Here is a 72,089-nt window from a genome sequence, read left to right on the forward strand (position 1 = left end):
GTTTTTTTGAAGTTTACATTAGCCCGCGTTGTATTTTCCAGTTTCCAGGGGTCCTTATGTGCTTGGCGGCACGCATCAATGATGCTCGTGACGTAACGACTGTCTACAAAAGTGCCTGTGTGTTTTTGTTTATTTCAATTTTTTATTTCATTCATTTATTCTATTCATTTTCATCAATGTTATGTATTATAATAGCATACAGAGACGGACATTACTAGCTATCTTAGGTTATAAATGCTGTGGTATGTGGCATATGTGCATGCTATATTCTTGTCCTTATACAAAAAAAACCCAAAAAACATAAAATAAAATCCATGCTTGCATAATTTAACTATAACTGGAATCATAATGTTCTCTTAATGTTAACATAAAAAATGTATGAAAGAGCAGTAACAGTATAACTTATCATTCATCTAGAATCTAGATAATATGATGTGCATAGGTGACTGCAGAGATTCAAAGAATTAGGAATTTCTTTTAAAAAAGTAATAACCATGGATGTATATATACAGTATATATAAATCTTATAATACAACATGACAACGCTGGATTTTCCCTGCACGACTGCTTTTTCAGTTTGGAGCCCCAGAAAAACTGCTTCTCCAGGAGAGTATAGCTTTAACATGGGTGAAAAAAATCTGTTAAACAATCCTTGATAAGTACCTCACTAAAGTGAATATGGGAACTGTACAATATTGTAAACAAAGTCAGCTTGAAGTCTTTGCTTTTAATGAGAAAATAAAAGGGCTTGCGTTTTCATTAGCTTCGACTAATTTTGTCATAAAACTTTAATTTGTTTTTTGTTGAGTTTACGTTTTTTTTTTTTTTTTTGGAATTAAGTGATTAGATTTTCTTTTAATTAGTCGTGCATGTCTGTAAGATTGGGTTAATCCACTCATGGCATGTGAGTTAAGGGATCCTGAGTTGTGCGTCAATGTTCCTCCAACTATTGGTCTATTTCTGATGGTGATTAGTACAATGGTTTGTGAAAACATTCATCTATTCTTTGTTGTGAGAAATTTATGCCCTTGGGAACATGCCAGTATAACTTTTGTGGCTCCATACTCTCTGTAGCTTGACTACAGGCTAAATAATCTCCATGGTGTATTTTCAAAAACAGCTAGTGTAGGTCTATTAGGTTTCCTGGAAATGTTCATCTTTTCGTGATGCGGCTTAAATCAAACCTTTCAGTGCATGGCATGCCTTCATTGATGAGTCGGGGAAATCCTTCTTAGAAGAAACAGTGTCAGTTGCCTTTGTCGTGACACCAAAGAGATAACCCAAGGAAGCAGCCAAGCTCCTCTTCCTGACAACAATTCTTACAATAGCCTATAATACTATTAAAAAAACAAACACCTTTATTAGTCATACAATTGTTGTACAAATTTCCAGTTGTTGTTCAGCCTCTTTACAGTTACATTAGAGGGCAAGATTTTCTTTTCAGTAGGATGATGGAGAGGCCTTCCTTAGATCATGTTTACTGTTTTCAATTAGAGCACACATTCTTACATCGAAAATGTATTTTTTTGCTTTTCTTATGCCTGTAGACGCCTATGTCTGAATCCTTTGTGCCATTGTTGTAATGCGATTTGCCTTTTTAATTGTACCTAATTGTTGGCCTGCCTCTCATTGACCTCAGCAGATGTCACCATGCTGTTGTTTTGTCATCCTTTGATGGGGTTATGTGTTTATTTCCCACACAATTGGTGGCCAATGGACTTAGAACATCTCTCACAGGTATATTAATCCAGCAACCAACTCCACTGGCTCTGCTAATCCTGGGCTGACACAAATGGCACATACACACGAACACAGACATGTATGCCAACACCATGTGACCAGCTTACACAGTGAAGCCAAGGCTTTATATACTACCTATAGGGACTGGACTCCCTGTAGACAGAACATCACAGTGCAAGGTGCGTGTATGTGTATCTGAGTGAGGGAACAACACGTTTCTGTGTGAGTCCCCGGCCACAGGGGAGAGCTGCTGCTGCTGCCACACTGGTGAAGAGGACCGAGGCAAGAGAGACACTGAGGGCAAGAAAGCAAAGGGACTCACAGCGATAAAGTTGCATAGCAGAAAGTCCTGCGGGTTGGTTGCAGGGGGGTTTCTGTGGTTTCAGCTGTGCAGCATTGGAGAGAACAACAATGTTTTTTCGCATCCCTCGACTGACCCCAGGATACATTAGATACCTCCAGGTGCGTAAGATGCTTTAGGGTGATTTTCTTCTTTAGATAGATTAATGATTAGCCTTAGACATCAAGGGACATCTGCAGTGGCGCAACAGTAGACTAAATTCCATTAGAGACTCTAATAACAAACAAATGTTGAGATCTACAGTCCAGGCCCTATTTTCCCCTGTTTACCCTGCTTCAGTGAACAGTTGGCGTTGAATTACAGTAAAACAGAACCTTAGAGGGTAGATTTGACATATGCCTTTGAATGTGTTAAATGTATCAGTTAAACCTTCTTATGCATACCCAAAGAAAATTTGTCTTGAATTATATCATTTTGCTGCTCTGAAATCTCTTTGCAAACCAATGCCATTGACTCATCATCGTCCACAAAGTGCCCGTTTGTGTGTTTGTGTCATGGCAGGATTTAACATAGAGGATTACAGCAGCCTGTTTTTGAATGGATTTGAATCAGGGATGCCTTAGCTCCCTGGGGTCAGGTAAATGCCCTCTAATTGGATCTCCAGAGGAATAGCATTAGATCCATGTTCTCAAATCACCTACTGGGTATTTCAGAAACCTGCATTTAGGCACCTTTTTAAAATGGGCAGTATTAATCCTCATTATCTGTGTCTCAGTTCAGCTGTGTTCATGTTAGATAATACCTACTGGTTCATATAATAGGTCAGGTCATTTGCATAAACAAAACTCAAAGGGTAAAACCTTTTGTGCGGTGATATTTTGTTTTCTGTGAAAACCATGTCTCTAAAATATCAACCTTTCATGAACCTTGAAAAACAGCTTTCAGCTTTGTGACAATGCATTTTTCAGAAAATCAATATTTGAGAAGTTGCTCATTACACTTATTGCTTCACTTTATCTGAACAATTCTAAATCACAAAATTTGGAGACTCATCAACTAACATTCAGTAAAAGTGATTAGCTAAGAAAATAACTGAATTTATATCTGACTTTATATAAATTCATATATTATTATTATTTTAGTGTCCATTCTCTACAAACCTGAAGAGGACTGACACACAGGAAATAACTTTAAGGGTTAGTTGAATATATATTGAAACTTAAGAAAATGCAGATTGTAGTGCAGCTCTTCTCTTGTGGTAAGACCATCGCTGGGAAGAGACAGGTGTGTGACCAGGGGTGCCTTATTAAGGACTATACTACAACCAGATCCAGGAGGAACATTGCTAAGACACTGCTTTGGTTATCATTATCCCTGGTGATGATTGTGCCTGGTGGTGGTGGTTGTCTTGGCTACAAGGGTTGTGACCCCTGCTTTCTCTTTCAGACTCAGGCAGCCATGACTGTGCTGCAGAGCCGGGAGGGCCCTGTGATGGGGCGCATGGCCGTCCTCATGGGTCTCATGGGCATTGGCGTGTCCGGCTACAGCTCCCGCCAACTCACACTGCACTACAAGCCATCAAGTCACCTCTTTAGATAAGATGGATGGAGGACATGGAGCACACACGCACGCACACACACGTACAATGAACAACAGCATTTAAAGACCAACGAGACTAAAGGAAGCAATGCTACCAGGTTCTTTGTTTCTGTTGTTTTTCTCTGTGCATCCCTATGATTAATCCCCTCTGTGTGGTTCAAGTTTGATCTCACCCTTGTTCTGGATTTCATTATGATTTTGTTGTGTATGAGTTAAGATTGTTGTCTTAAGTCTCCGCTTGTGCAGAAAAAGAAGTCACTCCATTTAAAACAACCCCTACTTTTAAGCACAGTGCAGTTTTTCCCCCATTTGCTATATTGAATGTGACTGACATGCGTTGTAACAGAAACACAGCTTTTGATGTTTCTGCTGAATTTGGTTGATGTTGCACTTGAACCCCCCCCCCCCCCCCCCACACACACACACACACACCCCCACCCACTCTCTCACCCCTCCATCCCGTGCCTTATCATGGGAGAATTCAGTCAGAGGTGACGTTCAAAATTTGATTCACAGGTTAAATCATAAGTAAAGATGTATTAAAATATTAAACTAATGTCATTTTTAAAGACTAAACGCAGATGAGTTGAGCCTCAAGAAATCTCTTCCAAAATCCTCCATCTCTTAATCAGTGCTACTTTTCCTCTGACATTTTGGCAATTTCCATGATGTAACACAGACCACCCAGGTCCCTCCTCTTTCAGAGTACAGCCAGTGGTGTGACCTGTTTGTTCTTTCTGTATTTATTTGGTAAGATTTTACAAGAAAGAAATGGAGAGAGATATCACATCAGAAGTATCTTCAAGTCAGAGAATCAAGGCATTTTGTTATTTTTCCTATCTTGATTCTTGATTCTTGATTCTTGATTCTGGAGTTCTTGACTTCCTGATATCTCTTTCACAAAAAGCAAAAATCTACCAGGGCAAAAAAGAAGAAAATAATGAATTACTCTTGACCTGTTTGGCTGCACTCCCGACAATGCACAGAGAAAATATTCAGACAGAAACATAAGAAATGACGTTTGATGTGTAAAAACTGCTACTTTGCACCTTTTTGTGTATATATCCTGTACATAATCATGTACATATCACTTTGATGCTGACTGAGATTAGTAGCATGTGACATTGGGTGCTACCAGCTCTTGTTATGAGCTGGACTGGGTCACATCTAGCTGGATTGACACGCAGCATTGCTGTGTTGTTGTCAGGCAGAGGAACCAGGACAGCCACCCTGGATACCACCTGGACCAACATGTGAATCCACCCAGATCTCTCCCAGTTGCACACCACTGTCAAACAAGATCAATGTAGATGAATGACCACTAAGGTCTCTTAACATAGATAGATTTTCCCCCCTGTGTTTTTCTCTGTATCAATGCTTTGTATTAGAGAAAAAAAACTTTGACAGCACATGAATGTATCACCGACGAGGAATGAAAATTAGCAGTTAAACTGTGACTGTGCAGATGATTGTGTTATAATCTCTTGGCTCAAGCAATGAGAGGTTATGGCAATAGATTGAATACATAAGAAAAGCTTAGCATGTAAACAGGTTGCAGTGCAAGCGCAGAGATACAGTGATCCTTCACAGATCCTATTACCATACATGTCTTTTTTAGACCAGCTTATACTTACATATGAGAAGGGTCACTAACCCTGAAATGGAGAACCGGACGAGTGTGAAAGCACAAGATTGCGTGTTTATGAATGTAATTGAAACAAGCAGTGGGATTCTAATTGAACAAGAGAGTTCAAGTAAATGTATAATATTTTCAATGGGTAAATGGGTAAAGGGTGATTTTGAATTATAACCAGTATAGCTGTGATTTAATTGCAGGTAAATCTGATCTCACAAAAGACACAGGGTTAGCTGTGTGCTATGAATGTGATATATTTTGTGATTTTGCATTTTGGATAGTTAGTTAGATGGTGTCATTATTATTTAGTGACCGGAAGCATTATAAATGCATTACAAAGCACCTTTTAACCTGTGTTATTTGTATGATTTAAATGCTCTGTATGCATTATTAAATCAGTGGGAAATTCAGACAAGGTTTGGTTTGTGTGTCCTTTTACTTTTTGAAAAACAGTATGAGTCTGTTCCATGACAAAAAGAAGAAATACTTTCTTCATGCACTAGATGTCAGCATAGATTCTCTGTCATTACCCACATTGCAGCAACAAGTCTCCATTGATAGGGTGTGCAAATGGGCAGGTTTGTGATGACCTGACCAACCCCTACAAAAGCTGTACCATTTGGTCAGCAAAGCAAATATTTTAAGGAATGAGGTGTACTTTTTTAATCCTATTCCAGAAACACAACTTTAAGAGTCAATATTGATCTCAGTAATTCTCCAATGTTACTTGAATCACCTGTAAACAGGTTTTGTAGGTTACATTAAACTACAGTTTTTCCAACTGTATTTTTTTTTCTCTTAATAATTCACCCTGACTCAGGTGAGTTTATCTGTTTTGTGTTACTAGTTAGTTAGCTGCTAACAGGTCATGGCCAAGGCTAAGACACAGAGATCTGACCCAGTTGTAGCTCTAAGCTGCTTTGGGAGCAAGTCCAAATCTAGCCCAGTAGGAGCCAGTCAGGGTTACAGTTGTGCCACTGTGGATTTAATGGGTGCTTAGTTGAGCTTTATGGGGAAAACATTTGAAAATAAACCGAGAGCCCTCAACACCTTACTGTACAGTGAATAACATGGGTTTGACCAGTGGACACTTACACACACACTTACAGCAGTGTGGTTGTCAGAGTAACACACCTGTGTGCCTGGGTTTTAAAAAAATCAGGTTTCCTGAAGGAAGAGAGGAGTCAGGGTCAGGCAGACACAACTTCTACTCTCCCTCACTCTCACACATACACACACACACACGCGCGCACACACACACACACACACACACACACACACACACACACACACACACACACACACACACACACACACACACACACACACACACACACACACACACACACACACACACACACACATAGAGGTCCATTGTGTGTCTGTTTCAGCGCCTTCTCCTCAGGAGGCTCTTGTTACCGTCTCTTACAGCCAACAACAAAGAGCTGAATGTCTTTGCTACCAGAGAGATGGGTGAGAAGGAGCGAGGGACTTATCCGCAAGGCCTTTTACATATTTTTAAGCTCAATCCTGCAAGTGTTTGTGTTTGTGTGTGTGTGTGTGTGTGTGTGTGTGTGTGTGTGCATGCCTATGTGTGTTCATGTAGCGTAAGTGTCCCCAGAGGAGTTTTTAACATTATGTCTCCTAATCTTACACTACCATACCTGTATCAAATGAGAGCAGATAACAAGAGTAGCCTGATATTCTGTAGGTATGTACGATGTACAGCTGCACCCGTGTTCAGCTCTGCCTCAGGTACATCAGTTTAGGAACATTATTCTGTAACTGCAAGAAAAAAATGGCAGGCTGAGTGCAGATATAGATTTAACAATGTGTCAAAAGAATGCAAACAGGATGCATTTCGCTCTCTTGCACTATAGAGAGTTTCACATTGTGGACAGAAAGGAAATGACTATACGTTTATTGTGTGTACCTGGGTGATAAACCAGCTGCAGTTTATGCCGTTGTTAACGTGGAAAAGCAAATATTGTTCTCATGTGTTGGTAAGTGCTTTCATAATGATAGTAGAGTCCCACATTCAAACCCACACTGTATGTCTGAATCATTGTGCAAGACAGTGAAGCCTGAACAGCTCCAGGGTGGCTCTTCTGTTCCAGATCCCGATCTCTGACGTAAAGCAGATAGAGATATTCTCTCAGGGGGTCATACAGTATGCCATCATGTCTATGGCTGCAACTAAAGGTTCAAATTCTCACATTTGAGGTGCTGCAACCAGCAAATGTTTGGTATTTTTCCTCAAAAATGACGACAACAGTTATTCAATCATCAAAACATTTGTCGATTCTTTATCTTTGCAGCTCTAATTATATCAAATCACTTTTGAGAGCTGTACATTTTTCAGTAAAATGTGTGCTGATTTCTTGAGTTCATAATAAAATGAGTCATTAATTGATAATTGATGAGGCGTTGTAGTCTTACAGTTGAAATTTAAATTTGCCCTGACTCCCTTTCGTTTCTAAGATAATCTATGAGAAAGTTGTTTTTTTATTTTTTTAAATGTCCTTAATTTTTACAATAAAGGTACTTCAGGGCATCACAAAAGTGTTTAAGAATTAGCTGGAAGGGTGAATTCATATTGAACTGGTTACAGTAAGGATGTTTTACCAGTGAAAACATGTAACAAAGTAGATGTTACTCAGAGAAATCTTCAAAAAAGCATCTGTGGCCATTCTGGATTTTAGACATTTACTCTCCATTAAACCATGTCATTTTATCTTACATATATTTATGATTATTCTCATTACTGTATCTACTTTGTGTGTCTACTTTTCATTAATTTATGGGTGTTGTGTTGGCCAGAGCTCTTGGAAAAATCTATTTTTAATCTTATTTAAGGCTGCTTCCTTCATTTCGCAAAGACAAGGGAAAAAAATAGATAAGGCAACATTTCTCTTAAGAAATTCACATGAACACATTTGTGTACACATGCTGTGACATGATAAAGCACAAGTTCTTTTTTTAGCCTGCTGGATTTGTTTGTGTGTGTCTGTCCTCAGTGAAACAGTACATTTTAGCCCCCTTTAAATGGCTCCTCTGTAACAGCGGAAGAGCTTAGCCTTGCTTTAAACATGTTCTCTACCTTGAACTGAGAGGCTAATTATTTACAGTCCCTTCCATGCTTACATGAGTGTATGCTGTCATCCACACACACTAAACAAACACACATATTAGCAGAAACATGCATATAATGTTAAATATTGACCAATAATATTAGGTTATTTGCTATTAATATTGTTGTGGGCTAATTTAAAGGCTGACAGGTGATCTAGAAGCTGTGCGTATGCGTGATGTTACCTGGCAGCTTGTTACTAAGAAGGAGGTGTGTATGCCAAGACACATCCATTCTATTTTAGGTCTGCTGTGCAGAGTTAATGAGGTGTGAGGTAAATAAACGCTCTTTTTGGAATGTTATGGGTAGCCAATTACAAGTCTTGGATATAATGCTTGTGTAAAATGTCTCTTTTAGTGAGCTCTATAATAGTTTTTCTAGAAGATATGTATAAAAAGATTATTTACAAATTATAGTCCAATTGAGAGTCCACCTGTGAAAGGGCACATATTTTTCTCCCCCTGTTCTTGTGCTAAAGCTAAATTAATGACTCAGCGCTACAAAGTCAAAGGGGTTCAGAACTGAAACTACCTGCTCTACAGCTTCTAGACCCCCCAACATGATGACCCCCCCTCATATGTTTTACTTCTCCTCTGCCACTCCTGTCTCTGACCTTTGACATTATTCTGGCAAAGACTTTTAGTCTCGCATTCTGCTCTCCTTTATCCACCTCAACGACAGGGAGCAGTGTTTAATGAGCCCGTCTTTGATAATTGTATCTTAAAACAGACAGGGCCATTGTTGAGAAGGAAACAGAGAAGGGAGGAAAAAAGAACTTAAAATTCAGCTGAACCATAGTTAAATGAATGAATAAACCCAAGACTTTGGCTAGGTTTTTGTTGAATGTGACAGTTTGAGCAAGATAAACTGTTTAGTGGGAAAAGTGTTCATAAAAGGGATTCTTTGGCTTGATTTTGTGCGCTTAGTTTTGTGAACTCTTATATGTCATTAATTTGTGCATACCGCAATTATTTAAAGGTTTAAAGTCGAACTGTAATTGTCTCTTGTTGAAACAAACTTTCTCCCACTGATGATATACCTCATGATTTACTGAAAGATTTAGTTTAGACTTTAGTTTCTATGTTCTGAAAAGGACCCTAAATGAGCAAATATGCCCAGGATTTAGATGGTGATTTTGATAATATTATGCAACTGTAAGTCACTGTTCAGATACCAACTGTTCATTAAAGCTGCACTGAGCAGAGCGTCTCTAAGGAACATCTTTGAGAGTTGGCGTCCGAGCATAATTAAAACTTTAATCTCTGTCCTTGGCTAACAAGTTCTGATGTGGTCCCGTGGGTTTGTCAGGAGAACCCTGTGACCTGTGAATCCCATCAGATAGTTGTTGAGTCATCGTTAATCTGAGCTGACTCTTTTCCCGGCAACAACAGGCCTAAATGCTGTGTGAAGAAAACACCTCAAAAAAGATGTGTGACCACCCTTTACATATAGATTACAAATGATTGTCATACCCAAATGACAGATTAAATTGTCCGACAGGGCTTATAGGCTCATGCATTGTTTTGATTAGTGAAACATGTCAAAAAATTTCAGATGAAAAAGTGATCTCAGGTTACAAATTGAAGCTTGCATGTTGCAAATTTCATGCAATGGGACATTGAAGTAGGTTGGATAATCCTAACTGTGATTCTTGGACCTTCGCCTGGCAGTGATCACAACAGGTGACATAACGGTCACTTCTATGCTCGTCAGCAATACACACGCAGTACATGCTGACACACATTTAGTACACTATGACATGCTGTCATAAGAGACCTGGATTAACCCACTAGAGGGCCCTGAAGCAAAAATAAGACACAGGCTCCTACTGACCAGTGATCAATAATTAGTTTGCAGTAACTTATACCCACAAATTTAGTCAGTAAAATGCTCCATAAAAAGACAGTATATGCTATAAAACTAAAACTATGCTATAAAACCCTCCACAAGTTGGGACAAATGAGGTGTCACCTTAAGGCACCTATCATTTCAGTATATATTTAAATTCTATGGTGGATACAGTATTGAACTCCTGTGGGTCTGGGGCTCCAGGGTTTTGCCTTGTTTGTAATCCAGTCTTGTTGTTAAGTCATACCAATAGTCTAAGACCAGCTACATTTCCATTTTACTCAATTTAGTCAGCAAAATGTAAACCTTGATCAGTGTTTAAATAAGAAAGTTAGGCAAGTTATGGTATAGGATAGCGAAAGGGTATCTACTGTATGGTACAGCATCTAAGGGAATACTTCATCATCCTCATACAGTATGAAAAAGAACATGTTAGTGTCATTGTGTTGTCCCAAATCTATGGTGATAGGGCAAAGACAATTAAGAGGATTGATTAGGGATGCACGTGTTAGCTGCCAGGGCCATCTACACTGTAAATAACCGCTCAGGAGATACTGAGGTAATGCATGTCCCAGAATTGGTCTCAAGTGGACAGTTGACTTTCAGTGTCAGAGGTCACTGACCCGCCTATTGACATGTGATGGACATGTCTTAACAGCCAGTCGTGGTTTGTGTCAGCTGGCACCAATGAAGAGCTGACACCAAACCATATAAAAAGTAATTAATCAAGAGCAAACTGAACAAGGACAAGGTTGCTTACACACACACATATATGAATAGTGTTGTCACAGTAAGATACAATACGTCTTGAAACAGATTATTTTGGGATTTAAAGTATGTATCTGTGTTATATTGCCAAGTACTGTTTTCTATATTAGTTGGTATTGCTGTAGTATTGGTGCAGTATTTCTGTTGATTAGAGCTGCTGTAATTAAATTATTACATTGTTAGATTTTGAGTTTGATTAAATGCTAAGTGAAAGAACTTGTTTAACTAAATACACAACTGTCTAAAAACGTTTATTTTTCTGGACAGACCAGAAAATATAAAAAATTAAAAAACAGAGACTTTGTGTTTGATCTGACGGTATTATTTTTCTCTTTAAGTTATTCAAACAATCTACATTCCCACCTGACTTACTGTATAATGTGCACACTATAAAGCTTTGAATCAGGTGAGTGGTCTTATCCAGAGCTAAACTGCAGCTATTTTAAGAAGTCAGCCCACCAGCATAATGTCTCATTTGTTTCTTCTGGCGTCGGAGGTCATTGAGAGAGAGTATAAGAAATAGAGGGAGAGAAAGAGAGATGGAGAGATTTCTTCCCGTTTAGTTAAATACATCACCACAAACTAAAAATCTAAAAAAGTTATATGTGTAAATTCATAGTTATTTAGCCTTTTTAATGAATGGTCCATTAGTTTTCATGTCAAGGACAAGAAAAAGAGACAAAAAACTGATTTATTTCCAGAGGCTGAGAAGATTTAGTTTATCTTGACCTTAAAAAAACGACTAATACTTCCACATTTTGATTTATATATCATGTACATTTTAGGGCTTAGATTTCCTCTTAATCTTAATATATAATTGTATATTTGTATATGTTTAGGCACCATAACTAAATATGACTTAATATATATCACACATAAGTTCATTCTGTTACTTTAAACCTCTACTCTGCTACATTTCAGAGGGAATATTGTTCTTTTTACCCAACTACAATTATATATCTATATGTTAAATATGATAGCTATAGTTACATTGCAGGACGAACATGCTCATTTGTATATAAAGTATGTATGTTATAAATTAGTAATGAACCAGTAATACATAATATTATAATAATAGAGGTGCCATTCCACGGCACTTTACAAATGTATATTTTAAGTACTTTACTGATAGTACTTCTAAAAATTATGTAAAATGTTTTACTTGTATTGGATAAAAGATACTTCTTTCACTACCGAATTAGTCTAAATATACAGTTTAATATACATCAAACACAAACAGTTTGATGTATTTGTAAATGTTTGAGTCCCTGGGAGCTGAATAGGTTAAATGTTTCTAAATATCCGTTTCCGTGTTTTTACAGTGTCCTGTTCATTAAGAATGTGAACATTATTTTTCATGCATGAGTGGCTTTATGCTTGCATTGGCCAAAGATGAGACGTATAAACACACACCCCTCCACCACCACCACTTCCCTCTCTGCCATGGCAACTTCAAGGAACAGGGCCAGGGGGACGTGGGAGGAGTTTGAGGTCCAGGTGGTCGAGCCTGCGTAAAGACGCACCAAACATACGCCAAACAGTTACGAAACGAATAGTAAGCGTCATTTTTTTTAAAGAAAGAAAAAAAAGGTCGAACCTTCCAGCTACTGGCACCTCCATGAATGAATAAGCTGTTTCGGAGAAAGGCTCCTGGATTCGCTGCTGCAGAAATCACCAAAACAGCAGAACGCGCTTCGCTGGTGCGTCGCTCCGATCTTTCCACTGAACGGACCAAACTGCTCGGGGGAAACGTGAGACTTGTTTTGGGCAAAAAGTTGACAACTTTTTTAAATTCTTCCAAAAAAACAAAGACGGCTCGTTTGAGCGACAAGTGGAGTTATGTTTAAGAAAAGCAAGAGTAAAGTGCTGGTGGATTATGCGTCAGAGGAAGACGACATGTCCTGGCACTATCATCACTCCTACAAGGTAATGAGACGGATGGAAAGGAAACTCAAACAACGGTATTGAGTGTAAACAATGACAGCAGTGTTTGGTGTTTAAAACTGCCATGATAATGAGTAATTAACGAATAATTCTACTAACATGCATGATTACACCTGTTGAGCTTCACCTGTTACTGATATTTTTCTATAAAAGTGTATTAGAGGAAGGCTAAACAAGAGACACAACAACAAAAACAGAAACCACTGTATGATAGTCTTCACGCTTTTCTTTAAGACTTATATTTACGACTAAGTCAACATAAACCATTAGTTTGAATGGATATGTTCAATACAGTGGGTCAACACATAAATCATTATAATAACTCGAATAAATAATGTATCAATAAAATAATAATGAATTATCAGAAATGAGGCACAACACAACAAACAACACATTACACAAAACATCAGTTCTCTTACTACAACTGCAATTATTCGTCTAATGTTTATGACAATTTGCAACTGAAGTGGCCCAGCTTCCTTAAAAGTGACCAAACATATCTCATACAGTTTACTTCACATGATGAAGCAGAGCGAGGAGGGAGAGGAGGACAAGTGCTGTGCTCACACTCAAGTGTTAGGTCAGATGAGGAGAAGAGTGACAGAAAATGCTGACGGTTCACAGAACACATAATTGTCAAAATTGTGTGGAGTTGAATCACTTTGTATTGTTATAACCTTAAAAGTCAGACATCACTTATTTGTTAAGAGGGAACACATTGTATCTTTGTTGTGTTTTTGCATTTCTTTTCCATGACTCATTTGAATCAATACTCTCTGTCGCTTGAAACAATAGTCTCTCATTAACTCCTGTGTACAAACTCAATCAGGTGGGCAGCAGTATGTGAGGTCTGAAAGCCCCTATACCAGCACTTGCAAGCAGCTGGGCTCTGTCAAGGTGTCGATGGGGGGCGAGGGGCAGAGAGGAGAATCCATGATAAGACACACACGCTAAAGTCAAAAGGCATCCAGCAGTGTTCACATAAATAGAGAACTGACATTTTTATTTCTTTAACTTTTTGCAGAAGTTTTCTTTCCAATGGAGCCTGTTTTTTTTTTTTTAAACCCGGGAAACCACGTTACTGAGAAGATTCAAGTGGAGATTCAGGTGTTGATGCCCCGCTTGTCAGATCCTAAAATTAAAGGAGATGTGATATGGAGAAGTTTCTAACCTCAGTATTTTGGATAGATATCCCTATTCAAAGTCAGTATAAAGGAGAATAACAGTATCTTTATCCTGTTGAGTGTAAAATCAAACAAGAGTCAAGATAATTCGCTATCAGCTTGTTTGACTAAACATATAATCTAAACTCTTGTGCAATAATTCAAGGTTTGTGGAGAGTGAGTTTTGCAGTTTTTTGGTTTTACTTCCCTGAAAGTTTAACAATACCGTTTTTAAGCTTGTTTTGTAAATCAATAAACTGAATTTTCAAATACACATACTAACGTGGCAATTTTTTAATTAACTAGATTTTGTAAAACTACATATTAGCACATCAGATTTATAAAAAATACAAATAAGAGACAGAGAGGTGAAACAAATAGGGTAGTGCTGTTTGATTAGTTCAGAGATGGAAAGAATAAGTGGAATGTTTACTGTAGAGCATTTTGAATGTGTGATACATTTTTTGATTTTATTCACTCCTTGTAGCTTTCCAGCAGTGTACTTCCATACAGCATTGGATGTATAAATGTGTCATGTTGTAGGCAATTGGGAAGATCAACCAACACCATTTCCCAGAATTTTTCATCTGTTGTTGTGATAATGTTGAGATCTGTGACCCTTGGCTGGGTTTATTGCCTCCCAGCTCCCAGCCTGGGAACCGACGCATGTGGCCTTTACCTCTGAAGAGCTGGTCTGAGTTCAGTTTGTGACTCTGTTCCCAGTTGTCCCCCAAAATACTTGTTCTCTAGGAACTGATCTGAGGTCAGAACAGTGAATTCTACTCTAGATTCCTGGGAAAGTCATCAGGGAGGTCTCCCTGAGTCGCCATGGCAATAAAGTCCATCCAGGGGTCAGGGGTTGTATTATAAAATGTCATAAACACAGTGAAGACACAGCAGTGATACAGGATGAAGCCAGGATAAAAGTTATGAAAACACAGTCTGGACATGCAGTCCATTTCCCCTTATTCAAACCGAAGCAGCTACACTGTCTGAACTACCCCAGTTAGTCACTCATGAGATAGTCACAATAAAAGTACAAAAATACCTGTGTTAAGCCTCTTTCTAAACTGTACTGGATCTCGAAGGATAACCAAACATCTTTGGTTGAATTGAAGAAATATTTTCTCAGATAAAGCTACACTAGGTTGCTACCAACTGAATACCACCATACCAATTAATCTGCCAATTTCAATTATTCAATTCAATTATATTCTCAATGAATCAATTAGTCTATAAGATATCAGAAACTATAGTCACACTTTCTCCTATAAATGCGGTAATGGCTTCAGGGTAAGCCTTGTCTTTGTCTTGTGTTTTTTCTGGTTGGACAAAGTGGACAAAATAAAGAAAAACTTTACTGCAATTAACACAATCGCCCCACAATAAAAACTAAGACTATCCTCGTCGTATAACATTATAAATATTCAGAGAGCTGTTGATTCAACAGTATGCTAGAGCATAGTGTTATACTGTAATAGATTCTTAGGTTTCAACCTTTATTTACCCGAACAAGTTTCAGTGACACTCCTGAAAATGAAAGTCACTAACATTCACACCTGGAAGCAGCCATAACAACCACAGTCTGATCTGTTGGCTGTGCAGCTGCACTACAACAGTCAGGGATTCAAAGCATTGCTCAAGGGCACCTCAAGACCTGCTTTTTCACTTTCCCCAAACACATTTATGTTGATGGTCCACCCTTCTTACCACAAGCTGACTCTTGTAGTGACGCTGTAGGTAAATAATCAAGTTGTCTTTTTATTTTACATTTTGTACTCACTGTTATCTCTCTTTCATGGCAGAACAGATGGAATTACATGTTGTGCCTATAAAGTGAGTTGAAACTGTACATCAGCTTTGCCCCAGAGAAAGACATGGGCAGACAGGTGGAGACAGACAAGCAGAAAGGGATAATCCATCCCCAGACACACAGAGGACAAGAGGGAGAGAAAAGGGGGGAGGAGAGAAAATACAGGATTTGAAGTCAATATCTTGCCCGTCCTCCCTCTGCAGCGCTCTAGGGCGACTACAGACCCTGTGCCACAACTTTGCTTTCTCACCACTCACCCACGATTGAAGTTCAACAGGCTGTGAGGGAGGTGTGCGTGCCTGTTTGTCTATGGCTTAAAGGGGTAATGCACCTCAATACTTCAATAGCTCCACTCTAATTCCACTGTTTTTGAAGCAGGATCATGAGAGTACAGATCAGGTCGGAGCAAAAACTTCAGACAGCCTAATGTAAATCATTAGCAGTGACGGGAAAAAGACAGATAAGGCTGAAGTCTTTGTTGAAAGGTAGAGGGTAAAGATTTGTCTCACAAAGTTAAAACCAAATCATCACAGGACTTAATGCCAAAAATAGGGTTTGCATGAAGCCTCTTTACATTTAAAGAGATAGTTCAACATTTTGGTGAATACACTTAGATGCCTCTCTTACATTTGTGTGTTAAATAGTCAAGAGATGGTTAGCTTAGTTTAGCATAAAGGCTGGAAACAGGGAGAAACAGCTGGCTAGACATACACGTAAGATGCTTTTTGAGGATAAAGCTGCTTAAAGAAATGAAAATAGCTAATGGTATAGCTCGTCAGCTATAGAGTCAGTTCTGACTTAATTTTCTTTACTTTGATTTTTTTAAAATCTTGTAACTATGTTATGACATCACAGATCTGGAAATTAGTGTGTGACATTGTCTAAGTACATCTGGTGATTTTTTTGAGCTGGCCTCAGTGATTTCCCTCTGAAAATATTCATCGCCTAAGCCTCAACCAAGTTACCGCTTCTGGCCAAGAAACACATAAACCCCTGTCAAACCAAAACCTCTTGTTTTCACAACAAATGAGATATACAGTGTTATATGAGTGGGTTTTTAGAGATGCTGATAGGTGGATTTTCTCATCTTTCAACAGATACAACATTCACGTCATACTTCTCAAACCATAATTATGAGCAGCTGAATTGGAAAAAGTCAGTCAGACTTTGATTTGATTCAGAAATACACAAGTGTCAACAGACTGTTGGCAACATAGCTGTATATCCATTACCCCTGACAGTTACTTTTAGATTAAATCTAACAAAAACACTGCAGTACACACAGTATATTCAGCTAACTTAAAATGAGTTATACACAGTTTGACTGTATCTGGTTTCATTTGTTTAAAAAATGCTACAAATACAGTATGTAACACTGCAAAAGTTGCTAATTAAGGCTATTGAGATGATGAACAAGGCTACAACAAGGGTAGTGGTGGGATAACCAAATTGGAATAACTGGAGGTTTTCCAATTCTGCTGACACTGTGGTAAATAATGTGCAACAACAGCAAGAATCCAGTGTTTATAAGCCAAACTGGCTATATTTATGTTGAACTAGTCCTTTAAATATAGTATGTGTCACTGGTTACACTGCTGTCTTGACACTGGTCAAGGCAGGACTCAGGAAGGAGAGATCCTGCATTTCAATGGGACCTTCCTGTTTTAATAAAGGATTATTTAAAAAAAAAAAAATTAAAAGTGTAATATTTGGTGTAGATGTAGGCAGAAAAACTTTCTGAGTCACTGTGTTTAGAGTGTTGTTGAAGTGCGAAGGCTTTCTGAAACTTCTGTTGATTCTTTAGTATTGAAATTCACTGTGCGTCTTTATTGCCTAGTAATCTGGCTTTTCTAAAGACAACACAGTGCTAAAATGTACACACACACACACACACACACACACACACACACACACACACACACACACACACACACACACACACACACACACACACACACACACACACGCACACACACACACACAAACACAGAGAGAGAGAGTGAAAAAAAACAGCCCCCTGAGGTGCGAAAGCAGACCTCTTGCTGTCTGTCGTTAGGAGCATTTTCTGAAACACTACTCTCTGTCCCCCCTCGCCTCTGTTCACTCTCTCCCTCTGCCCCAAGTCGTTCATGCTTTTACGCTCTAACAGTAGTCAGCAATCAGTGTGTGTGAGTGTTTGTCAGTGCGCGTCTTTGATCCGCTCAGGTGGCGGAGACCCAGCAGACTTTGCTCAGACATGTCCAACCACCATTTCTCCCTCTCTCCCTCTCTCCCTCTCTCTCTCTGTGTCTAGTGTAGTTGTAAGATGTTAGAAGTTCTTACAGCTTTGATCATTTTACAGGAATTCTGGCTCCACTTCAGTAATCTCTGGCTCAGCTGCATGTCTGATGACTTCTTGCTGCCCTCTTCTCATGATTTATTTTTTTAAAGTCTCTTTCGGCACGTGCAAGTCTACTCTAAATCTTCAAAGGCAAATGTCAAGTCTGTGACCACAGTAAATATCTATATCTAAATGATGTATTTCTGTGGTTAAAAGCACTCTGAACGATCAGGTTATTGTTGTGGCATCACTGTGGACATTAAAGGTTTGTTTAAACAAAGACTCAAGGGTATGGATCTTCAGGATTGGCATGATGAGGTTTAATCCTCTGTGTAATAACATTGTAATTAAGTGGTTAAAGTCTGATTTATTTGAAAAATAATCTAAATTTAGGTGTAGAAGTCATAATCTCAGTTCAAAGTAGAGATATTTACAGGATTTCCAAGAAGGTATGCCGTATATTTGACACAAGATCAAGGTGACAAGCATTAATATTATTATAATAAATGATTATATGTTAGTTTGGCTTCGTTTTGACACTGAGAGAAACACATAATACAATATGATACTATTGGATTAATCCAAGCTTTGTTATATATATTTAAACCAACTTTATTTAAGAAATAAAATAATATTTATTGTATTTGTTGATGACTTGGCAACACATTTTGATATCAGGTTTATTTCTGCTTGTATTATCTTTTAAATGTGTAACTATCTGTATATCTCTTTGATGGGTTATCATGAGAAAAAAAGCACTGGATTTTTATTTGTTTACTCATTTATTATTATTTATCATGATTATTAGATGTACAACACTTACCACACAGTTACAAAGTTCCTCAATGTAAAATAATAAAGATAATAACAAAAGTACTATACAAAGGATATACTGAAAATGGAAGAAAAAAAGCCTGAAGCACAATGGAACCAAAATAGCTCTGCCTTATATACCCAAATGGTGTCATGTGCGTTGTTAAAGCAATAGGTCATGGATTTGTTTTCTCTCTCTTTTGTTAAAATGTGTCCCCTGAGTTCAGTGGCTTCCCCCCTCTTCTTCCTCATTCCTCCATCCATCCCTCCATCTCGCCCTCCAAACACAGAGTGTTTATGTTACAGCTCTACAAAAAGACTGCCCTCTCTCTTCTACAGGAAAGTCTGCACACACTCCAAAAACACACACACACACACACACACACACACACACACACACACACACACACACACACACACACACACACACACACACACACACACACACACACCGCATCCCTTTTGCAAACTGTGGTTGGTGTGTGTGTGTTTTTGTTGGGGAGGGGGTTGTTATTTGTGTTAACTTACCGCTGGTTTATGTGTGTGTCTATGTGTGTGTGTGTGTCTCTTAGGACAAAGACGTAGAAGGAGAGGAAGAGGAGGAGGAAGCCGTCACAGCAGTGTCCAAGGTAAACAACATAACTTTGCATCTATCTGGACACAACACAGACACAGACACACTATCTGCTTCCCAATTTATACTCAATTTACACAGTTTGACCTCTGACATTATCCTGTCAAGATAGACCCTGCACTCGCCCAACCTGTTCTTATCTTCTCACATACTTGGCTGTGCACACACGAGCAGATGTTCAGACTTATTTAATCACACTCATGGTTCTTTTATCCTAAGAGAATCAGCACCCATATCCTGTAATTGACCTCAGCGTCCCCAATTTACACACATAGACACACACGCATGCACATCATTCACCAAAGAGTCCCTGAGAGGAAGAACTCACTGGGGAGTTCCCCTGAGAACTACATACCTTCAAGGACTTTTTTTTCTGTTTGTATTTGCACTGCCAATAAAAACACTGAAGTGATGTAAACCGGCCAGCAGTTGGCATAGCAACATCCCTTCTGCGCGAGATACAATAACAACAACAACAACAACAACAACAACAAGATGGAGGACGCTGTGATCGGAGCTGTGTATTTTGTGTGTGTCATGGGTTTCATAATACCAGGTTGCAAAGGAGACAAAAATATGTATATTTATACTGAAAAAAATGGCGGTTGCTAGTATTGCATTGGCTCATGTGTTTGACCAATCACCGTACGCTTTTGTCACTCAAGGTTCCTCCTGTGCAGAGAGAGTACCGTGTCTACCTTGAAGTAGAAACTATAAAAATCCCTCAAAAATGGTATTTTAACTATGATCATTCCCAGTTCAGTCAACATAGGCAAAATAAAAGGGGGGTATTTCCTCCAACAGTTCTGAAAACCATGAAAAGTTAATCCGGTCCGAAAGCGCCTGCTCTCTCTGGCTGTCTATTTTTGCCAGATGACCACAAGGTGTTATACGGTGCAGCAGAGGTAAAGCAGAGGACTGCTGAGGCTGCAGTGTTTATCTGTAAACATGCCAGCCTTCAGTTATCATTCCCAGCCTTATCCATAACCTTATCACTTGGAAAACTGTCTTGTTTGTTGTTGTGGCACATGCGTGTGTGTGTGTGTGTGTGTTCTTCTTCCCTTTATCCTTATCCTAAAATGCCCTGTTTGGAACTGTGGAGTCATTTTGGTTTGTCGTTCAATGGATTCTTTGATGTTAATGTTAGAATTAGAACTAAGGCAGTTTATGGTAAAAGGGTTGAATGATTATTTTGGTTTATTTCAAATTGGGTTTTATATTTGTAGCTTTGGCCATCATTCTTATCAGTATCATCATTCTTATAACATACAAGAAGTTGTTTGCCGAGATCTGGGATACAATTACATCACCAAAAGTCCAGCAGGGCAAGAAACATGAGCTGTTAGACGATCATGCAGGTTTTAAACAAACCCATTGGCTAACCAGAGGGGGAAAAGAAAGCTAATGGTCAAGTTAAGTGTATTGTTTGGCCTACTAAAACTGTTATATTTCACAGTAATGTTATAGCTTGTGATGGCTTCCTGTTAACATCATTGCATTTGACAGCACTACACACACATTTCCTCACAACAAATTTCAACATTACTAGTTAATAAATATTTATGTTTACAGTGGTGCATTTCAAAGTGAGTCTACTGAGAAACATTTCATAAATGCTTTTTCTGATGTGGGTTTCAGTAAAGTGTATGTGAAGGCAACTTTATCTGCAGCTGTGCGCAGTCCTATGATGTGTATGTGAATGAGATTATGTGCTGTGTCTTTGTTCATGAGAGATATGCATGTATCTCTTGGTCTGTGCTGACAACAAGTCTTTACTCAAGGTGTGGTCGTGTCTGAACTCTTCTGAGAGTGGAAAGCTTGAGTGTAAACCTCGCACACAGTGTATTGTCTTTGTATTCCGGCTGGCTGCCTACTGTATGTATATCTACTGTAGGTGACTTAGTTCACAGGACACATTACATGACCTGTCCTGTTTGTGAGGATAGGGGTGCTGTGCTGGAGAAGGGAAGGAAACGCAGCATTCTTTCGAGGAGCTTGGCTATTTGGAAGGGAACAATCACTGTGGAGGAAAAACAAGGCTGAAAATAGACTGCTCTGACACCGTGGACGGCTACAATTCTTCCACCGCCGGTGGTTTTATGCTCATATTAGGACACACAAAGTAGACATGTACTCCTTACCTTTCCCTGCAATGGGCTTATAGGAGGGTGTATATCTGCCTCTCTCTAATGAAACTTATTAAGCTTAACATTCATGATTCTGCACTAAGAAAATTATGAATTTTATAAGCAAGCCTAAGGGGACAACTTTTTATACATTGCTACTATGTGTGTCTGTTCCATGACAGTGGCCAATCTGGCAAAGTGGTGATCATATTGTAAACTGTGGATTTCTCATTTTTAAGCAAAAATAAACTATTATTAGATATTTGTGATAATCTGTTTTATGGTGTAGTAGTAAATTACAGTAATTGATTTTGTTCATTAGAAGAACAGAAAATCGATTGCTAAATACTTTGGATTATCAGTTTGTATGGGTGCATCCATGATCGGTTTCACTATAATCGTTTGATTTGTAAATGTTATAATAATTAATATAATATATGATATAATATAATTATGAAAAATGCCCATAACAATTCCAAGGTGATGTCTTCAAATGGCTGCTTCTGTCTGACCAACAGTCTAAAATTCAGTTTACTGTAATATATGACGTAGAAAAGTGGCAAATCATCAAAAAACCCTCCACTGAAACAATTAGGTAATAGTGAATGTTCTGTCCATCGATTAACTGAAAAGTTGTTTCCCATCCAATTGTTCAAATAATTGATCAATAAATACCAGTTTCTCAAATATGAGGATGTGTTGCTTTACTCTATTTAAAAAATATATCATTTTAACTTGAATATCTTTCGGAATTAAAAAAAACCCCAATTAATGCAAAAATATAATTTACAGATGAATCAAAACTGAAAATAGTCACATCCCTTAAAAGGTATAGCATATAGCAGCAAGAAAAAAGTGAGATGAAAGAAATCTGTGGATAAACCTGAACTCATGAACCCATGCAGAGCCAAACAATACTTGAAGCTAAGGCTAAGGCTTGATTCCTGTCTCATTATGAAATTATTGTCTAATATGTGCAGTTCATACAATATTTCCAAACTGAAGTGCCTGTTTAATCTCAGTTTTAATCTCTGAGGTATGAATGGAAAACTCTGGTCCAATAAGAGCTCTATTGTTCTGCCAGGCATGGAGCTGTAAGTAAAGCTGTGGTGCTCCCCCACACAGCGAGCTCAGTGAGCTGCTTGGTTTACCTGCTTCTTGGCCAGAGAGATTACTGGGCACTGAGCTGCTTTGGATCTCGAGGGCCGGAGGTTAATGCTGAAGAGAATAGTGAATCCGCAGGCTTCTGTATGGGCACACATGCATTCATGCACATACAAAGCTGGAATTTAGCCACATGCACACACACAGACAATCTCTCAATCTCTTTTGGCATCTCTGGTTTCTTTTCCACAAAACCCAGCAAATCTGATCAACAGTTTACACAGTTGATGGCACACAGGAAACAAGAAGCAGAGAGAGGAGAGAGGCAGAAAGAGGCGAAAGAGGGTAAAAGTGGAGACAGTGTGTTGAAATGACTGATTTTGTAAATATTTCTGATGATAATAAACTCCAAGAAACTGGCAGCGGTCTTGCCCTCAGGCATGTTAGTGATGATGAGAGGCAAAAAGGAGGACATCTGATTCTTCATTTATCAGCACCAGTGCCTGCTGTCTGTAGGCACCAAAGTTAGGCTAAGTGAAGTGTTTACAGTACAAATCCATCACATGTCACATAGTTCTGAGTATGAGAAGAGCTCATGAGTGGGATCATGAGTATTCTCATGTGTGTGTTAGATAAAAGAGAGCTTGTAAAGCCTATATGGCCGTAGGACAAACTGTTCTGTAAAAGTTCATGTTATCTAAACTGACGTTCTGAAGCTTGATCTCAGACTTGGCGACAGATCTTATTGTATGTGTTCCTGTTTGGTTTGAGAAACGAATGCTTTCATGTCTAGCTAGTTGTTTGCTTGTTGTAGACGCTGTTACATCCTCTTGGTCTTGAACACGAAGAACGAAACAGGAGAGATTAATCGTGTGTGTCGGTGTGCTGCACACTGCGCACCTTCTTCATAGTTCAAATATAGAAACAAAAGAAGCACTCTAAAGGGGTTGCAAGGGTCAAACCCATTCATTAGATGACGTTTTTAATATTGAGAATGTTTTGATAACGGTAAAGCAAAGGCAGGCACGGATGCAAGTAGGAGTAAACGTTATGACCTTGACAGTTGACATTGTAAATTCTTCCCAGGCATGGAGAGAAACAGAGCCAAAAGTTTGTTCCATAATCGCTGAGGAAGGCGGTATCTGGGCTATGGGGAAAGCTGCGAGGGCAGGGAGGAATTCTGATGTGATGTGGGAGTCCGGGAGGTTTGAGAGGGAGTGGAGGGTCTTCCACTGGAATGTGGCGTACATTACTGCCAAGCCTGTGCCACTCACGCTCTTTCTTCCTCTCTATATCTGTAACACTGACCTGGAATTTATAACATTTTGGATCAGCAGCAGTAAGAAATGTGTCCTGTCTAGTTGGTTCAGTGTTATAACCTTAACAGAAATTCCTGCTTTTTTTTTTTTTTTTTTTTTTTTTTTTTACAGAGAGATAACTATGCTCCATGCTTAATATGAAGCTACCACCTGCAGCTTGTTAGCTTAGCTTTGCACAAAGACACAGTTTTGAAAAGGGTAAAACAGCTAGACTAGGCCTGTCGGTAACAACATCTGCCCAAAAACTTCACTGCCAAACTTCGGTCAAGTAATTTTGTTATTATTGGACAGAGCCAGGCTAGCTGTTTCCCCCTGCTGCCAGTCTTTACGATAAGCTAAGTTAACTGGATGATGGCAAGCTAAATATCCTACAGTATCACACAAACATGAGAGTGTTATTTTTATGAGACTGTTATATAATATATATATATACAATATTACCATCTAACACTAGGCAAGAAAGTGTATTCCCAAAATATCAAACTCCTGAAAAGATGATTGGTGTTGCAGAAAAAAATCTTTTTGATTCCTTTTTAAACGGTCTTCTATGGATGGATGATAGATGAATATTCGGTTTGGGAGTTCAGACACAGTGAAGCCCATAACAGAATTTCAAAAATGCACGTTCATCAATCTAAACAGACAACTGTTTTTCTAAATTCCCATGAAGTTGACTTTGTGAAATCACTCTCTTCAGGGAGCATAAATCACTGACAAATAGGCATCGCAGATAACAAGCTAACACGCAACAGATGATGTTATTCATTTCACCAGCGTAGTTCAAAATCCAATGCTCTTGTCTGCCAGGAGGCCAAGGTGAAGAAGATCATGTCCAAGAAGGAGAGGAGGGAGAAGAAGATGTTTTCCTCCAAAGATGATGAGCACTTCTTGTTGACCGGAGTCAACCTGGCTGACCGCAGAGGGTGAGGTTACACACACGATAACTCGCCAAAGATGATTGGTTTCCAGCAGCACCACAACCTAAATTTATCATTAAGATCTCCTACCATTTAATCAGAGATGGAAAGTAACTATTGGCTCAAGTACTAACCCTAACCCTAACCCTAACCCTAACCCTAACCCTAACCCTTTACGTCACTACATTGAGTTGTTGGTTATATTATATACAGTGTATTACTGTGTTTTTAAATGCTGATCATTATGAAGATGATATTATGAAATGCTAAACTACTCTCAAGTATATAGTAACACATTGTAGTGGCAAAGCTCCACCAAAATAACCTTAAAATGTATCTTAAAAGTATCAATAACACCCTTCATAATGAGTACTTTTTAGCATATTTACAGGAATAGTCCAACAATTTGGGAAATATGAATATTGGTTTTCATACCAAAAGATAGATGAGAAGATCAACAACATTCTTGGATATAAAAGTTGTTTGATCTTCTCATCTAACTTTAGGCAAAAAACTTAATATATGTATTCCACATGAACTAACTATTAATAACTATTTAACCCGCTAATCAGTATTTTTACTAGACAAACATTTTTAAGCAAGTCTTTAATCAGTCAAATGCAGTATTTTCACACTGTAGCCTACTATGACTATGTTTACTTAAATAAAAGATCTAAATACACATCTCTGTGCTTGCGTTTGGCAGCCAATTGATATAAATGTAGATATTGGGCTAAGTGTTCAACATTAGTCACCATTTAGGTGATGTCCTCTATTGTTGAGGCCAGATGTATCTTAGATAGTAGTACTAATACAGCTAATCCACTTAATGTAAGTCTCTAATAGAAGAATAGTAATCTATTGGAAGATTCTCAGTTTGCAATCTTGGCCTGAAAGTAGTTAAAGTGAAAGTTTTGGACTACTTTTGTAGTATGTAAGTATGTGCTGAAGTATAAAAGTGACACCACCAGCCTACAAATCAGTGGAAACATAACCTGCACAGACTATTCCTTGTTCACATCATGTTAACAGAGATATACTCAGTGGCCATTACTGAGTACAGTATGTAAGTGCGGGCTGCAAATATTTACAAACTTGACAAGAAATAATGGAGTCACGTCCAGCGACTTGTATTTGTTTATATGTAAGACAGAGGTTTTTCAGCAGTTATTGACTTTCAACCCCCTTGAGGAAGAAGAACGTGTATGAAGAGGAAAACCTAAATTAATCACCTCTCTGTCACAAACCGGGAATTCCTATGGCTCACTGTATGGGGAAAGTTCCCCTCTGCAGTGTTAAGATGTCTGATAAACACTCATTCTCCACCCAGCGATTGCCCTATTTATAGTTAAGATGTGAGTGGTCAAGTTAGACCCCAGTAAATTGTGTGTGACATCTCGAGCAACAGTGGCTTTAAAGTTTGTACCTCTCATCTTGTTTTTGTGTTTCTCTAAAGGTCTCACAAGAAAATCAAGGATGATGAGAAGGAGAAAGAAAAGAAGGACAAGCCAGATAAGGGCCTCTGTTTTTGGGAAAGCGTAACCATGACAATGAGGCAAATCTCACCCACTAAAAAACTGGAGAAGATGGAGGGTTGGGAGCCGCCTCACCTCAACAACTTAAACGAGGCTGTGACTGACGAAGCTCCGGAGGACAAGACCCAGAAAGGGGACTCACCCGTGTCATTCCCTGAATCCTTAGGCCTCCCGTTGGAATTGGCCTCCTGGGCAGGCCGGGGTCAGGAAGAGGACTCCTCCCGCTATGCTAACCTGTCGGATTCCACAGCTGCTGTCAGGTGGACAGCCCGTGCCAAAGTCAAGCTGGCTGGTATCAGTAGGATGAGCAGAGCGATTGTGTCAGAGAGCGCATGGGAGGGGTTTAAATAGTAGTGATTTTTTACCTTTGATGCACCTCCCTACTCACCTGTATACCACCAATAAAGAGGATGAAGACCTGAACCAAATATCTGCTTGTCTCTGTAGTCTAGTTCTGGACAAAACCAGTTAATGTCAACTGGTATGGAGATGCTATAGTGTAGCCCTGAATGTAACACAAGAAATTTGTCCATATCATTTTAGAGTTGAAGTCCTTGAAGACTATATATGTGATTTCTGCCAGATTGATAAACCAGGGTTGCCAGTTCACTGACATAAATGTAAATTACAATAAAATGGAAGCCTTACACTACTGTGATATCCACTGGTCTGGCATTTAGATGTTTTATATTGCCAGGAAATGTTTGAAATGTATTGTGGCTGTTAATGTATGCAAACCTGCTACTGAAGACTTTATCCTGCAAAAATGGGTTTCATTTCATTTACATCTATGCAGTTAGTAACAGCATCAGAGCAAAGAAAGTGAGTCTGAATCCTTAACTTAAACATCTATAATGGGCTTGAAACTATATATTACAGGCGTGTGTGTGTGTGTGTGTGTGTGTGTATGTGTGTGTGTGTGTGTGAGTGAGGAGAGGAGGTGAGGACATGTGTGCACACAGTTGTGATAGTGAATCTCTGTTAGCATTGCAAAGGAGATTTGAAAAGGTGTCTGAAGTACTGCTGTTGTATTGTGAGTATCTGTGGGTCATAAAGATCATTAACACTTGTGTGTTTACAAAAAATTAAGGCGACCCCCACAGCATCATTGATTGGTGCCTATTTTAATCTTATGATGAATGATATTTATAATTTTGCTGATGAAAAGATGAAACTCTACCTATACCGAAACTGTTTTTCAAAAGAGCGGTGAGACCACCATCCATGAAGTGCCTTGTATCAATAAAATGACATTATGCATTTCCTGTAAATTTGAACTAGACCGAATTATCCTTTGACTACAAACCTGCAGTGCTTATCACAATATCCATGCAGGTGCATGTGGGTCAATCCAGTATGCACCTAATACAAATGCCATTAGTTCACCAGCAGGAGTAGCACAGGTGTTTGATTCAACTTCATTTATTAAAAGCCGGTCATTTCTTTAATGCTGTGTATGCATATCTGTATATTGTATAGGATTGAGACAATGAAGACTAATTTCATTTCTACAATTATTTTAATTTTCTTTTAGATGAATGAGAAAATGGTAAAAAAAAAAAAAAAATGCCACTGGTCTTAGCTTCTCTCTTTTCTTTATTTTATCTGTTTGCTGAATTTGTTTGATACTGATGTCTGCTTCATTGCAGCCAGGAGTGTACAAAGATACAGCTCCACTGCCAAGGATGTCTGTATCCTGTATTTATTCTCTAAAAGGCTGGGCCACATTTTCCCAAACAGAATAAAGATTTACTCTGACAGTCTGGCTCTACTTTTTTCAACACGTTGCAGTCTGGAGTAAATACACGTCTTGATTTACCGGACTTTCCTTTCAACACACAGATGGTTTTCACTGATACAGTGGCCAGAGCAGACACAGGCCAGTCAAAGCCTCCATCAGAAGGGATTTGGATAATAAAAAAATGGACTATTTTTTGTCCTGTAAAACAACACTTGGCTACAACTTTCTAAGTCTTTTTCCACGATTTCCAGATTTTTACAAGAATGTGACATTTCATATCCTGCAAAACCATCTTTTGAACACATTTCTTTGAAAGTCAGCATAATAGGAACCATATGAATCAGGAAATTTGTTTATGTGTTTAGTGGCAAAGAATTATCTTCAATTTTTAGGTGGACAGAAACCTAATCACTGTGATGACTGTAAGGTCCAAATCTAAGGACTGTAAACTATTATAAGGCAGAGTCTAAAAAAGAAGGACAATAATTTCCAGTGACCCTGTATTAGAAAACAAAAGGGAAACAAGTGTTTTTTTGGAAATATTTAATGTATCTCTAGTTCTTGTTCCATAAAAGTCATGATAGTACCATTAAAAGTATTGGAACGTTAAGGGAATATTACAAAATTTGGAGAAAGGATACAAACCCCCCCGCCCCCTTCCTCGTCTTTACATTTCCTGTCTGTCGCTTGACAGTTCTGACATAAGTATACTGTAAAAACGTGTACGCCTAAAGGAGATTTACATTATTTTCTTTTAGTGTCAGTGCCTTCAAAGTACACAGAGCACAGCAAGTACACACAAAGGACAACATACAGATTGTAAACAGAGACTCAAACATAACATGCATTAAGTTATTGCAGAAAAATACCACCATAAGAAAAACGGACCAAAAATAGGAATAGTTTAAACCCATTAAATAAACAATAAACACATTAATCAGTTTATTCTGACGAACGGTAAACGGACACCTTTTGCCATTTTCTTTAAAAACCCATACTTTTTTTCCCTATCATCACTTACCTAATATAAACACGCTACAACCCCCTTTACATATACATTTATGTAACATTTACATATTATTTTTTCTTACAGAACAAATAAGAAGACAAACATTTGTGCAGAGGGAGGAAAACATAAAAGTTTCTTTTATATTTTGCCCAATACCAACATTCTCAAAATCAATACACAATATACATTTATTCTTTTCTATGTATTATGGAAACATAATACAGAAGACGTAAAAAAAGTATTTTTTTTTTCAGTTGAAGCCCTTTGTATTTGGGTTAAAAGACATCAAGGTCTCGTACATACTCTTGGTTTGGGGGTGAGGGCAAACAGACGCTTCTCTTGAGGGTTCAGAATTTGAAGAGGTCAATAAAGTGCTGCGGAGAGATGGGCATGACACAGCTGTCTGGATCATTGGCCGTGCACGGGTGGCCGCAGTCCTGGAACACAGTCAACAGGCAAATCAATACTATGAAAGCACAATGTTCAAATTACACATACAGTAGTACACAGAAACCTGGTTGCATCAGCTGTTAATAAGTTCAAACTCTGCTAATAATGTAAATGCATATCACTTATTAACTGCCAGGTAGTCTGTTGTGTAGCTATTTGAAACCAACTTCTACATAACCTGTTTAGGGTGAGGGGTATTTGTGGTAATTTGGAATATTATCGCCTTATTTTATTGTCCCAATAAGTGTCACAATAACCTAGAAACAATAACCTGAGTTAACCAGCATTATCACAGATTTGAACTATAAATGATGAGGATGTTAAAGAAACTGGGAAGATTTTCAGACCATAAAACTGTTACTTACAGCCTGTGATTACTTTTGATTAGACAGTGCTACAGATGTTACATGGCAACCCATTTACATATACAGTACATTGCTACGGTCTTTACATGTTCTAAGCTATAGTGGTGCAACCTGATTTAGTAAATCACAAGTTTGAAACTAATTAATAGCTAAATTCTGAGATGGATTTACAAATAACTGGTGCAACCTGATCCTGGACAGTAGTAGATGCATAGAAATGTTTGTCTATATATGAGTGTTAGACAAAAAAGGACAGCTGACTGTTTTCTTTCAGACACATGAAATTTAGACATTCAGAGGATGTTATGATCCAACGAAAACAAGGCGATCCAAGAAATCGTTTAAAGGCTTTAAAAAGTCAGCGGAAAGTGTGGCACTGTTTACTAAATACTCCTCGAGCAAAACATCATGTCATCAAGTTTAACAGAGAACTGGACAAGACAAAGCTCAACACGAAGCACAAGATAAAATCAGATCACGGGGGGAAACATGACAGGATATGGCAAACAACAGAAAGACACGATGGGACAGAAGGTACCTTGAATAACAATGCCAGGTGGCGATCCTTAAAAAATCAGGGAGAAGGGGGAACCAGCGGGAGAGGCAGGAAGGAATGGAGATGAGCAAGGAGAGGGAGAAGGCAGAAGTTAAAACAGTTCAAGGACCAAGCCATGGAGTATAACAGGTTTTGTGGGTACTGAATAATCAAAAGGGGAGAAAAATAGGGAAAATAGGGATTGCTGCACTTTTAATGCAAGCACAAGTTAGTTTGTGTATATACAAATATTCCCCCTGATGTTATTAACTCAAAGTTACATGTCTTACACGTGGTTAAAGATCAGATCTTGTGAGTTAATGAGGGCAAACAAGTCATTTGTTTGAGCTCTGATCGCTACTTGTACATGTATGAGCACATGAGCTCACAGAATCAATTGTACTGGTGGACAATAGCGCTAATGTGTGCTTATATGTGAGACTTGTTTGTTCCTTTTTGAAGAGCACTGTATTGAAAACAGCTATTTTTACAGTTGCCTCAAGTTTTAATATTTCTCTGTAGTTAGTTAAAGATGACAGACCAAATATTTACAGTATAAAGATGGGATCTCAATAACTACTTAAGATTTATTGCTTGAAGCTTCCAGAGAAAGCTATCAGTGTGAGAGAGGCTGTGTGACTGGACCAAAGTGTCTCTGAAACTTTGTCTGAGTGTACAAAATGATAATGGATGTTTTGTCTCTTTGGCCCAGAAAATACAATGTGTTCTGGTACTAACTTGAAACTACATACAGTGTAAAAGATATCAGTGATAAAGACAGGTACAATAATCTAAACACACACATCTGCTCCAGCTTCTACTGAGTTGTGTGGCACTAAAAGGTGTGAAAGCCAAACCCATCCTGTTAACCTTCTTTCAACATTGACCTCCAATATATTAGCTACATAAGCTCCAACGTATGTAGGGAATGCAGGAACAGTTTAATGAACAGTAAAGTACTATTAAGTGCTGTAGTGAGGTGTTTTTGACACTTCATAAATGTGGCTGTAGGCATGTTTCATTTTCTTATTTACCTTCCAGAAGAGAATGCTACAGTGTTTGCAGAAGTGCAAGGTGTCGCCGTACTGCTCCTTCATTGGGTAATGCTTCTGCAGGGTGAAGTACATCAGTTTCCAGTCCACGTTGTCACTCTTGCTTAGGACTAAATTCCTACAGAACTGCATTTACACACACACACACACACACACACACACACACACACACACACACACACACACACACACACACACACACACACACACACACACACACACACACACACACACACACACACACACACACACACACACACACACACTTTGAAGTCATTTAACAACCCTTTAAAACACATGGGACAGGAAGGTAATTATCACAGGAACAAAGTGTAATTAGATATAATTGAGGACAATTTCTCATTAACACTATACCGGAGTGAGTGTTTATGTGATAAGTGTGTGTACTGTATGTGTGTGTGTGTGTGAGTGAGAGAGAGATATCACCATGAATGGTGAGTAAAGTAGGGCAATCCTGCCCTCTACTGGTCACTAGGCAAACTCCTTGGCAGTCTTCCCTTTGGCACTGATGCTTAACCAAAAGCTACTATTTTTTAAGTACGCCCCCATTTAAATTCGCAGTGAAACAATCTGTATATTATGTGTTGTGTTGTTCTCTCACCTGTTTGTCTGCGAAGTGAAAGTGGCACAGGTTCTTCCACAGCGTCCTGTTCTCACTGAGGATGTGCAGAGTGGGCGAGGCCTGTCCCAGGTTAATGATGTCATGGGCATCAGATAGGTTGTAGAGGATCTTATTGTGCATGAGTAGCGGTAAGTCGTTGAATGACTTACCATTGCACATTTGCTGAGGAGATAATCATTAGTAAGAAATGTAATATTCTTACATCACATAAGCGCTTTTCCACAGAGGCTGAAGTGTTTTAATTCATCAACCGTTGAGAACTAAATGTGCAAATTAACCATATTTCACAATCCTCACTCATTAAACTCAGCTTACAAGTCGTGCTGCATGACAAGTGAGTGAGAAAAAGGAACCCAACACACATAAAGTCTGTCAGCTTTCTACCTTTGGGATCTGCAGGTTGTTGAGCTGTTGTTGCCATTTGAGAATGGTCTCCAGTCGGCACAACCAGATGTTGACGTTGCCCACGAGCACACACCTGCCAACATGAATAGTCAGACTGTGCAGTGTTGAGCTCAGGTCCTGCAGCAGCTCCTTGACAAGGCGCGGATTGTAGTGGTCCTCTACGACTTATGTACAAATAAAAAGAAAAAACAAAACATATGACAAACATTAGCAGCCAAAAGCTGACCAAGCAAAAAAAAAAAAATGCAACGTGATATCAGGTAGTTACAATAATCATAGAGTAACAAAATCTCTCCTTTTCCAAGATGCCACTTAAACGTAAAGAATATGGCTAGTGATTTTGCATAATTTCTTATTGTCAACAAATCTCCTGCACGGAGCCAAACCAACAATAAAATGATCTAATTACAAGTATTGTGTTTGTATATTCAAATCCTCATATATTGTATTCATCTGCACTGTAGACCTGCTGTTGTCCATAAAGTGATAAAAACAAGTCAGTGAGCCACACTGTTGCATTCCTTCAACACAAACAGTTTGAGCACAGCAGTTTGTTTAGAAATGACTCCAAAGACTTGTAACAGCGATCCAGTTTTCAGTCTCCAGAGAGTAGTTCTGTGTAAGGCGGAATGACTCTATACTACAGTTATTTGAGAAATTTACAATGTACAATGTAGTACAAAGCGTGTATGTTCTGTTAATAGTCTTCGGAGCCGATTCTAAACAAAATAATATGTCCAAAATGTTTCGTGGCAAAGGAAAAAAAACAGATTTGTTTTTGAATAACCACAGGGTCTACAGCACAGAAGAATACGATACACACGGCTTTAGATATACACCACTAGTAAGTCGGATCAATTTATTGCTGGTTTGGCTCTGTGCATGATATTTATTGACAATAAGAAAAAAAGGAAAATCACCAGCCACATCCTTCAAGTTGCTTCATAAAAGCACCTAAAAATATCTATAACTGCATGGAAATGAATGGAAAACGTGAAAATTAATGGGTATTTGGAAAAAAGACCTTTTATGTTCAGCTGAAAATAACCAATATTAGTCTGACACACCTACAGGTAGCCTCAGATTACAAAAAAATAACTAAATACTTAATTGAAAAGACTGATGAAAAATACTTTTAAACCAGTTTCAAAATAATAATAACACTCCTGAATGTTAAGTGCATTACTCATTTTACCATATAAGTTTCACTGTATACTGAACATGTGGCAGGCTGAAATTCAGTCTAGATCTGTAGTCTGCTCCACCAGTAACCACAACCCCATAATGATGGAGCACACTGGTCCTACAAGTTTTATGGTTAGGCACTCAGAGCAGTGAGTGTGCTATGACTAAACAGTAGAAACATCTTATGATTTCTTAGCCTCACCATTTGGTAAAGACATTCTGTAAAATATAAAGATTCAACTAACAAGGTCTAACACAAGAAAAAATATTTGGAAAAGGTTCTTCCTGCACAGTATGTCCACAGAACAAGCACTCATGTCTGTCCCACGTCCACTTACCTTTTCGTACAATCTTCTCAAGTATATTGAAATAGTTTTTCTGGGCTGCTCCACTCAAGGACGTCAGCTGAGACCTGGCGATTAGCTGGAAAAGCTGTGGGTGAGAGACAGGGTTGAGACAGTCAGAGGCAGTGCAACAAACTTAAAAGGTATTCGTCTTTAAAATATGTGATCATCATTGCTCACTTTTGCCACATAGTTGAATCTTCTCAAGTCCTGAATGGCACTGGAAAAGTCTAAACGGTTGAGCGCCTCACCAAGTGTGCAGTATCCATGTCGCTATATGTGAACATGAGAACACACACACAAACACACACCATTTAATAAAGAATAATCTTATTTAAAAATAAATGCTGCTGTTTCAATCAGGAAAATGATCAAGCACTCACTTCTTTTGTGCTCCCTTTCTGCACGTAGATCCATTTATCCCTGAAAACGACTAAAAACAGAAAGAAAATCACAGTTTACTGGAGTGAATGTACAGACTGAACAGTAAATGTGCAGTGGGTGTACAAAATATGATGAGCACATGTGCAATCTAATGCAATCTAATAAAAAACCCTCTCAGCAAACATTTTGTATAGATAACAGATGTTTGTTCAATTTTATTACAGCAGTGTACTAGATGTATTACCTTTTGAGTCTATAGTCTGTGACGTTGCGCTGGATTGAATTATATTTGTACAGTGTTACTTTAGAGGAGGCTGAAACATTATCAAACATGATTTTGATTTCTGCCAGTCTCAACGAAAACTGAACATGATAACCTTCTAAAATGTTTAATTTGTTGCCGGGCTGATGTATCGGATAATATGAGATTGGACAGGTGTTAATGATATATTTTCAGTATGTTCAAATCACATACAGTACCTGTCAAATGTTTGGACACACTTTCTCATTCACATGAATAGGAAAGTGTGTCTGTATAAAAATCAGGCTTTTAAAGGATGATCTTAGAGCATGTCTATTCCACTTCTTCAAACTGCTATTATCCTTTTAGATCAAAATGCATGAAGCACAGCTGCAAAGTTCAACTTAGGCAAAAAGAAATGTGGACTGCATTTTAGGAAGCTGACCAATCATGCAAAATGTTAATGACAAGGCGCACCGCCAAGGCTAAAGAAAGTTAGCTCTGCTTTGCTGTACCTGCCCTCAATGAATCAATACTGAAAATATGAAAATGACTACATTCAAAGATAATATTATAGACAATTCCAATTTGGGTTCTTTTTTGTTGTGTGCAACATGTGTCCTTCATTATAAAAAAACAACTCTTGGAAGTTTACGGTGATGAGGAGACTCAGTGGAGACTGTACGTAGAGACCTAATTATGGGAGGGGGAGATGGATAAAGCGAACCATCTGAAATGTCAAATTTATTTCTCAACATGTTTCACATTCTAGTTAAACTGAGCTAATCTCAGGTCCTGTTGACAAACAGGTGTGGCATCAGGACCTGAGGTCAGCTGTACAATATTCGGCTTACATTGCCGGCCGTTGTCCTGCATGCCAGGCTGACCAACTATCTACAGTCAGTGCTGCTCAGGGCTTGTGCACACCTTCAGAGGTGAGGATATATACAAAGACACTAATCCTCTAAAAATGAATTCATCATTCAAGAAGAAAACTGTTGACTATTCACCATTTTTGTCTAATAGTGTTTAAAGGAAGAGGTGGCATGCATTTAGTAGATGTATAGACAACAGCAAAGTCCCAGTATCAATATACTCCATTAGAAGTGACAGTCCTGCATTACACATGTTACTTGGGTAGAAGTTTGCAAGCATTGCTAGCAAAATGTGTTTAACTAAAAGTACTCATTAGGCAGCATGTATGGCTCCTGTCAGTGTAATTTGTGTATTATATTATTGGATGATTGTTACTAATATGTAAACAGAATTTAATGTTATAGCTGGTAGCAGTGGAGCTGATTTTAACAACTTTATATAATATTGGGTAGTTTTATCTGTAACAGTGGGTTGTATTTTGTGATTAATAGCTTTACCTGCAAAGCAACTAGTAACTAGCTGTCAATTAAACGTTGTGGAGAAATATAACATAACATTAACAGGAAGCAGTGAAGCATCTAAATATGTGTTAAAGTACAGAATTCAACAAGAGTTATAATCACTGATGAACACTGCAAGTGTAATACCCACGATTAGTCGTAACATAGGATACTGTTTATTTTTGTACGACAATTTCTCTCGATAAAGTAACAAGTGAATAAATAATCTTAATTAATCTCAACACAAACAAAGCTTTCAACAGGTGGCAGCCACTTCACTGCAATTATGACTTGTGCTACCAGTTCTTCTGCTTGGCCTTTAATCTTCATACCACAAACTCTTCACAAAGCCAAAATAGTGATCATATAGTAAATTACTGTGGTGCCGCAACTCACATTGAGATTTGGTGTTGTTGTTGTAGAAGTCCTTTTTCCTTTTTGTGGTGGTGAGCTCACATACATCTCCAACAAACAGATTTTCTTTGTTGTCACAGCAGAGCCTGTTTAAACAGATTGAGCATGGGAGGAATTTGTTAATAACACTGCATGTGAGTATGACCAAAGCAAGCCTTTGTAGGACATGATGGTTCGTACACAGGTGACCGTGCTGCCGTATTTGGTGGGGGAAAAAATGTGTGAGATTTATAATCCATTCTAAACAGCACAGCCAATGAAAAGAGACTAAACAGGAAGTAAATGCCCATCACTACTTTTGGTCAAAAAGCTAGCAGCTCCATTTTGGATTAATTGCAATAATGTGCAGACTGAGACAATGACGTAAAGGCAACAAAATAGCCAAGATGTGAAATTATACTGACTCATAGTAATGGCGGAGACACTGCAGATGGAAGACATATATCAAAGTCTGAGTGACAGAATAATAGATGTGACTCAGACTGTTTTTTTCCTCAGAAAACAGGCAAAACATAATGAAATCTTGATCTAATCTCTGTTATTTCTGGCAGTCGCTCTGGGCGTTGTTAGATATATAAGTGGCCTTGTTTTACCGATAAAATAGATCTCAACATTTTGGCAGCTGACCTCGACTTGACATTAAGTTGACACGGGATGCTTGAAATGGCTCAGCTCCAACAGACACACAAATGAAACATCATGTTAATATACTGTGTACTGATTATCAATAGATCTGTGTTGCGTATGCTTTATAAATCAAGACCATATAAGCCCTTCTTGTTGGGGGAACCACTCTACTCTTTGTATCCAGTCTTCTTAATAAAGCTGTCAGTTAATGGAATAATAGGAAGGTCATTGTATGCATGAGTTGAATTTAAAACCTATAAATCTCACATAATATTCACATTTTCTCTCAAATGTGTCAAATGACTTGTTTCGATCAGTTACTATGTCCCATATACTATCATCATCAATAATCATCTTTGTAGTCTGGGTCGGTTTGTTCTCTTTCTACATTAGAGTAACATCCACAGAGACAACAAGCTGCAGTCCCTTGTCTTGCTCTCACTCTGCCTTTTGTAATATAAATGATTGGCTTGAGCAATGCTGAGACCTTTGATCAAATGACCACTTAAAGCGCTTTGCAATACATGTCAACATTTACTCACTCACACACACATTTGTATGCTGATCCATGCAAGGGGCCTGCTCATCAAGATGTAATCTAATGCACATTCACACACTCACACACTACTGGTGCAGCCATCGGGAGCAATGTGGGGTTTAGTATCTTGCGCAAAGACACTTAACATGCGGACTGGAGGGACCAGGCTTAAACCACTGAGCCACAGACCCAAATCACTGTTGTAAACAGGACTGTAAACAGAATATCTTTGTAAAGGTATGATGAATGAGGAAGTAATAGATATGCCACCACAGTGAGACCCTTCTACTGTATTTTTCTGCAATTGAAATAGAATTAGATGAAATAAAATAAAGCTGAAACTGTGATCCGTACCAAGATGTATTCCTCTGTAAACAGACACTCTCTAATGACCTTTAACCGACAGATCAAAGGCCTGGACTAGACTGCTGTTTGACCTTCCATGCATTAATAATACATCGGCTGAAGCTGAGCGCCTGACTGGTGACAATACCAACTCGGGGGAGCATGATGTATCAGTCAGCTGATCGTTCTGAATAATAATATCTTAAAACTATGCTATCAGTGTTGGGTGTTGGGGACAATATCAGAATCATGCCAAATTCATCACATTTATTTAAATAAAAAATGAATAAATATATATATTAAATTTAAATTACATCTGGGTTAAGGTGTGCTTTCATTTATATGTCTATTTTGTTATTTCTAGCCGACTCACTTACTTAGCTGGATGTGGTGCTGGAGCTAAATGCAATCCATGTGAGAATATAAACTTCTACCCAGTCAGATTAACTGTGTGTACTTTAATCAAAGATTTATTTGGTTGCTTGGAATAGCCTGTTCTACACACAGGGCATAGAGCTACCAAGAGCTGAAATGATTAGTCTATCAATTGTATGGTCAATCAACAGAAAATCACCTTATTGTAGTCAGTTGAATTCTTTAGTCATTTTTCAAGCAAAAACAGCAAACATCTGCTGGTCCCTGCTCCTCAATTACAAGAATTTGCTGCTTTTCTGTGTTTATATGACAGTAAACTGAATATCTCTCACTTTCGCGCTTTTTGTCGGACAAAACACACACTTTGATTACACAACTATGGGCTCAGAGAAATTATAACAGACATAATTCTCTGTTTTCTGAATCAATGAACCAATAAAATAATCAACAAGTTAATTCATAATGAAAATAATTGTTAGTTGCAGTCAGAGAGTTATCCTGCCCCCGTCTGTACAGGTACCCTAAACAACCGCAAGACAACACCAGTGCAGCAACAAAGTCACAATCCCTCAACAGCTTCCCACATACACAACAAGTTCTGTTTTCATGAAATGCAGTCAAGAAAGAGACTCATCTGAAAACTGAGGCTGTTCAGTGATGCTTTAACTTTTTTACATCAAACGTGTGACCAAAGTTTCTTCTTAAAAAGAAAGTGAAAGGATCCCATTACGATCAACTTGACCAGACTAATCTCTGATTCTTAAATAAATGAATAGTCTGCCTTTATGACAAGATTTATAATATGGCTTTACTGCTTTAGAGAAAGAATGATAAGATGATTTACATGGTTTGGCCCCAGAGTACATGCAACAGGGTACTTACGCTTATAAAAATGACAAGGACTAAGTTGTGTTCTTTTGCCTCCAGAAGCTGGAATACCTTATCACAATGACCAATCTCTATCCAGATGAACACAAATGCAATTGGATTAAGAAACATATTTACTTTTTCTCAATCATATTGGCTTTGCTTGTCTGACTGTGAAGTCGACTAATCGGGCTGAATGAGCTCCACAGTAATCCCTCGTCTCTATCCATTTATCCAATTGCACAGGCGTACATACAAACCCACATGCAAGCGCTGTAATCTGTCACAGTGAATTACAAGTTGGGAATGCAATAGCCTGGCATTTCACACAGGTTGCATGCAGAGTAACAGCCTCCACTGGGCCAATGAAAGACATCAGACAGCAGCAGGAACGTTGAAAACGTTGAACTATATACTGAAATACATGAGACAGTAAGAGGAAGAGGGCTATGTGGGAAGTAAACGTGAAAAAGGAAAGAAAACCCTGATATTTATTTTTTGCACTTGGTCTTATGCACTATATATAGATATTGGGTGCTGCATTCAAATGGCATCAAATAGCAATAATTTTGTGCTAGAATATGACATTATCAAGGACAGAGTTAGATAAATCATCTGTCGCAGAGACGGAGGAAATGAGGCTCAAATACTTAGCTGACACATAACTTTTGTGCAGCTATCCTGAACTTGAGTGGATGCAGAGGTTTGTTAGCGCTAGGAGATACATGACCGAACCCACTTCTGTGACACTGTGTACCACCATGCTAATGACCACCATAATGCTCCTCTTCAGCCTACATGAGGTGATCTGCCAAACGGACCTCTGCTGCGTGAGGTCACTTGCCTTTCCGAATGAGGTTGCACTTGGAGAGCAGCCAATGTGAAGAGATGATGTCACTGGTTATTGTCTGATGGCGTGTCTTTGCCCTTTAGTGAGAAGACTGCTGAGCAAGCTAATGTGGCACTGTGAGGTTCAGTTGGTGGATCAATAGAAAAGGCAGCATTGTGACCTGAGGGAGACATCACCAACTAGCGCTGAGATTCACACTTTAAATCTGAGCCCAGTAGCTAAGAAATACAGTGAAGAAATGTGATGTCATGTACAGTATGGACTAATAAATACACATCAAACCTTCAGTGCACTACTTAGGCATTATCTGTAATAACCATGCATGCAAAGTCCCTCAATAAAATGCACAGTATATGTAGTAAGAGCAGACAAACAGACTGAAAAGGGGATCTCTAGTCTCTAGTCTCTCCCTTTTATGTGACACTCATTTCCAGTTGGCATGCCCCAAAACAGTCCATGTTTCCTGTAGATAACAAGGGCTAGACTGCCCACAGGGGCACATGTAATACAGACCAGAAAAAACTAACACAGCGGGGCATGTTTTTAGTTCAGCTGCTCTAAACAAACAGTGTTCATCTAAGTGTTTCAACCCAAAAAATATATTTGGGAGGGACCATATTCTAAAAGCACACAACAGGCATTGTTTGAACTTAGTGTACTCGTACGAACCGGTATGTTGACATTCATCACACAACTTTCTGCAGAAACCTTAAAGACAGGATTCAGAGATCAATTGTGCCCTGACAGAGTTGTGGAGATGCAGGATATCTGATATTTTTGTGTCTACTGACGCCTTATTACTCCCACAGCCTAAGTTAATATATTTCTGTCATTCTGATAGGGAATTTCAGAGAGATAATTAACCACTTCATGTGCCAATCAATAAGCCACACTGAAAACAAACCAGGAAATCTATAGTTTTCAATTATGACACAGGCTTTTGCTGTGTGAAGCAGGTTACATGTTACAACCAAGTTGCATGATGTATTCATTTTTGTTCATATGTATCTTGAGTGTGTGTGTTTTGCTTGAGGGGTACTTTGCATCTGAAAGTCAACTCAGTTGACATTAACCACACACAAAAAACCCCAGCTGACCTCAATAATCTACATGTGATAAAACCTCAAACATGTTACTTGGCAACAACTTCCTCTTTTTGAACTTCCACCTCAGTTACACTTTTAATAGTTATCCTTGGTTTAACAGGATACACTGACAAGTTGGTCTCATGTTAAATTACCCTATTGTGTCTCAACACTACCCTATACTCAACTCTGTCTGTTGCCATGACACCCCTTTGTTAACAACAGGCTGCAATTGTGGGATGCAAATGACCTCATCATCATAGGCTCTACTGTAGTCCTGATAAGAGTTGACTGAATAATTTTCTTGCACAGAGTGAGTAGCCACGGCCTTATCAGTCTGGTCTAGAAGTATACCAGTGTTATTATCTACTGATGGCCCTGCCACTGACTCCTTTTTCCACTGGTCAACTAAGCATTTTCACCTACGGTCACTGGCACTGTTTGAGCTATTTCAGTTTCAACTCTATTAGTATCTTGTAGGAAATTTGCATCCAGGCATTCTTAACACATACTATATTTCATAGAAATACATTGGTCAGGGAAAAAAACAACAAACCATGGTCAAAACATATAATCTCTAGCTATCACTAGTCAAAATGCAGCAGTCAAGGCGTCCTGGCAAGAACCATGCCATGTAATCACAGCATACTGGTCTTGTTGCACGTCATTCCTCCTCTATTCACCTTCATTTCCTGTCAGCTCCCTACTGTCCTCTGTTTAATAAAGGGAAAAATACCCCCAAAATGCAACTAACAATGGTGTAATGTATTTTGTGGAAGTTGGAAAGTCAACATTCAAGAAACGCTTGGCAGATCCCGCTTTTAAACAGTCTCGAAGGGAAGATCTAATCTACTCTTGGATACACTGGTTTGGTAAAATTGAATTCTCAGCAACCTCCAGTCCTGATGGGCTGACAAGCTGTTATTACAACTCAAATATCTAGGCTTAAATAACAATTTGACAAAAAAGTATGAAACAAAGCAGTAAACTTTTGATAGATTTACTGCTGAGCTCTAACTTCATCTAAAGGCTGGTTGATATGGCCAAAATCAATAATATGACGTTAGTGAGATATTCCCCAAGCTCTTTCTCTTTAAAATATTTTTGTATATGCAAAATTACAAATGACATAATTCATTTTCAGGTTGATGTTTGATGGAATAAACTGTGTTAACTTTTTGCAGCAGAATTTTGTAAACAGTGACACAGCATGATCACATCTTCAAGATATTACTGAAAGTCAACATTAATGCTTGTGACATGTGTGATCATGTACTGAGGGTATAATACACTTTTAAACTATGTATTTGTGGTCAAGTCTTATCTAACCTGGTAAAACACTTAAAATCAATACACATACAAGTTTCATGAAGATGGTAGTGATCTGACAACACTATTAAAAGACAGATATATGTGACAAAGGTTATATGTTCTTACTCTTTCAAGTCTATCTCTCTGTTGTTGTCCTCCAACTCATGTCCATAGAAGATGATCCTCTTCCAGCCATGTTCTGTCTTTGTCCAGCTCCATCCTGGTGACCTCCAGTCCTTCCCCAAGAAAGGCATTTTAGCTGGAGATAGGACTGTGAGCAGAGAGTGTCGCTGCCACCCCAAACACCTGCAGGGTTAATGAGATACTGTTATAAGATAATTTATCTTTGAGCTCCGGATTGTATGAAGTAAAGAAAGGCCATAATAATCTGAATCATATAAGCAACTGAACACTATTTTAGAGTTTGAAAATTCAAAAAAATAAGTATTTTTCAATATGCAAAAAAAAAATATTCTAGTTACTTAAATTTAGTTTTGGATTTAAATTCATGTCAAGACAAAATATCTGGTTGCTCAAAGTGGATACAAAAAATGTAGGCAAACTGGGACACTTGTGAATCTGAAAGATAAAATAACGTTTTTAAGACTGCACCAATTGAAATTTCCTCTTGGGTATTTTTTAAAATAATTTTTTACTATTATTGATTTTACCTTGAAACCTGACCTTACCATTGATGAGAAATCCTCATTTACAATGGTGTCAAGAAACAACAGGTAGGTAAACAGAAGAAAATAAAACAATGAATGAATGCACGTAATACAAGTAAGCAATAAATTCAGTAAATGAAATGAGAAGTTCAGTTGCTTAATTTTTTTAATTTTAGTTTGGCCTTTCTTTGCTTCTATAGTTTCTGTCTAAATATCTATTATGAATAGTAACATCTGCAAAAACAGCTACCAAATAACAAATATATGTTTTAACAGAGATGCAAAATGACACACTGTGCCAAAAATCTTTAATAACACAGACGACTCTGACGCATTTACCTTGAGCTTTTGGAAAAATAGACTCTAGCTTTAGCAAGAGCTGTCCAAGTCGTTTTAACGATACAAAAAAAGGATGCAGACAAGCTGTCAGTCGGTTCAACACATACAATCACGACTGGAACAACTAGAAGAACCTCATCAACACAAACACACCAGCTAAGAATTTAAACAAACCTTAATAGGCAGTCGCAACTCCTTTGTGTGTCGTCTCTGCCTCTATTCTTGTCGCCCTGCCTGCAGTGCTGGAAATATTGACGGAAGTAAACACAGCGCTGACGATAGCCTTCGTCTCCGCCTCTGCTGTTCTCTGATTGGACGATACATCAGAATTTTTCTTGTTGCTACCCTGAACCGCATCGTGGATTGGCTGTCCGTAGCTGTCAATCACTGTCTTTTTTTAGCCCCTCTGTTTTGTTGGGGCTTTCTCCTACACGTGACAGAGGACTGCGCACATGTACTTATGTTTTGATTTTTGAGATGGGGGATGGGAGATGCGCAACTGGACAGCTGTGCAATCGAGGTACATTTCTATAACATGTTTTGAGATGCTTAATTAAAACGTCATTTTAGCAACCATAAGCTTCAATTTCAAACCCTATGATTATTTTTTTTTACCTCATGAGTGCTTTATCTAGGTCATTGCTCTACTGTTGTGGATCATTCCTATTCATATTCACTATATCATTGTAAACTTTTTGTGACACTTAAGGTTGCCATATTTCTGTCCCAGTTTTGACATGTAGGCTTTGATCACTAGTATTTGTAAGAGTAGTTTTTAGTTTTTGTCATTTCAAACATGTCACAGTCAAATCTCACACCCACTGATGAAGTCTTCATAAGAACATTTCCATGTATGATACACCAACATGAAACAACATTTCAACATTTCTCTCTTCTGTTAATCATCAAATATTCCAGGTTTAAGGCTATACAAGTTCTGCCTTTCTTTAAAAAATAAATAAATATATATATATATATATATATATCATATATATATATATATATATATATATATATATATATATATATATATATATATATATATATATACTGATTCTGAATTTATAAAGGTCAAATATTTTGCTTTCATATCTCACTTCAAGTCAGGTCTTTAGGGGTTCAAAGGCTGTGATGAGTCATTATTTTCATTATCTCTTTAGAAAATATGTGAAAAATGCCCATTATAATGTCATAGAGGCCAAGGGGACATCTTTAAATATCTTGTTTTGTCTGACCAACAGTCCTAAACTCAAAGCTATTCAGTTTACTATCATTTACCATCATATTTAAGAAGCTGCAACCAGATTTGTTTGATATTTTTCCTTAAAAAAGAAGGTTATTCAATGATCAAAATAGTTGAATTTTAATCTTCTGTCAATTGACTAATTAATCTTAATCTACTAATTGTTGCAGCTCTAGATTCAAGTTTAAGTAACAGCAGTCAAGAGCAGGTCTCACAAGTCCTATTTTTGTGAAATGAGTCTTAAATCTCAATCTACACATGAAGGTTAATCTGTGACATGATTTACTAAACACTAATACAAAACTTGTTGCTTTGTCACTCTCAAATGAATCTAAAAAGAACATACCAAGCATCTGTCCAGACTGGCTGAGTAATAATTATTCCTTTGGGCATTGTTACTTTGGATTACAGCACAGTCAGATGTTTGGCACAGTTTGACTGACCGGTTAATATGGGGTTTCAAGAAGATTCAATCTTGTTGTTAGGTACTGCCCCCTTAAGGCCCTATACAGTATATTCAAAACATTTTTAATCACTACAGTCTGTGTATTGTGTCTGTCCATGGATGACTACTCACAAACACGTCTTCTGTGCAATTTGTAAAAGATAAAACATTTGAATACAACACATATTCACTCCTCTCTCATTTGCAACCAATCAATCAAACAATTTCTCCAAAAATGAATTCAGTGGCAATTTAACAGTTTCACTTGTAAACAATTCTTACATTATTTCTGTTTTATAAAACAAGATTTACATGATACTTCAGTATTAAAAAATGTTTAGGCAGCAGCAAAAACAGTTATAAGTGATGGTTTGGGTCAGGGGTGGGGTTATATTGCAGTTATGTGTGAAAGTATGGTAATTGAGCGTAATAAGAGCTTAATAACACCTTTAGAAAAGACACTTCTGAGCCAACAACAATGCACATAGTGTACATTTTTAGTCATTTGTCTCACATTGTTAACTTTATACATTTCTGTAGGTTGAAGCAGAGGTTATAATGCCACGTAAGGTATAATACTACTTTCACTGAATGTTTCCACTGAATCATTAGCTGAACATCAAGCATTAACGAAAGGGTCTTACTAAAAACAGAGGGCAGGACATGACTTGCCTTGATGTTAAACAGTCAGATGGGCCTCTGTAGAATTGAAAGGTGTGTCTACAGTGCAGCTGAGCAATGTGTATGCACTCACATACTGTATATATGCAGTAATTAATGTTAGTTTCAGTGTTTGTGAGAGAGAGTATCTGTTTGACACACTGAGTCAACAATAGTCTGTTCTATGCTTTTGTTCCACCCCATGTTACGGCCTCTAAGCTTTGATAAGGTCGCAATTGCAAAGAAACCTGGCTACAAGACAGAAAGAGAGAGAGAGAGAGAGAGAGAGAGAGAGAGAGAGAGAGAGAGAGAGAGAGAGAGAGAGAGAGAGAGAGAGAGAGAGAGAGAGAGAGAGAGAAGCAGAATAGAGACAATGCAGACAAAGATTGGGATGGAAGTGGAGATACTGTTATAACGGGTCACTGGACTTAAGCCTATCAGATTATTTAGGTACATTCCTCTCACACAAGACTTGGGAAAAAACTGATTCCTTATCTGGGAAATAACTACATCTTCAAGCTGTTTAGTTTGGCTACAGTTAAATGTAATGATTTTGCCAGTTATATCACTGTCAATAAGAATCAATAACGTACAAGAAGCACAACTCTCTTATTGACTTTTTAAAAAAGAATGCAAGTGTGTGTGTGCGTGTGTGTGTGTGTGTGTGTGTGTGTGTGTGTATGTGTGTGTGTATGCATGCAATGGAATGTACACCTTTCACCTGGAGAGAAATGGGGAGTGCACTCATTAGATCAGAAACTTAGAAAGAGACAGGTTATATAAATTGTGATTTAAGTGCACTTTCATGCTTATGGTGAAGGCACTGTTGAGGAACTTGGAGTATTAGACGAGTATTAGATGACCTGAAATGTTTATGGTAGAATCTCAATATCCTAACACAACATGCAAGCCAATAACTAGACTTATTTGAGAAATAGAGTATCCAGGATTCAGATGAAAACATGCAATATATTGGAGTAACAGAGTTTTTAAATTTGAAATATGAGTGTTCTGATTTCCAGCTGGATTACATGAAACTACATGTACTTAAACATTAACGATGAGAAATGTTAGGAAAATAACACTGTTAGTGTGTCTATGGGTTTTTTGGATGCCTGGAGCTTTCTTCATAGTCCAAAATAAGAGACTGAAAGAAAGTGACACACATGCACATGAACACACACACAAACGCACAAATACATACATACATACATATAGTAAAGACGTCAATATTTTCCACAGTGTAAAGCCACAAATCACCTGTAGCTGCTTTCTTAGAAAGCGCCATCTCTGAGTGAACCATTGGACAGAAAAATACATGAACATTTCCTCACCGGTTTAATGTCTTGTCAGTGATGGATAAAATGTATCATCTAACAGTATCAGGTAAGCATTTGGCACTAAGGGCTTCGAAAAAATCATTTTTGAGAAAATCTCAATCAAGGTCTCTTAACTTTTTCCCTGTCTCTTCAGCATTTTTGCAGCTGTAAAGCCATTTGATAATCCGTGCATTGCGCTCAATAACTGATGTCCCTTGGCCTGTCTTTTTATGCAATTCGTCTTCCAATAGCCCGTCACTGTCACCGCTGTTCCTGGAGAATCCGTCATCTGATGTAGAGACGCTCGCGCTTCGGATATTTATTGCAATTTCATCCGAGCGTGCAGAGAAGTTCTCCTTCCCCATAGACTCGATCACCTCACCATCCAGCCCGCAGTACTTGAAAAAAGCATCAAAATCTGCAAAATTTTTGGAGTACCTGGAACTGATGTCAGAGTGAGAGCGACTTACACCTTTACCACATCTTCGAATCTCAGGGACCTTAAGGAGACCGTCAGATGTATTCTCAACAGCTGCTGTCACACTGACAGAAACACTGTTTTTGGTGGCATGTTGTTCTGTTACTACAACTATATTTGGGCTAGATTCCTTTGCAGGTTCCTCAGGCGTGGCGATTTTTTCCTTGTTGCCCTCAGACTCATATTCCTTATCTGCTGCCTCAGGTAGTGGAACATTTTTATTCACGGAGCTGCGCAGCAACTTGCGTGTTCTACTGTTTTTCCGGACAGTTGGAGACCCTCTCAATAATTCACATTTTTGCCTGTAAAGCAGAAGAGAGTCTGGTCGTTTTTTGGAACTGGACCTACGTACCTGCCCCGGTGAGCAGCTTTGTGCAATACGTGTAGCCTCAGGGGAGTCACTCCTTGTGACAAGTTTGCCACCACGGTTTGAACTCCGGTTAGAAGACCCGGTGCTACTCACAGAAGCTGATCCAAGACTGATCACTGGCTCCTGAGTCGAGTTGACCACCTGTTGGCTCTTGACATATTTTGGTTTGCTTGCAGCGAGCCTTTCCACCGCACTCATGCGCCCTTTCGCCTCATTCTCCAGTTCCATTTGCTTTCGAAGGTATTCAGGACCCTTCTCTAGGATTTTTGTAGTATCACTGGTTGTCTCCATAGTGGCTTAAGCAATTATTCAAATCACTTATTCCCAATCAGCAGGTAAAGCAATCCTTTCGTGTGCTGTCTATGAAGTGTTGGAGGTAAAAGATTCCATTCAAGCCCGTTCTTTGCCTGAGCATGTATCACAACAGGAGAATTTACCTTGTCTGTTCAAACACACACCACATAACCCCACCCACCCTGTGCAAGGCTAGTTTAAACCAAACACATGCCTGTTCAAAGTACACCTGACACCATCACAAGTGAGAACAGTGAAAGCTGACACTGCCGCAGATTTTTTTCTTTTCTTTTCAAGGTGGAAATGTGGGCGCTAATCTGTGTTACTCAATACAAAACAAAATCTTACATTGTCCGTGTCCAAGAAAACCTGTTTCTGTCTTTACCAAATGCTTTCCACTGCCTTTTATTGACTCTTTTACCAGAAGAACTGACTCATCAAACAGGCTTGGCACTCTAGTGTTTCACAATAAACACTGACCGGCTTATTCATTCCTTAATTATGCATCATGAACACAAGGTGTCAGACTGGGATTATTAAAAGCAGATAGATTGTAGTTACTCTCTGTGGGAGCCGTTAATTCAGTATTTTATTTTCCTTTTATGTTCCATTTTTATCTATGTGCTTTCCCAACAATAATAAGCCCACTAAGGCCATTTCCAACATGTACTTCAATCTTCTTAAACCATAAAACGTACATCTCCAATCTGCTATAATGCTGGTTCTGGTGCTACTACTGCTACTACTAAAGTGTCTTGGTATCTATCCAAAATAAAAAATAAAAATCACAGCTGACTTTGACAATATACATGTGTCGAATTATATTTGCCATATCGCCCAGCCTTAGTGTGTGGTATCACATAGTCTTATTGTGAATGAAAGCAGGGTCAGCTGCCCACACATTTATGCAACATGTGTGCAATAAAAGAAATGTCATTAATTATGGTCTCTTAAAATAAAATAATCACTCCTGCTTTGTGTACCAAAACAAAAACTTTGGCAACAGAAAAAGGGAATTGCAGAAACAGAGAAAAACTCTCCGCTCCACTTCAACATGGTAATGCTCTAAACAGCATTTTCACACACCATGCGCTGTGCAAGTGTTGAGTGAGTGATTACATTTTGGCAGTTTTCCACTATTCTACCATGGGACCATCTTGGGGGTTTCCACTGCAAAAGTCTACGCTACTGGTCCATACAGGCACCACCGCTCCTGAAACCACACTGGACCAAAGTAACAATTAATAGTCAACATCACAAATGACAAATTTCCCTCAAGGGGCTTTACAATCTGTACATTTTACAAAATCCTCTATCCTTAGATCCTTGATTCGAATAAGGAAAAACCTTTTAACAGTGAATCAGCAGCTAGGTAACACTGCCAACCTAATAGCTTAGTGCTTCCTCTGACTGGGTTTAAGATTATATTTTGGCTGCATCTTCCACAGGACATGGAAACAGTACATGTGAGTGCTGCGTGTGCTTAGATGTGTGAGAGAGAAAGAGGCAAGGCTTGAGAATGAATTTATGCAAACTGGTACACATAACTCTCAATACAAACTAGTCTCAAGTGTAACACTGGCACAACAGTATTCCAAGTGTGTTGAAACCCTGTTGGCCTATAATAGCTGCAAGATCAAGGTTTGAACACAAAGGGTTGAAATTGGCGAAAAGAAATAGCAAATCCCATTGCAAAAATTAAGGAGGTAACAACTGACTCCCGCTCCTTTGCTTCCTTGTGCAGTTGGAAACATTCAGTGAACCAAAATGTGAAACATCTGTGTCCAAACTGAACCTTAAAGATACCAGGTTTACTTTTTCAAAAGGCAGAGGGCAGCACTAGAATGTACAGTGTGAAAGTTATCATAATAAGTCTGGCATGCTTTTGGCTTAATTACCTTACAACTGATAAGACTGTACTAAAATCCTCAGATAAGAAGACAACTTTTTTGTTGCTTGACCCATAGACCTTTTTAATTCCTCTCAAAAAATGTAAGCAGAGTCATATTTTTCTATGTTTGTACATAATTATCATACCACATCTGTTTTTTCGTATTGATTGCATATACTCAGCCATATGATTTCTTTTGACTGGTTTCCCTAAAATCAGACTGAATTTCTCTCTTGGGGATTCAGCAGTTTTTACTTGTACTTTATCCTTCCTTGACCTCGGCTTCAAATCAATCATGATCTTAAATGAAAATCCTCTGATTATGAAGTGTGAAAAACAAATGCAAGAGGCGTCACTATGATTGATGATTCCTCAGAGTGATGGCAAGGCTTTAATCTTTAACTTCAGTATTAGATTAGGCATATGAGGCAGACATGCGTGTTGTTCACTAATAAACACATTTTCAGGGGATAATTCTTTCCAAAGATATTTTGCCATGTTGTCAGTACTAGTTTGTGAAATGTTCATTGTTATACCACAATGTTTATATTGGCTTCTACAAAAAGGCAATGGTCAACAAGCATATGAAAATAATAACTTTCATAAATAAGTCTTTCGATTGCTCTATAAGCACCAGCTTGTCTCCATGTGCAAAACCAAATGTATCAAGATTTTACAAATGTTAACACTTTCATTTGTACTACTACACTTGAAAGGACTTTGTAATCATCCATCTTCTTATCCTCAAGACGGTCGTGTTGGAAATGAAGCCAATCTCAGTTGTCATTAGGCGAGGGGGGGGTGTCATAATCCGTGGACAGATCATTCAGAGAGAACCCACGCTGACATAGTGAACAAGCAAACTCCACAGAGAAGATTGGTGGGTTTGAACCCAGAGCCCTCTTGTTGTGAGGCACCAGTACTAACCACTGCACCACCATGGCACTTAGCTTTAGGCAGTATATTGATATTAACAATGGATTACATGACTACCTGTATGTGAAGGTAGAAGGGGGTTGTCTGCAGTGACCAACAGACAGAGAATTATTACTTGACTTACTCTATGAAGCTTACTGCCTTTCATCTCATTGTTTTTATTTCCGGCACACAACTTTGCTGATCATTCTCACCACTCTCATCAACGTAGTTTCCATCCATAGGAGGCAGTTTTTTTCAGGGAAGAAGCTCTAAAAACCGACGGTACACTACCTGCCCAAATGACAGACAGACAGACAAAGTTAATCACTAGCTAGCTAACGTATAGCACATGTAGCAACTAAAGAGCCAGATATTTCCCTCACGATTTGGTGGAGACCTAAACAAAGCGAGTGAGTATTGGACTTAGAATCAACAAGTTGTCAACACAGTTCCAAATGAATGCTCATGCTCAATCTGTATATGGGCATGTTTGCTAAAGTTCCCCACAATCAGTTGCAAGTTGATGATATTTCAGTGTTGTGTGGCTTGTTTTCATTTCCCCCAAATGGTCAAAAAAATCACCCTGACTACTCTAACCTTAATCCTTATCCTAAACTCAATGTACAAAAACCTTATTCTAGTTTCAACCCTAAAAATTAAGTCTTAACTCTTAATCCCTCAGTCTTTTGGGGATACCCCTGGTGGTCAAGGGGCTTAAGGTGCCAACTATTTCTACAATGTCTCCAGTTTGATTCCAGCTCAGAAACCTTTGTTGCATGTCATTGCTCATTTCTCTCCCTTCATCTCTTGTCATCTCTCCACAAACTCAGATAAAGGCATAAAATAAATTTTAAAAATCTTCAAAAAACTGTCTTTAATGGTACATCCTAGGGAGGACCGGAGAAAATCACACACACACACACACACACACACACACACACACACACACACACACACACACACACACACACACACACACACACACACACACACACACACACACACACACACACACACAACCCCTCCTTTCTATCCTTTGGCTCCCCAGTGCAAGAGGACCACATAACTTAAAAAAAACCCTTTGTCACATCTTTTGAAAGAAATGAGTTGAAACTAAGTGCAACGGCAGTCTTTACAAGTATTTAGTATGTTGTCTGACTGATTGGTTAAAGCTGTTTCTGCTTAATTGGAAAAAGAGAGAGGGAGCAGAGTCAGTGTGGGATGAAAGAGAGTGCAGTAAACATAAACACTGACACCATTAGTCACTTTCCCCCTGAGCCCTCTCTCCTTTATTTAATTCCCATCTTAAGCTGCTAGTTGGAAAAATATACTCTGGACATATCATCTTCTAATTGTTTTTATTGAGTCATTCATAATAATTACCATCCGTCCCTGAGACGTGAATGAAACTGGCTGACTCAATTAAAAATGACTTGCAAATTATCAGACATAATTGCTGCAGGCATCCTTTTGTTTGCAATTATTGTCTGAGTGTTACGTAAAACAACTGATAATTACTTATTATGCATGCAGCACTAATTGCCGTGAATAAGGTCACCTCCCACTCAATTAATCAGTGTCTATTTATCACAAGCTCATCTTACTGTATTACAGAAAACAACTTTGTTTGGAAGATTATTGCTACAGTGTTTTGTCACAGTACATCAAAGATTTTAATTTCCTTTTTCCTTTTACCTAATCATTTGTTCTAGGTCTGAGGAGAGTGACAGGCTCCTCTGACACCTAACACAGGGGGGTAAAGGGGATCTATTTTATTTACAGATATGAGAAGCATACTTTAAAAAGCATATGAATGTAAAGCTGCCCTAATTAATACTTATCTATTTATTTATTCTTTATCTAGTAAGAACACTTTGTTCCCTTTTAGTGGTACAGAACGTTTTTTTTTTTGTTTTGGTTTCATGGGCCCCAACTTTATTGTTTTGGTTTACTGTCTTCGCCCTCATCATCCTTGTTTACATCTGCAGCAGGCAGATGTTTGTTTTTTTTAGCAAAAAAAGCTACTGTGAACTACTTACCTAACACAAAAAAGCAGAGGGAGAAAGTTAGCAACAAGCTTGTGTTCCCTTGGATCAGTATCTCTGCCAGTGAGGTAATGTTTGGGAAGTCTAAATGAGTCGAAAAGTCTAGCTTTACCACTCAAGTTATCAAATGAAGAGATATATCCTCATCACTTCCTAGTGTGTACCCTCATGCTACAATGCTACATGGAATGTAAACATAGGCTTTTCTGGTATGCGTGTTGTAATTTGTTACATCTGATTTTGTGGGGAATCTGGCCTGATGGCAGACATTTAGAATAACTTTTAGAGGTGGGAAGTATCCAAGTATTTCTACTTTGTTACTGTACTTAAGTAGATTTTTCCAGGCCTCTGTTCTTTTTCTGACGACTTTTTACAATTACTCCCTACATTTGAACACAAATATCTGGACTTTCTACTCCTTACATTGTCAAAACAGGGTTGTTACTTGTTTCAACCTCGCTGACATTATAAAAAGAAGACATGACGTGCACATAAGCAACAGAAAACCAATCTTTTTTCTTTTCTTTTGGTGTGTGAGCTCCATGCCGCCCCCGGTAATATCAAAATCTGCTACGGGAAGGAAAGTCCTTAAAATGTGTGCGACAGTGCAGGAAAATGACAGCAGCAGTAAGTCTCCTGCCATATGAACACATGCTGTGCACTGTGCACAGTTTACAGACGTGGATTATAACTGCAGTCTGTGACAGTCAGTGACTCAATGAGGAGCGATTAACACCATTTTTATAAAAAAAGCACTATGCTCTGCCCTTAATTGCAACGCGATTAATGTGTTAACGCCATACAGTCTATGGTTAACGCTGATAGCCCTAATATTTATATCAATTCTGTCTGAAATTTGGCTTGCAGCTATTTTTTGTATGTGCAGGTTGTTAACAAAAGGGGAAAACGATCCTTTTTGCTTTTTACTTTTGTACTTAAGTACATTTCAGAGCCAGTACTTTCTTACTTTTACTTGAGTAAAGGAGTTGATTAAATATTTTCTAGAGAAGCTGTGCTGTCTAGTTGTTCTTGTAACAATGGCAAAATAAAGTACTTTGAACTCTGAATCAGTACTTCTACTTTTACCAGTCTTCTTTTTTACACAAATATCTGTACTTCTACATAAGTACAGAATGTGAGTACTTTTGCCACCACTGAGAATCACTGATGGTTTTGTTTGCTTATGTAGGTCATATAGAGGCATCACAACACTGTTTCATAACAAGTTAAAAGTTCTTTGTTGTAACTTTAAGCATGCAGTGTTCCTAGGAGATGGTAACTTCCAAAGAGGTAAAGGTGAGAAAGCTGGAGAGTTGAGACATAATGGGAGTAAAGAAAAGAGAAAGTCTCTAATGCCGAGGCAGTTATGATGACTGGACAGGAGAAACTAACTGACAAGTGGGGGTGTGGGAAAGAGCAAACATTGACAAATATTGTGAAAGAATTTGAAAAGAAGATGTTGGCAGAGAAAAATAAACTGGTGACGTTCACAGCAGGAGTTTTCAAATGCGACTGCAGATGTAAAATCTAAAACAGAAAGAATCCAGATTATTGTCAAAGCAGCTGTTCATCATCTGGATATGAGAGGTGTAAGATGGGAGGTCAGGGATGAGTTAAGGATTCAGGCAAGTCAAGAAATACAATATTAATCGTCATAATAATTTTAATCCTCCAGTGGAATGCAAGAAGTTTAATTGGAAGTTTAATGGCCAGGACTTTCAGAGGGAGAAAACAGACCTGTTGTGTATCCAGGATTGGTGATAAAACAAGCTTAGAGTTAATAAGAAATGGATATGTGGCAATCAGGTGGGACAGGAAAGATGGGGCAAGAGGTGGTTGTGTCACCTTTGTGAAGGAGTGCATTTCCTATTGAACTACTGGTACTGGGACTGAGCTGCAAATGTGGTTAATGAAGTATGGGCAGAAAGGAAGAACCTGGTGGTTATAAATGTATATAATCCATGCAGAAAATTACAACTCAGCAGATTTGAGGAAATTGAAGGAATAAACAGAGGATGCACTGTGTGGTGTGGAGACGTCAGTGCACATAATATGTTATGGAGGAGTGATAAAACTGATTACAATTGCCAGGTAGTTGCTGGATGAGGAAACACCTTATTTGTATTTGACTACAGTGACCATTATTAACCCTTAGATGCATGACCTACCAATACCTACACTCTTCCATGAGTGGGGTCAAAAATGACCCCAATTAGAATGAATGCGTTTTATGCTGTAAACTTAAGAAATTTATTTCATTTTGGTTAAAGATGATGATTTGTATTATATTTTGGTCAACAAAAGAATTATTTCATGTTTGACAAGCTCATTTATCACTTTTTTTATAACATTTTTATCCCAGCTTTTAAAAAGGTCAAAAACGGTTAACATCCAAAAAGTATCCCAATTAGAATCAATGCATTTAATGCAATATTATAACACAAGAATGATTTAATGTTTTCCATGCTATCACAACTTCAACATTCATTGTTTGTGTATCCGTCTGTCTGTCTATGCATGTACACACACGCGTCTTCTTTCTTCTCACTGTGAGCAGCTGTTACAAACTACTTGTTTCTGGCTGTGAGCACTGCACACAGGGTCACTGCATTTCCAACAACTATTGGTGGCTTTGCACACATCTTACACCTCTTTCTCTTCTGTTGGCCCTGTCATAACCCGAACCCTAACCATCATAGTGAGAGTCTGCTTCTCTACACAACAAATGCAGTAATGTTAGCTATCTTAGTTAGCTAGTGTTAGCTAACTAGAAAGTAATTTGATAATAATAATTATAATAATAATAAAAATAGGTTTGATTTATATAGCACCTTTCACATATCCAAGGACACTTTACAATTTGATGATGATAACACAACACTATATCACACAAAAATCACGTATGTGGAAATTAAGTTCATATTTTATAACAGCATATATATTCTAAGGTATAAAAATGATGATAATACTTGTACTAATAATACATGTATGTTGCTGTGAAAAAATAATCTTTAGGGGTGGTGAGACTGCTGACATTAGATGTGTGGATCGACAGTAAATATACCTGACAGTCACAGTTGATAAAAATCAAAGGTTCCTAGGGTTTAACCCTTGAAATTCCATAGAAAATGATTGGGGTCATTTTTGACCCCACGTATGGAAGAGTGTGGTACTGATACAAAAAATGCAATTACTTAAAAAATATAACAATTAGATACAAATCCAAATGGCCTCGTGTCAAAGACAACCTATTTGAGGAATACATGGAAGATTAAACGATACAAATTTAAAATTACAAAGATATCGCAAAAAAACAACTGCTGGGGTCATTTTTGACCCCACTTATGCATCTAAGGGTTAAATATACAGTAAATTAAATGCAGCAATGGCACAGAGCACAGAGAGAGCAGGTGGAAATTGGATTTTTGGAAAATCTAATGGGGGAAATTTCATGAGTGAATGTGATAAGTGTCTACATCAGATTAGTAACAATATGAATACAGAAATGTTAAACTTTATAATAATGCAGGGTATAATATCAGGAACAATGAGTTATATTCCTAAAAGCAGAGGCAGGACAAAGAAGAAATTAGTATCATGATGGGATGATAATTGTAAACAAGCAGTAAAGGACAGAAACAAAGTAGTCAAACTGGTCAAAAGATCCCATAATTTTCAATATTTGGTTCAGTACAAACAAGCCCAAGCAATGGACCTGGTTCTGTGTTTAGAGGATGAGGTTGTGATATCCAAAGGTAATAAAGAGACAGTAGGAGTAAAGTTTTCATTGAATGGGAATTTGGGAAACATCTTCAATTGGATTATGGACTTTCTAAGTGGAAGGACTATTCAAGTTAAGATAGGGTCAGAGCTGTCAGAAAAACTTGTAGAAAAATGGTACACCTCAGGGGAGTGTTATAAGTCGTGTGTTATTCTCAGATATGATAAATGATATATTTGAAAGTATACCTTTAGGCATGGGAAGGTCCCTGTAGATGATGATCAAATGGAGAAAAACGTATAAGAAGCATAGTGAAGAAAAGTAAGAAAGCCATTAATGTCATGAGGTCTCTTGCTGGGCTAGAATGGGCGGCTAATATTGCGTCATTGAAACATATATATGCAGCGCTAATTGGGAAAGAATACATTATGGTCGTGTGGTGTATAGCTCAGCAACCAAGACTGTGCTATGAAACCTGGATGTTATTACGACTTGTGTTCTGAGGATTTGCTTAAGGGCATTGAAAACGGCACCAGTGCTCTACAAGTTGAGGCAGGCGAAATGCCACTGTGGTATGAAATGTCTGATAGCCAACTACTGGATAAATCTAAGGGGACACAAAGAAAGTCATCCAACTAAGAGAGTCTTTGATGCTTGCTGGGAGAGAGAATAAGTACAAAAAACACATTTTGGATGGGTAGGTTAGGGCAAAGCTGAACAAATGCAAGTTCACGAAACTGAATTTTTTCCAATTGTGTTGTTGCCTGTGGGACTAGTCCGGATGTTGCAAAATGCTTGTGTTGACATGGAACAATTGAATATGAACTAAAACAGCAGATAGTTCAGGAATATTACAGATGAAGGGACAGGCACTTCAGTGATTATATACAGCTTTTTACAGACAGGTCCAAGGCTCCACTAAAAGAGGCATCAGGGGCAGCAGTGATGATTCCCAGTCATCAGATTGGGCTCAGTAAGAGAACATCAGATTATTTTAGGGTGTTTGCTGTTGAGCTACTTGCAGTACTGTTAGCATTAGAGTGGGCAGAAGAAGTGATGGCATGATCAATACTTATCTGTAATGACTCAGTGTCAGCACTGTCATGCATTAAACCAAGAAATCGCCAAGATATTTTATATGAACTGTTATTTATTAATTCAAGTTTGAACATCAAGTTCATGTGGGTACCAGCTTACTCAGGAATCCCAGGAAATTAAGTGAGGAGGAAAGAAGGGCAATGCATACAGTGCTGCTGAGGTTGGGATGAGTGGAGGCCAGGGATGAAGATCTGCTTGAGTGTGGGGACATGTGAAGGGAAAAATACTGGTCTTTAGGTTTTCGACAGTAACTGGACTCATTACAAGACTGTAATAGATTTGGACAACAGCGTATGATTAAATACAGAGGAAGGCAGTAATGCAACTGAAAGGATGCCAACTGCCATACAAACCCAAAGTAAAAGAAGAAGAAGACATACAGTACATAGGGCTGTCCACTTGTGATCAGAGGAGATCATACAGTATGCCAAAGTTGTACTTCAAGCTTGTTGCACGGACCCAGGTGGCCTGAAAATAAATCAATTAATGCTCTTTGAAGGCTTGAAAAATCTCCTTCCAGAAAGGTGCTACAGAATATGGCAACAGACAAAGGAAATATTACTTTAAACTAGTAAAATAATCTAGCTGTTTTTATAAAGTGGCCTTAAAACTACAGTTAAACAATGTTGATTCAAGCTAGCTAAAAATGAAACAATAAATTAACACTGGCCTCCAATAGTATTTCCCTGCCCACTCTGGTTTAAATTATCTGGTGGTGGTCAGGCCAACCTTAATTTATTGTTTTATTGCCAGGGAAGAGATCTTGTTTAAACTGGATCTCCTTTTTTTGCAGTCTTGAGGTAGATCTTCAACAGATGCAAAAAAAACCAAATCATAACCAACATTTCCAAGGAAGACAAAGCATTGACATTGATTTGAATATAGTTAGACGGTCTTGCAGAGTCAGCAACCCTTTTCCACTAAAAACAAGTCCGATTTTATTTCAAAATCTAAACGAGATAATCCCACTTCAATAGGTATATAAATTTTGCGGGATAATGAGCATAAATACACTTGGAGATTCATACTCATATTGAAGTCATTTGAATCTTTCACTGTGGAAAGAAATTGTGACACACAAGGCATATAAACCAGTGACGTCACAATATGAGAACTAAGCCTTAAAAGTTATTGTCAAGTTAGTAAGTGCCAGTAGATGAAGGAATGAATATGTTTCATGAGAGTCCTTTTTGTAATTCTGGCAAAATCTGAATCTTTACGCATTGCTGTTGTAGGTAGCAATGAAACCCTAAAGCTTAATAATCATCTTAACAAGTGCTTGTACTGGAATCAGTGATTCTCTTTGATTAGTTCCTGTAGTCCTGGATCTTATAACAGTGACATTACATTCTTATTTGTTTTATCTTATATATACTGGACACTGGACAACAGTTTCCTTTATATTAAAGCCGTGTGGAAAAGGTGTTGATGTTGTTAAAACTTCACTGGGCCCCATTCACATCTGCAAAAGTGAGCACACCCAAACACGTTCTACGATATAGCAGCTGCAGTTACTTTACTAAACCAAGGGTCACTTGTTGTTCAGACTACAAAAACAGGACAAAAATTCTATTTGATTTATGCTGAAAAGACATGTACAACAGACACAGATTGCTGGATAATGCTGTGAATTTAAAGGTAGTAACGTCAAATGGATATGTGCCCCGTAGCAGGTGGGATAATTTCTGGAGAACATCTGCAACATGTATCCCTGGAATACCTCATAATGTGGAGCAGATGAAAAGACAACTGCAGGATGTCAAAGAAGATAAAGACTAACATGGGAATGGTTTTGATTGACTATATGTCAAATCACCAAAGACGTGGCCAAGAAAGGAAAGAGGAAGGTCAGCATGGTACAATACTTTTTGTTAATCAAGACAATTAAAGTTTCTTATCATACAAATTCTTATGTAATTTCTGTATACTGTATGTTTGTTATAGGTGAGCCAATTTTACAAATAAAACCAAATAATGCTGTTGTGCAAACCACATGAAAGGTTTTGTTAATGGTAACTTGTTTAATGGGAGTAGGGGATTACTGAAAAGCTGGAATCCATTGTTTTTACAGCTGATTTGGAACATTTTTCCAACATTATGATAATGCACTCAACAATTAAGATGCCAGTAAAAAAAAACCCTCTTTGAAAAACAGCTTAGCTTCTTTGTATTTTATGTTCAGATAGAAAACAAATGCTAGCTGTATTGTCACAGCATGTGTATTCCATATTTTGTATATGGCAATATATCTATAATGTTATGAATGTTACATTTGATTGTAAAGTGGGAAATACGCTTTTTTGTTTGTTTGTTTGTTTGTTTTAAAGTTTTAGACATACTAAAAGGTGTATTACAATATTTCTTAATTTTACAAGTTAAAAGTTAAAATTCAGTAACTAACTAATACTTGCTGGATGTACAATAGCAAGGAGCCAGGAAAATTGATGAACTTTTCATTGTCTTCCTACCCACAATCCTTCCCCAGTAGACCAGTTTCTTTGTTTGGCCTGTATATACAGTATATGGGCAAATTTATCAATATAATGCGACATGACATAGTGCAAAAACTTATGAATGTTTTAAGGAACACATCTGGAGAAAAACATAGCTGGCTGCGGGGAGCCAAGTGGAAAAAATAACTACCCAGTCATTTCTCTTAAAGTACACCTCTCTGCCATGCAAATCGGTTTCGTCTGGCGTTTGTGGTGGTCTCAGTTATCGCTTATAGTTCAGCAAGTAGAATAACTCATGCAGCAGCTTTCTGTTTACTGGTTTGAACCACAAAAAATGTAAACTACTCATTTCTATTCATGTGTATAGACACAGTAGACATGGAAAGGGAGGAGCCAGTGTTAGGTTATAGAACTTTATTTCTGCCTCTCCTGCATCTCAGTTTTAAGTGTGACACAGTTTGCCTTATCCCTTCTTCCTTATATAGATTATACCACAACAAAAAACTTTGACTTTGCTCTGAGGTGAACCATGGTGTTAAATATTTAAACAATCAATAGATATAACTTAAAAGACCATGTGTTAAAGGAAACATACACAAACAGTAAGTTAACCAGTTATTTACTGATTACATGTTTCCTCTCTCTCTCTCTCTCTCTCTCTCTCTCTCTCTCTCTCTCTCTCTCTCTCTCTCTCTCTCTCTCTCTCTCTCTCTCTCTCTCTCTCTCTCTCTCTTTACAATCAGCCTGTCCACTCCAGACTGCCTATCATCTCTTCATCATTGGTTCTAATAATGAAGACTCCCTTTGCAGCGTCTCAAAATACACCTGGGATAGAGAGTTTATTAGGTACATGAAGCAGACAGTACACTTGTTGCATGATGATTGTTTCTCCTGTGTGTCTCTCCAGAGCTGTTCAGTATCGGATTTAGTTTGATTTACAGCTAAAAACACTCGCTGTGCTTCTTTCTCCAAATTCAGAGCATTTATTTCTTTGGCATCTACTTCTCTGGTGTTTCTCTTTAGTCTTGCTGCCAGTACTGCAAACATTTGTTTAAGGATTTAGGGCCGGAGTTTAAGGACATGCCGTTTTAGTTATTGAGTCGCCAGCCAGGATTTTTTCTTGATCTTTACAGTTCTAAGAAAACTCTTTCCATTTTGCTTTTATCTGGGACACTCTCTGTGGAGTGACCTCCAGCTTTGCAGAGCATTTCTAAGACGTTCTTGTTCAATTTCCCCCTGATGGACATCCCCCAAAGAGTTATAACCTTAAAGATACATATAACATCTTTTCAGTTATCTTTTTATCATTTCTTTTATTTGGTATCACAAACATCAAAATAACCTTACAGGGTAAGAAGTGAAAAGGTGAAAGTAGAAATCACACCTCTATGTACTGTTGCATGTAAGGAGTGTTGGTTTGGTCTCATTTTCTTCAACAGGTGCAGTTTGAACAAGGATAACTGCAGCATTGTTTTAATCACACACTTCCTTTTTGGCTATTAGGCTTTTTGGCATAACACAGAGTTTAAAAGAAGATTTGCAGTGACATCCAGTTTGTGCACTGTGCTGCCACAGATGGTGATATTGAAGTCAAAACTCCAGCACTTAAAGAAAGCTAAAGTGATGGTTAGAGATTTGACCTCTTCAGTCTACTCCCCTTCTTCATGCACCTTGGAAATAGGTGAAGTTGTACCAGACACCCCTGCTCTGCTTCTATAGATGCTCATGTAGTCAGCTTTAGGGAAGTAGACATTAATGGAGCGTGAAACATGGTTAACAGCAGCTAGATGAGAGCAGTGCTCATTATAGCAGTGTGGCAATGTCCACCCATTGACAGTACTGACTCTGTGGAAACGCTACACCCAAATCAACATCACATGATACATGACTAAGCTCAGTTGGCGATAGGATATTTTTCCCCCCCAAATGTGAAAACTCTCACAGTACAAGAATGAAAGAATGTGTAATCTGCTGTTATAATTGCTGCTCTGTCTTGGTCCAGGATTTTCTCATGACCTGCATATTTCATACAATGACTCAGCATGCTCAGAATATGGAGTCTATAAATAGGGAACACTGTGTCTTATTAAAATGCTCTATGGGGCAATTAGGTAACCTTAAGTTCAGATTTGCAAGTGTTGTACTCTGATGTCATAAATCACCACTGAAGTGTGGATTTCATTAAGGAAGAGAGTTAATATACACTTGTTAATGGCTCGACTGTTGCCAGATTGTGTCAGTAATTTAGATCAAGGAGGGATCGGAGAAGTTATTTTATAAGGTGATAAAGGGTTATTTTTTTCTCCCTGTAACAGTAACATTTATCATCAACACTTCAAAGCTGGGGTTGACTAATCTAGCAATAAAATAATAGTGAATGTTACAGGCTAGTGAGTCAGATTTGCATATGTTTGGAATCATCATAAATTAGTATGTTCCTGTCTGGCACGGACATGAATGTATTATTTATTGGGTATCGGCAGATTGGCTTGAACAAGTCATTGCAACCAGAATGAACCAAATCTTAACTGTAAAGGCTCATGCACACCTTTAGTTTTTTGTAGACAGGTATGTAGTTGGAATTGTCCATAGACAAGAGAAGAGAGAACAACCACACACTCCTTTTATTTGCAATAAACTTTATTAGAAATACAAAATTTTGGTTTAGACCTTCATCAGGTAAAACTAAGGAGCAAAGAACATTTCAGGCAGATATAGCCAACACCTCCTTAGGTGGGGCCAATCAGGGACCATGAGTCAGACCATCACTCCCACAATCCATATGTATTTAGCCTATTAGAAGGTACTACCATCATAGATGAACATCCCACAATCTATAAAGCAACAGCTATATCAATACATGTAAAAACATTGAATAATATCTGTTATTAAATTACATTTAAAATCACTTCTTCCATAATCGCAAAAATAACAATATTAGGCTAATGGTAGATCTCAGGGTAACTTTATCACAATTTCACTGTTTAAGCAACCCCCATAATTATACCTTTAAATATGCAGTAGGTTACCACAATACAAAATGTAAATATCTACATTACAGTAAATGGTTCTGGATCTGGGAGAATATGCAGTCATGCTGTGACAGGGAACTTCTTGTTTTTATTGCTGGTGCTTAAAAATTTAGCGCAAGGTTTTTGGAGTGAGTTTTATGTTGTACACTTGGTCCACCCAGGGCATGGGATACTCTCATTGAACAAAGCTTGATTTCATTTCTCTAGCTTTTCCCATAAAATCTTTAGTTGAGTGACAAATCCTTTTTAGTCTATAGAATTGGCTTTTAGGCAGACCTCTCTTCAGAGATGTGGTGTGGGAGCTGGTTGCCAATAAAATGTGTTTTTATCTGTCTGCTTCCTGTAAAAGATTTTGGATAGCACACACTTGTATAAACTACAGTCCATAGTGAAATTTAAGTTACAATCAAAACTGTTCAACAGTGTAAGAAAATCCATCAATTAATTTACACTCACTGGCCACTTTCTTAGGAACACTTGTGCAATCTAATGCTATCCAATACAACAGCTCTGCCATTAGTTCTACTTTTACAAAGCTTTTCAGTTTGTGTTACATTGTCAGAAAGGTGATAATTCTACTTAATGTTTAGTATTGAGCTCTAGTGGGTGGTAGTGTATTGGAATGCATTATATTTAAAAGTGTTGTAAAGTGCTAACAACAACTCTGGCAAACAAGATGGGTGAAATAATATATATCAAGGTCCTTAGTGATGGTAATCTACTGGTTAGATGTGCAAATGGAGCACAGCTTGAGAAAGCACTCAAACTAAAAGAGATAGGAAAACTTAAGTCTTCTGATACTTCTCAGTGTGAACACACTTATGCACTCAGAATATTAAGTGTAAGTATAGAAGTATTTGATTTGAGACACAGCACTAGGCATCCTTCTCCATGGCAATATCCTCTAGCTTCTCCGGGAGGATCCCAAGGTGTTTCCAGGCCAGAAAATATATGAAACCCCTGCAGCATGTTCTGGGTCAGCCCCGAGGTCTCCTACCAATTGCTAAAGCCATTAAAGTGCTTTAATTGTCAAAGGTTTGCACAAACAGCCAAAAACTGTAAAGAGCAGAGGAGATGTGCTAGAAGTAGGGGTGACCAATAAGTAGGGAAAGTGTGGAACAGGGGTGCAAACTCTGGAATAGCCCATAATGTAGCATATGGTGGGTGTGAGGTTGTGAAACGGGAGAATTATATCCAAAAATAAGAGTGGAAAGATAGATAACTCATGCAAAAGCTGTAAGTGAGTGTCAAGAGAACAGAACAATGCTACTAACAAACAAGGAGCAATGGGGGTTCTTGAGCTACAACAAAGGACCATTGACAAGATTTATTTAGACAAAAGGACTTCAGTAACATGCATTGCATGAGTGATTAACAGTACAACTGAACAAGTCAAAAAATGATCAAATTCAGCTGGTTGTCAGCAGTAAATCATCTAGGATTAGTTGGACTGACATGGGAAGAAGTGAGGGTTAACCTTACCAATTAGTCAAGCCAGGAAGCAAAACGGATTGGTTAATTCTAATTATTAACTGTGGTAATTCTCTTACCATAGAATGCAGGAACTTACTGGCTGATGGCCAGAAATTCAAACATTTCATTAAAGAAATGGCTGTAAAACCGGATGAAATATGTGCCCAGGAAACCTGAGTAAAACCAGCCTCTCTGTGGTGCATGGATATACAGTGATAAGGAAATACAGAAATCATGGGGGAGGATGAGGTTGTGGTATATTCATCAACTGAAATATTCCACACAGGGTCCTGGAAAAGGGAGATGATCAGGAATACAAAGTGGTGAAAGTGTTGGAAAGAGGAGAGAGTTGGTTCTAATTTACTACTAAAATCCATGCAAAAGGTTGGATTTGTTTAGCCTAGTTAGGATACAAGGGCAAAACAGACATGAAGTAGTGTAGTGTGCAGATTTCAATAGATCCTATAAATACAGGATGAATAGAAAACTTGTACCATGGTGGACAGAGGAGTGTTATCACGCTATAAGACAGGAATAGAGCATCCAGACAAGTAAAAAAAAAAAAACCAAAACAAGACACATTTGCTTCAGTATAAGACACATGGTAGTGGTGAGAAGAACAATACGTCAAACTAAGAAGGCAATTTGGAGAAATCTTTTGACAAAATAGGAAGAACAACACATGTGGGAGAGGTATCAGGAGTCATAAAAAGGATGGGAGGACACAGATGGGAATTGGAATATCCAGTTGAGGGAGTAACAGCAGTCTACAATATGGCAGAGATCATGGCTGAGTCATTCGCAAAGATAAATAGTTCAGAAGATTTGTCAGAAGAAGGGAGAAGGAGACGGGAAAGAACAATGAGTCGGCTTCCAGGTGTGTTAGACAGGAGGGAAGAAACGGATGATATAATTGATGAACCATTTACTTTGGCGGAGATGGTGAGAGCAATAAATAGATCAAGACCAATCTCTCCAAGGAAGGATCAGATATTCTAAAGCATTTAAGGAAATTAACTTTCTTGAAGGTGCTGCACTTTTATAACAGCGTGGGAGAAGGGAAGATTACAAAGTGCATGGAAAGAAGCAGTAGTGACTCTGATAAGAGAACCTGGAAAACATCTGTCTAAACCCGTTAGTTACAGACCAATAACACTTATATGAAATATAGGCAAGATCATGGAGAGAATGATAAGAAAGGTTATCATATGAGCTTGAAAAGAGAGGAATGCTGGCAAGTTATGAGAGTGGTGCTAGGAAAGGAAGAAGATTGAATACCATGGATCGAATGACAAGGCTAGAGGCTGAAATAAGAAAGGCTCAATAATTAATTGCTTTTGTTTTTTGGCACAGAAAAAGTCTGTCATGATGTTGAGGGAAGGATTGTTAATTAGGCTGCACAAGATGGGTATTGGTAGGAGAATTTTTAACTGAATAAAGGATTTTCTGTTAGAAAGAAAAAATTCAAGTATAGATTGGATCAGATTTGTCAAATCAGTACACAGTTGTAAATGAAACACCTCAGGGCAGTGTGATAAGCCCACTGCTCTTCATCATTATGACCAATGATGTCTTCTCCATCATCTCAGTGCCAATAGATAGGAGTAGGTCACTGTTTGCAGATGATGGGGCCTTGCGGAAAAGTTAGAAGGAACACAGACCATGCAGTCAGGGGGGTGGGGTTGAATTGAGGAAGTAATTGAAGCTAAGGATGTATGGAAAACAATTAGAAAGGATTGGAGTGTTTCAATTTTGGGGAATTCTGTTTGATTCACAGACAACATGGGCAGACCATATCAGGAGAATAGAAAAAAAATAAATGCAAAAAAGTAATAAATGAAATTGTTTGAGTCATAGGAAATGGGGAGCAAGTTGCTAATCGTTGAAAAGAAGGTACATGCTTGATACAATCTGTGTTGGATTACAGCAGTGTAGCAGTGTATTGATCAGCAGCCAGGTCTCTTATAATACCTGTGTCTGATTCAGACAGGAGTGTGACAGAGTTTGCAGTGGGGCTTTTAAAACATCACCAGTATCTGCCCCCAAGTAGGAATGGGAGAAATGGGTTAGGGTCAGGAAAATTACTGGGTTAATTTGTAGGGAAACAATTATTCTTACACCACAAAAGGAGTGTTTTAGGAGTGTGAGGACTCATATTTGTTAGAGGGAAAAAAGGAAAGAAAAACATCAAATTGATTTGGTAAGTGCATTCAACTATCATGTATTGAAAGAGTATATTTTTACACAGATTTGTATGTATGGTGCTAAAAAAAAACTGAGACGGGAGTGAGGGGATTTGGGGTGCTAATACCAGCAAAAGGAACTGAAATCAACAGAAGAGCATCCAATAAGTCAAATGTTTGCACTATATGATGGGTGGAAAAAATTAGACTTGCACGTGCCGTATGAAGTCCTTCAATCAGTCACAAGAATAGCAAATCAGGGAAGTCAGGTAAAGTTTATTTGGGTGCTCAAGGGGTTGAGGGGAATTAGAGGGGTGGATGAGTTAGCAAAGAGGGCTTTAAAGAAAGGAAATATAGAAATACAAATTAGTATCAGTAAAGCAGAGGTTAAAATTGTAATCTGGGAAAAAAAAAATCAAATGTGGCAAGAGACATCTATATCAAATTCAAGCTTGTCAAAGATACTAGGGTAGGCAGTGGAAACGGGAGAGAGGAAACTGTGTTGACAAGGTTAAAGGTGGGGCACTGTGCACTAAATAAAACACTAAAAATGGCAGAGAAACACCAGACAGGCTTGTGTGAGGGATGTCAGAAAGAGGAGTCAGTAGAGCACATAGTTCTGAGTTGTCGGGGGTATGAGACACACACAGAGAGAGAGAGAGATGATGAGGAATAATCTGAGGGATTTAGGTGTGCAGGAATTCACATTAAAAGAATTACTGAGCATATGAGAAAGCACAGGTCAGCTTCTTGTTAGCTTTCTTAAGGGATACAGGGTTGTTATAGGATATTAATGGATAAGCAGGAATTTTTATAGTTGGACTAGGTTGTAAAGCACTGGGGATAAAGTGTAGTTTAGGGTGTGTGTGTGTGTGTGTGTGTGTGTGTGTGTGTGTGGTTTTCTTTTTCTTTTCTTTTTCTTTCTTTTTCTTTTTTTTTGAAAGGATTTATTGTAAATCTATTGTCTGATCCACACTCCGGAGCAGAAGGTGGCGGTATTTCACCAATGAGCTTGATGTCAACCGCTGTTAAACAACAACAAGAAGAAGACCCCCTGCATCTGCGTCATGCAGCAGGACGCAAATCCTTTTCCTAGTATGGCGAATTAATAACCCGCCCTACTCAGCCTCTGATTGGCTAGAATTTGCTGCCGTCGTTGGTTAATCAAGGTTAACCAATCAAAGGCAGAGTAGGGTGGGGCATTAGGTTGCCATACTAGGAAAAAGTCAGATCAACATGGCGGCCACTGGTTCGAAGTCTGTTTTGTTTGTTTGTCTGGGTAAGAGACACACTTTTATCTAAAACACACTCATATATGACAAAAGACAACACATTCTGTCTCTACAACAATTAGTTATGCTGCAGTCATTTATTTTGGCGTTGTTAGATGTATCTAAGAGCACTGGTTGAAGCAGTTTCCGCTAACAGTGTTAGTTCAATGAATGAGTTATTAAACTTAACCAGCAGCGACTTTAATTTGTTGGCAATTTACGCGACAACGCACAGTATGTATCAATTTGAAGTTGAATCCATCACATCATGTTTAAGTAGAAATGCTGAGTACTGTAACCTGGACTAATGTAAGCGGACGGTTTGGTGACAGCAACCAGGAAATTCAGTACATGTGGTGGTACTGTGACGTTTTTCAGGCATACATATCAAGCCAAAGCCCATAAAACTGGTTGCACAAGTCAGTACTATCAAGACCAAAGCAGCAGGACGTTTATGAGAGTCACAACTGAGTCATAAATATTGACATCAAACGGCTGAGCCTCCTTTTCACCACTAACACTTATGAAAAAGCTTTTTAAACCCACTTTCATATTCGTGGAACATTTAGTTTGCTTATGAAAACGGGTGATTTCATTGATATTTCTCCCTCCAGACCACATAAAACCACTGTACTCAGACTTGGAAAATCTGGACTAAATTAACAATGGATCTCCAGGGACTCATTAAAACACAGTTTCAGATTAGTAAACACCTTTGTTCTATTTGTTAAAACAAATCATATTGATCACATTGTTTATGGTTTTGAACAGGGAATATTTGCAGATCCCCCATCGCTGAAGCAGTCTTCAGGAAGATGGCAACCGATGCTGGTGTTGCTGATAAGGTAATGTCATATAGGTCATACAGACCAATTTGACATTGTTTACAGTTTACAATATTTTTTTTTAATCTCATTTTTATCAGAACTACACCTTTTTTTCTTGATATAGCCCTGAGACACTAGAGTAAGGCCTTTTAGGCTCAAATGTATAATTGTATGGTAGTTAGTTATTATAATACTGTACTAGAGCTCAACATGGAGCTGAAGGCAGACTACATTTTTGTATTCTTTTTATTTGCTGTATTTTCTCTGCTACTGTATTCAACATGAGGATTTTTTGCAGTTTCACCCCTGTGTGCAATGTTTTGTTTTCTGGGAGTGTGCAGATGGATGTTACACGAGACTGTGTAAGTTCACTGGGTAGTCACAGAACAGTCAGTATGATGAGTACTGAAAAAGAAAGTGCAATCTGCTTTAAAAACATTATTGGTACTATCCAAAGTATTGAAGAGAAGTATGGAGAGCTCACAAATACCTACATTATATAATGTTTTAAATGATTTCTTATATTGTTACTGTGTATACACATATATGGTACATTACCGCTACATTATTTGAAAGCAGTATTAACCATATTAGGCAATATGAGTGGGGAAATAATGGTTATTGGTGGCTAGAGTGAGGTGATAATTACTGAATACATTTAGAAATCCATTTTGACTCAACACCTGGATTTTGAATATTAATACAGTATTTAATATGAGGTAATGAGAGCGATCTTCCTTCTGTAGCTCAAAATGAAAAAATCTAAGATAAAAGATTTTACCTGTTGAGTCTCATTTCAATTCGGTCAGCAAGAGTACACCAGGCTGCTAATGCTGTACCACCTACCACATGTCTGTATGTGATAGTCTGAATCATTTTTTGCTGTGTTATTGTTCCCCATACTCTGCTCTGCCTAGTGGAGGATAGACAGTGCTGCCACCTCCACCTATGAGATAGGAAACCCTCCAGACCACCGCGGTCAAGCCTGCATGAAGAAGCATGACGTGCCCATGAGGCATGTGGCCAGGCAGGTACGACCACCCTCCTCTACATCTGTCTTAGTGGTAGCTAGCGCCCCCTTTTTTGTGCTCTGTTGTTGCAGTGGGTCATAGACAGTGGTGCCACGTCTGACTGGAATGTAGGCAAATCACCTGACGCCCGCGGTCTGGCCTGCCTAAGGAAGCATGGCATAGAGATGAGTCACAGGGCCCAACAGGTACAAACAAATGTCCCGTGGCTCCTCTCACTTCGTTACTGTCTATGTGTATGAATGACTGTGACATTGGTTAGATGACGTTGGTATGACAGCTAGGGGCCATTGCTCTGTCATTTAGCATAATACTAGCTTACTGTTGCGTTTTCCAGTTTAATACAGTTTCAAATGAAGTAGGCTTAGCTGCAGCATGCTAAGTTCAACATGACTTCTCTGTCAAAAAGAAAGCACAAGCTAAGTTAAACTGCATTTGAACTGGATGTAAGGTCAGATGCACTGTAGAAAGGGACCAGAATCAGATCATAGTGTAGAAGAAGTTGGTGTTTAGGAAAGTCAGACAAATACCTTTACATGTTATATCATTTATAAGATGTTCGTAAATTGCACAAATATTAGTTTGTAAGTGTCTAATATGAAATGAATGTAGTGTTATACAATTTAACACCAATAGCAAAATTATAAATATAATTTCTTGATTTATATTTCATTAAAATTCATTAGCCTCACTTAATCGGCTGTGGGACCCATCTTGCAATAAAAACATGATCTTTACCTGGTGAGTTGCCTCAGTAACTTTATATCAGTGACCCTTAGTTTGACTTTCAAAGTGAGTTGACACATGTGACTAATATTGAATGTACTTGTGCAATACTAAATTTGGTTCACATTTATGTGAGAAATATTTTAACTTACTGTACATCTTATATTAAGATAATATCAGTAGACATGTCCTTTTAAACAGACTTTGACACTGTGGCCTTTAACATCAGTTAAACAGTGTGTACAGCAGGTGTATTGTAACCTCAGATACACTGACCTCTTGTGACAGTTACGTGAACTCTACATAGCAGTTGGGTTTAGCTTCTGAAGACACAACAGGGTTTAAGGGACCACATGACAAGTTCCAGACAACACAGTTTTAAATTTTGTCTGATAATCTGTCAGTGACAGACCAACAACAGCCCTCCACATTTCAGCTTTACTTGAGTTTTTACTTCAGCATGTAAAATGAAGGAAGAAAGATGGCGAGCCAGTTAAAGGTCAAATGTGTGTGCCTCCAGTTTACATAATAATATACTTTAATTTCTAAATGGTGCTCTGTTTTTTATGTATATATTTCACCATGTTTTTTTTGTAAACACACTGAGCATGAAAATACATGGTAATTAATCTTGTTTAAAATTGATATCGTGAACTATGTTGAATGTGTGTTTGAATGTCTGTGAAAGTGAGATGAGCCTGTTTGCCAGGCTTGTGTCTATTCTGCTGTGCAAAATGACAGTAACCGTGGTGTGT

General features: G+C 38.2%; 6 protein-coding genes across 9 annotated transcripts in view; 3 read left to right on the forward strand and 3 right to left on the reverse strand.

Moving 5' to 3' along the window:
• Window positions 1-48, reverse strand: part of cmtr1 (cap methyltransferase 1) — a 10,855-nt gene extending 10,807 nt beyond the window's left edge. For both annotated transcript variants that reach the window (XM_062437529.1, XM_062437528.1), the window contains exon 1: window positions 1-48. This exon is cut by the window's left edge. The gene's annotated coding sequence lies outside the window, so the exon portion shown is untranslated.
• Window positions 49-2,151: 2,103 nt separating this feature from the next.
• Window positions 2,152-3,640, forward strand: zgc:193593 (uncharacterized protein LOC564090 homolog). The gene is made up of 2 exons (XM_062436936.1): window positions 2,152-2,202; window positions 3,488-3,640. Exons 1-2 carry the CDS (start codon window positions 2,152-2,154, stop codon window positions 3,638-3,640), a joined length of 204 nt encoding a protein of 67 aa, XP_062292920.1.
• An 8,995-nt stretch (window positions 3,641-12,635) lies between these two features.
• On the forward strand, window positions 12,636-27,608 carry si:ch211-225h24.2 (uncharacterized protein LOC564539 homolog). Its single transcript, XM_062437029.1, has 4 exons — window positions 12,636-12,948; window positions 19,648-19,704; window positions 25,066-25,181; window positions 26,632-27,608. Exons 1-4 carry the CDS (start codon window positions 12,862-12,864, stop codon window positions 27,059-27,061), a joined length of 690 nt encoding a protein of 229 aa, XP_062293013.1. The 5' UTR covers window positions 12,636-12,861; the 3' UTR covers window positions 27,062-27,608.
• A 1,509-nt stretch (window positions 27,609-29,117) lies between these two features.
• fbxo25 (F-box protein 25) lies at window positions 29,118-44,097 on the reverse strand. Of its 2 annotated transcripts, XM_062437068.1 has the most exons (11): window positions 44,034-44,097; window positions 42,979-43,158; window positions 36,837-36,940; window positions 34,823-34,872; window positions 34,620-34,712; window positions 34,434-34,527; window positions 32,890-33,074; window positions 32,485-32,667; window positions 31,845-31,988; window positions 30,814-30,840; window positions 29,118-29,897 (listed from the first exon to the last, which is right to left on the reverse strand). In XM_062437068.1, exons 2-11 carry the CDS (start codon window positions 43,104-43,106, stop codon window positions 29,808-29,810), a joined length of 1,098 nt encoding a protein of 365 aa, XP_062293052.1. In that variant the 5' UTR covers window positions 43,107-43,158; window positions 44,034-44,097; the 3' UTR covers window positions 29,118-29,807. The 2 variants fall into 2 exon arrangements, with proteins under 2 accessions (XP_062293052.1, XP_062293053.1); XM_062437069.1 differs by lacking the exon at window positions 30,814-30,840.
• A 964-nt stretch (window positions 44,098-45,061) lies between these two features.
• On the reverse strand, window positions 45,062-48,790 carry fam110c (family with sequence similarity 110 member C). Its single transcript, XM_062437395.1, has one exon. The coding sequence runs from the start codon at window positions 48,663-48,665 to the stop codon at window positions 47,643-47,645; it is 1,023 nt and encodes a 340-aa protein (XP_062293379.1). The 5' UTR covers window positions 48,666-48,790; the 3' UTR covers window positions 45,062-47,642.
• Window positions 48,791-68,694: 19,904 nt separating this feature from the next.
• acp1 (acid phosphatase 1) overlaps window positions 68,695-72,089 on the forward strand; it is an 11,986-nt gene continuing 8,591 nt past the window's right edge. Inside the window, exons 1-3 of one of the 2 annotated variants that reach the window (XM_062436691.1) lie at window positions 68,695-68,761; window positions 69,525-69,598; window positions 70,498-70,611. In XM_062436691.1, coding sequence (XP_062292675.1) covers window positions 68,719-68,761; window positions 69,525-69,598; window positions 70,498-70,611 — 231 coding nt within the window. In that variant the 5' untranslated portion in view covers window positions 68,695-68,718. Of the gene's footprint in view, window positions 68,762-69,524; window positions 69,599-70,497; window positions 70,612-70,682; window positions 70,797-72,089 lie in introns of both variants that reach the window. The other variant, XM_062436690.1, reaches the window with a different exon arrangement.

This window comes from Scomber scombrus, chromosome 17 (genome assembly GCF_963691925.1).
Source record: "Scomber scombrus chromosome 17, fScoSco1.1, whole genome shotgun sequence".
Lineage (NCBI taxonomy): Eukaryota > Metazoa > Chordata > Actinopteri > Scombriformes > Scombridae > Scomber > Scomber scombrus.

Excerpts from the sequence above, each read along its gene's own strand:
- fbxo25 (XM_062437068.1), bottom strand. The coding sequence starts at position 43,106 with ATGCCTTTCTTGGGGAAGGACTGGAGGTCACCAGGATGGAGCTGGACA. Across the intron at positions 33,075-34,433 it reads TGAGAAGATTGTACGAAAAG|TCGTAGAGGACCACTACAAT; the intron begins GTAAGTGGACGT and ends TTTGTACATAAG. Across the intron at positions 30,841-31,844 it reads GTAGCATTCTCTTCTGGAAG|GATCGCCACCTGGCATTGTT; the intron begins GTAAATAAGAAA and ends TGATTTTTTAAG.
- si:ch211-225h24.2 (XM_062437029.1), top strand. The coding sequence starts at position 12,862 with ATGTTTAAGAAAAGCAAGAGTAAAGTGCTGGTGGATTATGCGTCAGAG. Across the intron at positions 12,949-19,647 it reads ACTATCATCACTCCTACAAG|GACAAAGACGTAGAAGGAGA; the intron begins GTAATGAGACGG and ends TGTGTCTCTTAG. Across the intron at positions 19,705-25,065 it reads CCGTCACAGCAGTGTCCAAG|GAGGCCAAGGTGAAGAAGAT; the intron begins GTAAACAACATA and ends CTTGTCTGCCAG.
- fam110c (XM_062437395.1), bottom strand. The coding sequence starts at position 48,665 with ATGGAGACAACCAGTGATACTACAAAAATCCTAGAGAAGGGTCCTGAA.
- zgc:193593 (XM_062436936.1), top strand. The coding sequence starts at position 2,152 with ATGTTTTTTCGCATCCCTCGACTGACCCCAGGATACATTAGATACCTC. Across the intron at positions 2,203-3,487 it reads GATACATTAGATACCTCCAG|ACTCAGGCAGCCATGACTGT; the intron begins GTGCGTAAGATG and ends TTTCTCTTTCAG.